General features: G+C 48.4%; 1 long non-coding RNA gene across 1 annotated transcript; it reads left to right on the top strand.

Annotated features, from left to right (window-relative positions):
- The first annotated feature begins 11,292 nt into the window (after positions 1-11,292).
- Positions 11,293-38,372, top strand: LOC144590868 (uncharacterized). The gene is made up of 3 exons (XR_013546600.1): positions 11,293-11,414; positions 23,240-23,395; positions 37,933-38,372. It is a non-coding gene; the product is annotated as an uncharacterized LOC144590868 (long non-coding RNA).
- The last annotated feature ends 26,514 nt before the right edge of the window (positions 38,373-64,886 follow it).

Raw genomic sequence — 64,886 nt, 5'->3', positions numbered from 1 at the left:
AAGTTACAGCACGGAAACAGGCCCTTCGGCCCACTTTGTTTACATTTGAGTTGTCATTCTGGGCTAGTCCTATTCGTCTGCATTCGGCTTGTATCTCTCTAAACCCTTCCTGTTCATACATCTGTCCAAATATCGTTTAAACTAAATCTGGGCTAGATTTAGGCCCAGATCTCTTCTGGGCTAGGGGTGACTTGTACAAAAGGGACGGGTTACATCTTAACAGCAGGGGGACAAACATTCTGGCACGCAGGTTTGCTAGTGCGACACCTGTGGCTTTAAACTAAGTAGTGGGGGGGAGGGGTTAACAAATTGTGAATATGAAGATGAGGTAAAAGGGAATACAGGAGATATTGCAAAAGACTCTCGGAAGAATGGGAACAGAAGTTCTAGAGGGGAAAAGAGATTAAGGGCAGGGCCATTTGTGACCGATGTGAGAGGGGAGGTAAATACAGAAGTTAAAGTGTTGTACTTAAATGCGCGTAGTATAAAAAATAAAGTGGATGAGCTTGAGGCTCAGTTAGTCATGGGCAAGTATGATGTTGTAGGGATCACTGAGACATGGCTACAAGAGGACCAGGGCTGGGAACTGAATATTCAGGGGTACACAACGTATAGAAAAGACAGACAGGTGGGCAGAGGGGGTGGGGTTGCTCTGCTGGTAAGGAATGATATTCATTCCCTTGCAAGGGGTGACATAGAATCAGGAGATGTTGAATCAGTATGGATAGAAATGAGGAATTGTAAGGGTAAAACGACCCTAATGGGATTTATCTATAGGCCCCCAAACAGTAGCCTCGACATAGGGTGCAAGTTGAATCAGGAGATAAAATTGGCGTGTCACAAATGTAATGCTACGGTGGTTATGGGAGATTTCAACATGCAGGTAGACTGGGAAAATCAGGTTGGAAATGGACCCCAGGAAAGAGAGTTTGTAGAGTGCCTTCGAGATGGATTCTTAGAACAGCTTGTACTGGAGCCTACCAGGGAGAAGGAATGATCCTGATCTGATAAGGGGACTAGAGGTAAAAGAGCCAGGGAGAAAAGATGAGGTATGAGGGTAAACTAGCCAATAATATAAAGGAGGATAGCAAAAGTTTTTTTAGGTACGTGAAGAGAAAAAAAATAGTCAAGGCAAATGTGGGTCCCTTGAAGACAGAAGCAGGGGAATTTATTATGGGGAACAAAGAAATGGCAGACGAGTTAAACCGTTACTTTGGATCTGTCTTCACTGAGGAAGATACACACAATCTCCCAAATGTTCTAGGGGCCGGAGAACCTAGGGTGATGGAGGAACTGAAGGAAATCCACATTAGGCAGGAAATGGTTTTGGGTAGACTGATGGGACTGAAGGCTGATAAATCCCCAGGGCCTGATGGTCTGCATCCCAGGGTACTTAAGGAGGTGGCTCTAGAAATAGTGGAAGCATTGGAGATCATTTTTCAATGTTCTATAGATTCAGGATCAGTTCCTGTGGATTGGAGGATAGCAAATGTTATCCCACTTTTTAAGAAAGGAGGGAGAGAGAAAACGGGTAATTATAGACCAGTTAGTCTGACATCAGTGGTGGGGAAAATGCTGGAGTCAATTATAAAAGACGAAATTGCTGAGCATTTGGATAGCAGTATCGGGATCATTCCGAGTCAGCATGGATTTACGAAGGGGAAATCATGCTTGACAAATCTACTGGAATTTTTTGAGGATGTAACTAGGAAAATTGACAGGGGAGAGTCAGTGGATGTGGTGTACCTCGACTTTCAGAAAGCCTTCGACAAGGTCCCACATAGGAGATTAGTGGGCAAAATTAGGGCACATGGTATTGGGGGTAGGGTACTGACATGGATAGAAAATTGGTTGACAGACAGAAAGCAAAGAGTGGGGATAAATGGGTCCCTTTCGGAATGGGAGGCAGTGACCAGTGGGGTACCGCAAGGTTCGGTGCTGGGACCGCAGCTATTTACGATATACATTAATGACTTAGACGAAGGGATTAAAAGTACCATTAGCAAATTTGCAGATGATACTAACCTGGGGGGTAGTGTGAATTGTGAGGAAGATGCAATAAGGCTGCAGGGTGACTTGGACAGGTTGTGTGAGTGGGCGGATACATGGCAGATGCAGTTTAATGTAGATAAGTGTGAGGTTATTCACTTTGGAAGTAAGAATATAAAGGCAGATTATTATCTGAATGGTGTCAAGTTAGGAGGAGGGGGAGTTCAACGAGATCTGGGTGTCCTAGTGCATCAGTCAATGAAAGGAAGCATGCAGGTACAGCAGGCAGTGAAGAAAGCCAATGGAATGTTGGCCTTCGTAACAAGAGGAGTTGAGTATAGGAGCAAAGAGGTCCTTCTACAGTTGTACCGGGCCCTGGTGAGACCGCACCTGGAGTACTGTGGGCAGTTTTGGTCTCCAAATTTGAGGAAGGATATTCTTGCTATGGAGGGCGTGCAGCGTAGGTTCACTAGGTTAATTCCCGGAATGGCGGGACTGTCGTATGTTGAAAGGCTGGAGCGATTGGGCTTGTACCACTGGAATTTAGAAGGATGAGGGGGGATCTTATTGAAACATATAAGATAATTAGGGGATTGGACACATTAGAGGCAGGAAACATGTTCCCAATGTTGGGGGAGTCCAGAACAAGGGGCCACAGTTTAAGAATAAGGGGTTGGCCATTTAGAACGGAGATGAGGAAGAACTTTTTCAGTCAGAGAGTGGTGAAGGTGTGGAATTCTCTGCCTCAGAAGGCAGTGGAGGCCAGTTCGTTGGATGCTTTCAAGAGAGAGCTGGATAGAGCTCTTAAGGATAGCGGAGTGAGGGGGTATGGGGAGAAGGCAGGAACGGGGTACTGATTGAGAGTGATCAGCCATGATCGCATTGAATGGCGGTGCTGGCTCGAAGGGCTGAATGGCCTACTCCTGCACCTATTGTCTATTGTCTATTGTCTATTGTCTATAGGAGGCAGTGATCTCAACATGATAAGTTTTACTCTGCAAATGGAAAGGCAGAAGGGAAAATCGGAAGTGTCAGTATTACAGTATAGCAAAGGGGATTACAGAGGCATGAGGCAGGAACTGGCCAAAATTGACTGGAAGGCGGCCCTAGCAGGGAAGACGGTAGAACAGCAATGGCAGGTATTCCTGGGAATAATGCAGAGGTTGCAGGATCAATTTATCCCAAAGAGGCGGAAAGACTCTAAGGGGAGTAAGAGACACCTGTGGCTAACAAGGGAAGTCAAGGACAGCATAAAAATTAAGGAGAGGAAGTATAACATAGCAAAGAGAAGTGGGAAGACAGAGGATTGGGACTCTTTTAAAGAGCAACAAAAGTTAACTAAAAAGGCAATACAGGGAGAAAAGATGAGGTACGAGGGTAAACTAGCCAATAATATAAAGGAGGATAGCAAAAGTTTTTTTAGGTACGTGAAGAGGAAAAAAATAGTCAAGGCAAATGTGGGTCCCTTGAAGACAGAAGCAGGGGAATTTATTATGGGGAACAAAGAAATGGCAGACTAGTTAAACCGTTACTTTGGATCTGTCTTTACTGAGGAAGATACACACAATCTCCCAAATGTTCTAGGGGCCGGAGAACCTAGGGTGATGGAGGAACTGAAGGAAATCCACATTAGGCAGGAAATGGTTTTGGGTAGACTGATGGGACTGAAGGCTGATAAATCCCCAGGGCCTGATGGTCTGCATCCCAGGGTACTTAAGGAGGTGGCTCTAGAAATAGTGGAAGCATTGGAGATCATTTTTCAATGTTCTATAGATTCAGGATCAGTTCCTGTGGATTGGAGGATAGCAAATGTTATCCCACTTTTTAAGAAAGGAGGGAGAGAGGAAACGGGTAATTATAGACCAGTTAGTCTGACATCAGTGGTGGGGAAGATGCTGGAGTCAATTATAAAAGACGAAATTGCTGAGCATTTGGATAGCAGTAACAGGATCATTCCGAGTCAGCATGGATTTACGAAGGGGAAATCATGCTTGACAAATCTACTGGAATTTTTTGAGGATGTAACTAGGAAAATTGACAGGGGTGAGTCAGTGAATGTGGTGTACCTCAACTTTCAGAAAGCCTTCGACAAGGTCCCACATAGGAGATTAGTGGGCAAAATTAGGGCACATGGTATTGGGGGTAGGGTACTGACATGGATAGAAAATTGGTTGACAGACAGAAAGCAAAGAATGGGGATAAATGGGTCCCTTTCGGAATGGCAGGCAGTGACCAGTGGGGTACCGCAAGGTTCGGTGCTGGGACCCCAGCTATTTACGATATACATTAATGACTTAGATGAAGGGATTAAAAGTGCCATTAGCAAATTTGCAGATGATACTAAGCTGGGGGGTAGTGTGAATTGTGTGGAAGATGCAATAAGGCTGCAGGGTGACTTGGACAGGTTGTGTGCGTGGGCGGATACATGGCAGATGCAGTTTAATGTAGATAAGTGTGAGGTTATTCACTTTGGAAGTAAGAATAGAAAGGCAGATTATTATCTGAATGGTGTCAAGTTAGGAAGAGGGGATGTTCAACGAGATCTGGGTGTCCTAGTGCATCAGTCACTGAAAGGAAGCATGCAGGTACAGCAGGCAGTGAAGAAAGCCAATGGAATGTTGGCCTTCATAACAAGAGGAGTTGAGTATAGGAGCAAAGAGGTCCTTCTACAGTTGTACCGGGCCCTGGTGAGACTGCACCTGGAGTACTGTGTGCAGTTTTGGTCTACAAATTTGAGGAAGGATATTCTTGCTATTGAGGGCGTGCAGCGTAGGTTCACTAGGTTAATTCCCGGAATGGCGGGAAAGTCGTATGTTGAAAGGCTGGAGCAATTAGGCTTGTATACACTGGAATTTAGAAGGATGAGAGGGGGTCTTATTGAAACATATAAGATAATTAGGGGATTGGACACATTAGAGGCAGGAAACATGTTCCCAATGTTGGGGGAGTCCAGAACAAGGGGCCACAGTTTAAGAATAAGGGGTAGGCCATTTAGAACGGAAATGAGGAAGAACTTTTTCAGTCAGAGAGTGGTGAAGGTGTGGAATTCTCTGCCTCAGAAGGCAGTGGAGGCCAGTTTGTTGGATGCTTTCAAGAGAGAGCTGGATAGAGCTCTTAAGGATAGCGGAGTGAGGGGGTATGGGGAAAAGGCAGGAACGGGGTACTGATTGAGAGTGATCAGCCATGATCGCATTGGAGAGCTGAATGGCCTACTCCTGCACCTATTGTCTATTGTCTATTGTCTATAAAAGTGGTAATTGTATAGAAACATAGAAAAATAGGTGCCGGAGTAGGCCATTCGGCCCAATCGAGCTACCACTGCCATTCAATACCCCGTTCCTGCTTTTTCCCCATATGCCTTGATTCCCTTAGCCCTAAGAGCTAAATCTAACTATCTCTTGAACACATCCAGTGAACTGCCTTCTGTGGCAGAGAATTCCACAGATTCACAACTCTCTGGGTGAAGACGTTTTTCCTCATCTCAGTCCTAAATGGCCGACCCCTTATTCTTAAACTATGACCCCTGGTTCTGGACTCCCCCAACATCGGAAATATTTTTCCTGCATCTAGCCTGTCCAGTCCTCTAAGATTTTTATATGTTTCTATAAGATTCCCTCACATCCTTCTAAATTCCAATGAATACAAGCCCACTCGACCCATTCTTTCATGTCCTTCCTCAAATTAGGAGACCAAAATTGCACTCCAGGTATGGTCTCACCAGGGCCCTGTACAACTGCTGTCGGGCCTCCTTGCTCCTAAACTCAAATCCTCTCGTTATGAAGGCCAACATGCCATTAGCTTTCCCCCCTGCCTGCTGTACCTGCATGCTTACTTTCAGTGACTGATGTACAAGCACACCCAGGTCTCATTGCACCTCTCCTTTTCCTAATCTGACACCATTCAGATAACAATCTGCCTTCCTGCTCTTACCACCTGCTAATATCTGCTTTTATAGTTTCCTCTGGCAGCTCGTTCCACATACGGACTGTTTGTGAGTGGGTACATTCAGAGGCACTTAGGCAGTACAGATGCTGGCTACCGTTACCTCCAGCCCTCTGGATAGTCTCCTAACTAACACCAGGATAACGCAGTACAAAACCCGGTCTGGATTATGGACGGATGCACAACAGTAAAACCAGACATGGATCTACATCCCCCCTCTTAAGCATAAGCCCCCAACCTAGATAAGAGTATAAAAAGCCACTACAATATGAAAAAAAACTACAGCCTACCGGCATCCTAATATAAGGGATGAAAACAGCAACTACGATAAACGCTAAGCAGAGGAGGATACAAATTGAGTAAGAAAGGGAACGGTAAGGACTGTAATTATTCAGTCCAGCTTGCGGTCTGCCGACACCTGGCCTCCATCGGTCTGTAACCTGCCATCTGCGACCTCCGTGTAGCCATGCGGACGCGGCTGAGATGGCACCAGCTCATTCACCGGTAGAAGGTGTTTTCTGTTCCGCCGGTAGGTTCCTCCTTCCGATTGCACAAGATAGGACCGTGGCTCCTGGCAGGTCCCACTAACTACGCCCAGACGATTATGCAGACGGACCATCTGACCCTCCGACAAAGGCTGGAGAGGACGGCTAGACCTGTCATAACATGCTTTCTGGATCTGCCATTTATGTTGCAGCTGAGTCTGAACAGATTGGGGCTCGTGAACACGGGGCTGCAGCCGGTGTCTTGCAACAGGAAGGGTGGTACAAGTTTGTCTGGACATCAAACGTTGGGCCGGCGAACCCAACACCTGGTCACATGAAACATTAAGGAGATTGAGGAAGTCCAGGAATACATTGGACCCGGCTCTTCTGGATCTCTCCATGACCTGTATGGCATTATGGACAGCCCTCTCGGCTAGCCCGTTCGACTGTGGATACTCTGGGCTGCCAGTGATGCGTTTAAAATCCCAGCGCGTAGCAAAGTCCTTGAAACACTGACTGGTAAATTGATCGGTAAATTGATCGGCATTATCCGACGTGAGGAGACCCATGGACCGAGAAATGTCTTGCCAGTTTTTGAATTATCGCCGGGAGGAAATTGTGCGGAGCAAATCGATCTTAAACCACCCGGTATAGGAATCCACCAGGACCAGATATTGATTTCCACGCCACTCAAAAATGTCAGTGGCCACAGAGGACCAGGGTAAATCAGGAACTGGGTGCAGCAAAAGTGGTTCCCTTTGCTGATGCGGGGCCAAGCTGTTACATACTGCACATGATTGCACCCTCTGGTGCACGTAGTCAGACATAGCAGGCCAGAAAAACATACCTTTGGCTCGCTGAACCGTTGCCTCAGCGTCAGGGTGGCCCCTATGTATTGCGTCAAAGTACTGCTGCCGTAGTGAGGCAGGGATCACCGCCTTGTGGCCTTTCATAATGACCCCGTTCTCGATAACCAGCTCATCTCTAACGGGAAAGTACGGCTGTACAGAGAGTGTACTTGCAACATAGCAACTTGCCGGGCCAACGCGAGCGACTGCAAAATGTCGTCCTCCGCCGCCGTTGTTCAGTATGGAAATCAGTGGTTTGTGATCGGTCTCCACAATGGCAGTCTTGCCAAAGATGTAGTCATTGAACTTTTCGCACGCGAAGGCAACCGCCAACAGTCGTTTCTCGATTTGTGCGTAGCGTGTCTCCGCGTCTGTCATGGTCCTTGAGGCATCAGCAATGGGCTGGCCATCCTGCAGGCCGAGTCCATACTGGGATGCGTCGCAGGTCAGCGTAACTCGTCAATTGACATCAAAATATGCCAGGGTGGGAAGACACGACATCAGGTGTCTGAGAGCGTCAAAAGCTCGCTGTTGTTGCTCTTGCCACGTCCATGCAATGTGTTTGTGAATAAGGTGTTGCAGTGGAGCGGAGAGTTCGCTAAAGTGAGGAATAAACTTGCCAATATAGTTCACCATGCCCAGGAACCTCTGCAGGCTGGTGACGTCAGTCGGTACTGCCATCTCACTGATGGCTGCTGTCTTCTCAGGATCAGCCTTGAGGCCCTCACTGGTGAAAACATGTCCCTCATAGTTCACCTTGTTGGCACGGAACCTGCACTTGTTGGGGTTGAGTTTCAAATGTACCTCCCTGGCACGATTGAGTACCTTCCTTAAGTTAACATCGTGCTCCTGCACATCCTTACCAGCCACGATAATGTCATCGACAACAATCGCACAGGGGTATCTGTCGAAGAGCTGCTCCATAGAGTGTTGAAACACTTCACTGGCCGCGTTAATCCCGAACGGCATCCGCAAGAATCTATACCGTCCGAAGGATGTGCTGAAAGTAGTGAGCAGAGATGATTTGTGGTCCAGGGGAATTTGCCAGAACGGAGAACGGAGAACACTGTTGCCTTGCCCATGTGTGCGGCCACCTCCTCCACGGTGCGCATCGGGTGATAAGGTCCCTTGAGTGCAGTGTTTAAATCCCTCGGGTTGATGCATATACGTATCTCCTGCTTGTTCTTCTTGGTGGCCGCCACCATCGAGGACACCCAGTCAGTGGGCTCCGTAACAGGAGTAATAACTCCCAGAGCTTCCATCCTGTCGAGTTCTGCCTTAACCTGGTCTCGCATGGCGACTGGGATACGTTCAGCAGGGCGGACCATGGGTCTGACATCCGGGTCAATAGTCATTGAGCATGTGACCGGCAGCCTGTCCAGTTCGTCGCTGAAGAGATCCTTGTAGTCCGCGAGGATACGTCGTGTGGAGTCTGGGACTGGCGCAAGCTGATGCACGGCCTTGCCGAATGAAACCAGTCCCATGTCGATACATGCATCAATGCCAAGGAGAGGCATGACTGCGATCAACAATGGAGAATTGCAAATTGTACGATTGTGCCACGAGGTGGCACTGTAGCTCCACCACTCCAAGAGGAAGCACTTCGTTCCCCCCGTATGCTGGGAGGGTTGCATCGCATGTTTTTAATTCATCAGCTCTGCGAAGCCTTGAAAACTCGGCAAGAGATCTGACATTGCACAACGCACCTGTGTCTATCTTCACAACAACTGGCACGTTGTTTATCTTTAATGTGACCTTGGAATCTTTGTGTTTAATTAACTGGCCCTGGACAGAGTGTGTATTGAGGCGAACTCCATCCACTGAAGGCATACTCTCTGGAGTTTACAGTATCACTATCAGATAAGTCGTGTGAAGGCTCTGGGTGTATCGAATGTACAACTTGTTTTGTCTCAATCGTATTGGAACTTCTGCAGCATTTCCAGAAATGATTTCTCCGTTTGCACCCATGACAAATCTGTCCAAAAGCTGGGCAGTTCTCCTGTTTGGCTATATGAGAGTAACCACAATTAGTGCAATCACTAACAAAACTTATGCCAGACCCAGCTAGGCTGGGTTGTGTCACTTTGAACGGTCGACGTTACTTTCTGATATATGGTCCTGTCGAGTCAATGCAGTAAACAGGCCGAGACACGGCACTCAAAGTTTTTGCGTGGACATCTGTCAATTCATAAATCCGACATGTGCTGATCGCTTTAGCTAGAGTCAGATCGCAATCACGCAGAAGGTCCCTTCTCAATTTGTCATTAGTGATACCACACACCAGCCTGTCTAGTGAGTTCATCACAGAGGTCACCAAATCTGCAACTCGACCTGGCGTGTTTCAAAGAGTTTATATAGGCTTCAGCCAGCTCACCCGGTTTCTGGGCACATGCAAAGAATTTGTGCCGTTCCATGATAAGGTTAGTCTGTGGATCACACAGCTGTCGAAATTTATTCTTAAGGCACACAGGGTCATGAATCGTCTGGGCAGGTGTGGTAATTGCACCAGCCGCATCCAGCACAGCCTCAGCATAAACAAACAGTCTCGCCTGACGGATTGCTTCCAAACCTGCTAGATTGAAGAGAATGGATGCTTGTACGTGGGGAGTCTTGTTGTGGTGTGCAGCAGCCATGAATACATCGTAATCCTCCTCGAAGGTGTGCCAACATTCACCGATGTTGCCATCGAAGACAAGTGGATCGTGCTTCCGAAAAGATTCAGCCATGGTTTGAGACGTCAAAAGTCTTGAGTAAACAAATGGTGGTGACTCAAAAAGCTAAATTACGGCCACTTCTGACACCATGTTTGTGAGTGGGTTCATTCAGAGGCACTCCGGCGTATACAAGTCCTTTATTAGCAGATCATTGGCAGTACAGATGCTGGCTACCGTTACCTCCAGCCCTCAGGATAGACTCAATAGACAATAGACAATAGGTGCAGGAGGAGGCCATTTGGCCCTTCGAGCCAGCACCGCCATTCAATGTGATCATGGCTGATCATTCTCAATCAGTACCCCATTCCTGCCTTCTCCCCATACCCCCTGACTCCACTATCCTTAAGAGCTCTAGCTCTCTTTTGAATGCATTCAGAAAATTGGCCTCCACTGCCTTCTGAGGCAGAGAATTCCACAGATTCACAACTCTCTGACTGAAAAAGTTTTTCCTCATCTCTGTTCTAAATGGCCTACCCCTTATTTTTAAACTGTGGCCCCCTTGTTCTGGACTCCCCCAACATTGGGAACATGTTTCCTGCCTCTAACGTGTCCAACCCCTTAATAATCATATACGTTTCGATAAGATCCCTTCTCATCCTTCTAAATTCCAGTGTGTACAAGCCTAGTGGCTCCAGTCTTTCAACATATGACAGTCCCACCATTCCGGAAATTAACCTAGTAAACCTACGCTGCACGCCCTCAATAGCAAGACTATCCTTCCTCAAATTTGGAGACCAAAACTACACACAGTACTCCAGGTGCGGTCTCACTAGGGCCCTGTACAACTGCAGAAGGACCTCTTTGCTCCTATACTCAACTCCCCTCTTAACTAACACCAGGATAACGCAGTACAAAACCCGGCTTGGATTCTGGACCGGATGCACAACAGTAAAACCAGACATGGATCTACACGGACCACCCCCTGAGTGAAAAGGTTATCCCTGAGTTCCCTTTTAAATTTCTTCCCTCTCACGTTAAGCCTGTGCCCTCTAGTATTAGAATCCTCTACCCTGGGGAAGAGACTGTGAGTGTTCACTTTATCCATGTCCCTCATGATCTTGTACACCTCAATGTCACCCCTCAGCCTCCCCTGCTCCAAAGAACAAAGTGCCAGCCTATGCAACCTCTCCCTGCAGCTCAAGCCCACAAACCCAGGGAACAGCACTTTGATGGTGTCACTCGTTCACCAATTCCTCCAGCACTTTGTGCACCACTCCAGATTTTGAGGGGACATAGGCGGGGAGGTCTAGAGATGTCCTCTCGAGTGAGAGAGTGAGTGGAGGGGACAGATGACAGGTGGACATTTAAAGCAGCTGTGTACTGGCTGGGTCACCTCTTCCCCATTGCGGACATTGGACTTTGTCCCTGGACTGTTACGCTCCGGAGCTGAGAACTCATCCTGCACTCCACATTCTAACACAAGCCTGCAAGCCCAGGTAACGTTACACATACTTTACACATTCAGCCTGGAAACAGGCCCTTCGGCCCACTGAGCCCATGATGACCAGCAATCACTCAATACACTAGCACTATCCTACACACCAGGGACAATTTTGTAACTTGACATCAGGGTCTCTGGCGCTGTAAGGCAGCAGCTCTACCACCACGTTACTGTGCCGACATTGTGGTGAATCTCTCCTGCACCCTTTCCAACCTAATGCCTGTACAGGGGCGACCAGAACTGCACGCTGCACCCCAAACACAGAGCTGCTGATGGGCCACCCCTGTGATCAATGCACACAGTGCCAGGGTGTATGTTTGAGCCCAGCCTTGTACTCCCACCTTCTCCCCGCCGCCCCTACCTGTGTTTGCTCCTGTGACGATGGCCGTTTTGCCACTCAGATCCACGGGACAATCTGCTGGCCGCCAACGCCCTCTCCTCTGGGACCTGAGCACCAGGAAGAGGAGCAGGCAGACGAGGGGCCAGAGGGGGTGGGAGGCGAGGGAGAGGAGTGGGGAGAGCAGCTGAGACAGCTCCATGGTTCCAGTGTGGGACGAGATCAGACTCTGACTGTCAGCAGCCAGAGTTGGCTATAATCCAGGATGAGTTGACTCTTAAAGGGACAGCATCAGAGGCTCCCAAACCAAGGGGTTCCTGCTCTCAAATCCCCCCCGAGGGCCTGAGCTCCAGGGAGAGGGTGGGCATGCTGCAATGCTATTCTCTAGACTTTACAGATAAAACCTTGGAGCGCAGGAGGATGAGGGTTGATCTTGTGATCTTGCAGAGGTGCAAAAAATCATGAGAGGAATAGATGGCCTTTTACCCAGAGTAGGGGAATCAAGAATCAAAGGACATAGGTTTCAGAGGGGATAGATTTGATGGAAACTGAGAGGTAGCTTTTGCGCACAGAGGGTGGTGGGTGTATGGAACGAGTTGCCAGAGGTAGTTGAGGCAGGGACTATAACAACATTTAAATGACACTAAGACGGGTATGTGGGTGTGGGATGTTTACAGGGCAATGGTCCAAACACAGACAAATGGAAGACGCAAGGATGGGCCATGTGGGTCAGCATGGAAGAGCTGGGTGGAAGGGCCTGGTTCTGTGCAGTGTCATTCTGACCATATTCTGCATTCTGGTATTTCTCCATTTGCACAACCTGCTTATGACCTAATTATATTTGTGGAGAACATGTCTTAACTGGACAGCACACAAGCAAATCCTTTTGCTGTTATCTTGATACATGTGACAAAAATAAACCAATACCAATACTCTTTCGTACTTAATTAGCCAGCAGCATTCTCTCTCTCTCCCCCCGCTCCTGTTCTCTCTCCATCTCCCCTCTCTCTCCCTTTATCTCCCACTCCCCTTTCTCTCCCTCCATCTCTCTCCCACTCCCCTCTCTTCCTCCTCTCACTCCCTCCATCTCACTCTCGCTCTCTCACCTGGTTCATCAGTTGTGGTGAATTCATTTTCTGTTCTCTCTCTGATGTAAGTGCAAAGCTGCCAAGCTTCACAAAGAACCCAAATTCACAAAACATTCCCACATTCTAAGTCGGATCTGATTCAAATATGGAGACAGAAGGAACTGCAGATGCTGGAAACATGAGCAAATCACAATGTGCTGGAGGAACTCTGTGCGTCCTCAGTGGAGAGTCATAGTCTTACAGCATGAAAACAGGCCCAACTCGCCCACACCGGCCAACATGCCCCATCTACTCGAGTCCCACCTGCCCACACCGGCCAACATGTCCCAGCTATAGTCCCACCTGCCCACACTGACCAACACGCCCCATCTACACTAGTCCCACCCACCCACACCGACCAACATGTCTCATCTACACTAGTCCCACCCACCCAAACCAACATGCCCTATCTACACTTGTCCCACCTGCCCACACCGACCAACATGCCCCATCTACACTAGTCCCACCTGCCCACACCGACCAACATGCCCCATCTACACTAGTCCCACCTGCCCACACCGACCAACATGCCCCATCTACACTAGTCCCACCTGCCCGCGTTTGGCCCACGTCGCTCAGCAGAGAACTCCAGCTTGCACTCCATATTGTAACGCAAGCCTGCAAGCCCAGGTGACTACACACACTTTAGACATTCAGAAACAGGCACTTCGGCCCACCGAGTCCGTGCTGGCCAGCGATCATCCCGTAAACTAGCACTATCCTACACACTAGGGACAATACTGCAGTTTTACCGAAGCTAATTAACCTACAAACATGCATATCATTGGAGTGTGGGAGGAAACCCACATGATCACAGGTAATATGTGCAAACTCTGTACAGACAGCATCCGTGGTCAGGATTGCAGCGGGGTCTCTGGCGCTGTATGGCAGCAGCTCTACTGCTGCGTTACTGTGCCGACCCTAATCACATCGTGGTGAATCTCTCCTGCACCCTTTCCAACTTACTGCCAGCCTCCCTGCACAGGGGCAACCAGAGCTGCACGCTGCACCACTAACGCTGTCGTGCCAACGTCCTACAGAGCTGCTGATGGGCCACCTCTGTGATCAATGCACACAGTACCAGGGTGTGTGTTTGAGCCCAGCCTTGTACCCCCACCTTCTCCTCGCTCCCCCTACCTGCGTTGGCTCCTGTGACGATGGCTGACTTGCCGCTCAGATCCACGGGACAATCTGCTCTCCGCCAACGCCCTCTCCTCTGGGACCTGAGCACCAGGAAGAGGAGAAGGCAGACGAGGGGCCAGAGGGGGTGGGAGGCGAGGGAGAGGAGGGAGGAGAGCAGCTGAGACAGCTCCATGGTCCCAGTGTGAGATGAGATCAGACTCTGACTGTCAGCACTGGGAGAAATGTCCACAACACTCTGGTCTCACTGGTAACCAGCATTGCTAGCATACCTCTGATGCAACCCTTCATTGGCTAAAACTGAGATAAGCTATCAATTGTTAAAGGGACATTGTGACGGAGATGATGCAAACCCAGGTAGAATCACAGTCACAGCAGAGAAACAGGCCCTTCAGCCCAACTCCTTAGACATGCCCCATCAGAACTACCCCAGCTGCCTGCGTTTGGCCCATCTCCCTCTAAACCTTTCCTGGGAATGCCGTATGTGTCATTCTAGTACCTGCCTCAATGACCTCCTCTGGAAGCTTGTTCCGTACACCCACTGTGTGTGTAATGGCAGTTTCTATACCTTCTCAAAGTCCAACTTCGATAGCCATTACTGCTCATGGATGTGGTGGACACCACACTCTGAGATAACAAAAATGAATCTTCCAAACGCTGTTTCTTGATTAATTGATCTTTATTAAAGTAGCACAAATCGAGAGTAATTCATAACTTTTCGTTCTTATTAACTGTTTCTTCTTGAGATCGTGTAGTCATCATCGTGTGGTCGTGGTCGTGATTGTGATAGTCTTTTAATGATAGCGGAGTCAGGGGGTATGGGGAGAGGCAGGAACGGGTACTGATTGTGGATGATCAGCCATGATCACATTGAATGGCGGTGCTGGCTTGAAGGTCCGAATGGCCTCCTTCTGCACCTATTGTCTATTGTGGTAAAAAACTGTATTCTCTTCATCTTCCGTGACTAAACTGACGAAGCTCTATGCTAGCCTCCTCAGATGTAGACATTCCCCATTACGCATCAAATCACACCCACAAACATGCCAAAAAAGACAGAAAGTAGAAATATTAAACATAGCCATAATATAATGACAGTAACTAATTTAAGCGTAAATGGCTCCTACACATCGGCTCCTAATTGTTCTACGTATATAACGAAGCAATTACCAACAGATATTAAAAGCAGCTATAAAAGCTTAACATATATCAAAAACAACAGAGTTTTGAATCTGTGGAATTTTCTGCCACAGAGGGAAGTGGAGGCCAAATCACTGGATGAATTTAAGAGAGAGTTAGATAGAACTCTGGGGGCTAGTGGAATCAAGGGATATGGGGAGAAGTTGGGCTCAGGTTACTGATTGTGGATGATCAGCCATGATCACAATGATTGGCGGTGCTGGCTCAAAGGGCCGAATGGCCTCCTCCTGCACTTATTTTCTATGTTTCTATACTTCTATGTAAAAGTAATATGCATTATATGTTGGCATTCAAACTTCTTCCATCTGCTCCTTCACCTTCTAGAAGCAGACATATCTTGGTTATCGTTCTTACCAAGATGTTGTCCTTAGTCTGAAGTCGTACAGTACGCACAAAACCTTTAAGGTCTGGCATGAGCTCCAGTATCCTGCCCATCAACCAAGAACCTGGTGGTGCAGTAGAATCAACCACCAAAACAATATCACCTGGAATAAAAGTTCTTCTTACTCTCAACCATCGTTGACATTCTTGAATTAGAGGCAAATATTCTTGTGTCCACCATTTCCAAAAAACGTCTGCCATATATTGTACCTGTCTCCATCTGTGTCTAATATACCAATTGTGATGTTTGATGGACTGTGTGAGGTGGGAGGACCCGTTGCTCCTCCTGTGCAGCAGGTGGCGCTGCACAGGACAAAGGGAGATGTTTTGTACATAGTTATCTTGGCTGTACACAGTGTGGAGTGTGCAGTCAAACTGTGTGGTTGCAGCCATTTTAGTTGTCTTGCTGCCAGCATTGAGTTACTGTAATAAAGACTTCTGTTGTACCTTGAAGACGCTCAAGTTTCATACAGACATAGAACAAGAACACGAAAGTGGTGGCAGGAGTGAGGATTGTGTACAAAGACCCAGAAAAGAGCCTATTTTTTGATTTAAAAAAAAACATGTCTCGGCAATTCGATCGTTTCGATCCCGAGTGTGAAAGGTAGTCGTCGTATTTAATGCACGCTGAGTTTTATTTTGAAAGTATGGCAATTATATCTGACCTGAGAAAGAAGGCTCTCTTGTGTTCTGTTTCCAGAAACGTTTGAACTACTTCAAAATTTACTTACAGAAGAAGTAACTGAAGTTTCATATGCTGAACTCACAACGGCTTTGCAGCTGTATTACGAAGAAAGTCGAAATTTCCTCGCAGCTCGCCTCGATTTCTACCGGACGGTGCAACAGGAAGGGCAATCTATCACCGAATTTCTTGCCGAACTTCGCACCAAGGCAAAGGCATGTGATTTTAAAGCTCAATGCTGCGAAAAGTGCCAAGACAATGCGTTGCGGGATAGACTGGTAATGGGCTGCAGGCACGCATTCATCCAGCAGGCGATTCTCAGGGAATCGGACGCCTTATTGAAGAATGTGCTGCAGTGTGCTAAGATGGCCGAGGTGCTAAGTAAAGAACTGCACAAAATGGCCGGCGATACAACTTCGAAGCTCCCTCAAGAGGTGCATACAGGTCGTCAGACTTCTCTGCAACGCGTGCATACAGTTTGTCAGACTTGTCCGCAACGCCAGAAACCATTTGATCGACCCAGAGCAAATCCGGAGAAGAAGGGACAGTTTCAGAAGAGCCGCCCCCCTGTGGAGGAAGGATCGAATCCCTGCTACCGGTGCGGCTCGACTGCTCATCATCACCGTGAGTGCCCGTATATCCAGTCCGTTTGTTACGCCTGTAACCGAAAAGGTCATCTCCAGGCAGTGTGTCAATCCGTAGGAAAGGGGAGAAAGGGCAAGAAAGCACAAAACACAGTCGACCAAATCGCGGAGACCATTTCTATTGAAGTGTTCGGTGTGTCCACAATCACCAACAAGCCGAGGATTTCGCTGCAGGTCTCGAACGTTGATCTACAGTTCCAGGTGGACACTGGTGCAGCTGTGTCGCTAGTGGGTCAGGACATCTGGGAGAGGATCGGATCGCTCTTTAAAAGAGTCCCAATCCTCTGGCTTCCCACTCTTCTTTGCTTTGTTGTACTTCTGCTCTTTTATTTTTATGCTGTCCTTGACTTCCCTTGTCAGCCACGGGTGCCTCTTACTCCCCTTGGAATCTTTCCTCCTCTTTGGGATAAATTGATCCTGCAACTTCTGCATTATTCCCTGGAATACCAGCCATTGCTGTTCCACCGTTTTCCCTGCGAGGGCCTCCTTCCAGTCAATTCTGGTCAGCTCCTGCCTCTGTAATCCCCTTTGCTATACTGTAATACTGACACTTCCGATTTTCCCTTCTCCCTCTCAATTTGTAGAGTAAAACTTATCATATTGTGATCACTGCCTCCTAATGGCTCTTTTACCTCGAGTCCCCACATCAGATCAGATTCATTACATAACACTAAATCCAGAATTGCCTTCTCCCTAGTAGACTCCAGTACAAGCTGTTCTAAGAATCCATCTCGGAGACACTCCACAAACTCTCTTTCCTGGGGTCCATTACCAACCTGATTTTCCCAGTCTACCTGCATGTTGAAATCTCCCATAACCACCGTAGCATTACATCTCTCTATTCCTGCCCTCTCCAGCACAAGGTACAGGTAGCAGTCCAGAGACAACTACCTTCGACGTCCTACTTCTCAGACTTCTTCCTAATTCTCTAAACTCACTTCGCAGTATCTCCTTCCTCTTCCTCCCTACGTCATTCGTGCCCACATGCACAACTACTTCCGGTTGATCGCCTTCCCTCGCTAGGATGTTCTGAAGCCGCCCCGTGATGTCTTGAACCCTGGCACCAGAGAGGCAACAGACCATCCTTGAGTCCCGCCTGCCGCCACAGAATCTACTGTCTGTACCTCGGACAATGGAGTCTCCCACTACTATGGCTCTTCCTGACTTCGGTCTCCCCGGTCGAGTTTCCTTGCCTGGGTTAGATCTGCCAACACGTCCGCCGCTTGGACTGGAAGCGTCTTCTGCCCCAACAGTTCCCAAGAGGGTGTACCTGTTTGCAATAGGCACAGCCCCCGGGGTCTCCTGTAGTCTACGTTCACTCCCCCCTGAAACAGTCTCCCACCTTCACTCGACCTGGACCCTTGGCGTGACAGCCTCACAGTAGATCCTGTCCAGGAAACTCTCGCATTCCCGGATGGCCCTGAGGTCATCCAGCTGCCTTTCCAACTCCACCACACGTCCATTCAGGAGCTACACCTGGACACAGTTCTTGCAGGTGTAGCTCCCAGAGCTCCAGCGGTGTCCCTACCTTCCCACATCCTGCAGGAAACACACTGCACCAACTTGTCCGCCTTTACTTCAGTGAAGTCAAAAACAATTCAGGCGCAAAAACAAGCGTAGCCTCCTCACCTCAGCCACCTCAGCCACCTCAGCCACCTCAGCCACCTCAGCCTCCTCAGCCTCCTCAGCCTCCTCAGCCTCCTCGCCTCAGCCTCCTCGCACTTTTCTCACAGGGCACTTCCCTCAACTAGGCTGCACCTCTTGTGCAAGTCTTGCTTATATCAGTCACTAAATTACTTAATTGGCCAATTTACCAAACCTCTACTTTAATTAATCAACCAATCCAGGTACTCATTTCTATACTGCCTTCCTGACAAGCTTGGAGTTATGCGCTTTTCTGACTGACTACAAACGGCCTCTTGGCGCTCTTTTTAAACTGCCTTTACACACAGCAATTAACACTTACTTTGCTCTCAGCCAACGGTCTTCCTTGCTCTGTTCCCGACCTTTTCTGACTGGCCTTCTCCCCATCACCTCTGACACTCGTACTAAACAATAATCTATCCATCTCTACCGTAAAAATATCCACTGACTTGGCCTCCATAGCCTTCTGTGACAAAGAATTTCACCACCCTCTGACTAAAGAAATTCCTTCTATCTCCTTCCTAAAATAATGTCCTTTAATTCTGAGGCTATGACCTCTAGTCCTAGACCTTTCCACTAGTGGAAACATTCTCTCCACATCCACTCGATCCAGGCCTTTCACTATTCTGGATGTTTCAATAAGGTCCCCTCTCATTTTCTAAACTCCAGTGAGTACAGGCCCAGTGTCGTCAAACACTATCATATGTTCATCCTCTCATTCCTGGGATCATTCTTGTAAACCTCCTCTGGACCCTCTCCAGAGCCAGCACAACCTTCGTCAGATATGGTGTCCAAAATTGCTCATAATATTCCAAATGCTGCCTGACCAGAGCCTTATACAGCCTCAGCATCACATCCCTGTTTTTGTATTTTACCCGTCTCGAAATAAATTCTAATATTGCGTTTGCTTTCTTTAGACAATAGACAATAGGTGCAGGAGTAGGCCAATCAGCCCTTCGAGCCAGCACCGCCATTCAATGCGATCATGGCTGATCACTCTCAATCAGTACCCCGTTCCTCCCTTCTCCCCATACCCCCTCACTCCGCTATCCTTAAGAGCTCAATCCAGCTCTCTCTTGAAAGCATCCAACGAACTGGCCTCCACTGCCTTCTGAGGCAGAGAATTCCACACCTTCACCACTCTCTGACTGAAAAAGTTCTTCCGATTTGATTTGCAGATTAACTTTTGGGGAATCCTGCACCAGCTCCCAAGTCCCTTTGCACCTCCGATTTCTGGATTCGCTCCCCATTTTGAAAATAGTCTACGCCTTTATTCCTTCTACCAAAATGCATATCTCCACACTTTTCTGCACTATATTCCATCTGCCACTTCTCTGCCCACTCTCCCAACCTGTCCAAGTCCTTCTGCAGAGTCCCTGCTTTCTCTACACTACCTGCCCCTCCTATTTTCGTATCATCCACAAAATTGGCCACAAAGCCTTCAATCCCCTCGTCTAAATCATTTATATACAACGTGAAGAGTAGCGGCCCCATCACCGACCCCTGCGGAACTCCACTAGTCACTGGCAGCCAACCAGATAAAGCCCACTTTATTGCCACTCTCGATTTATTCACAAAATGCTGGAGTAACTCAGCAGGTCAGGCAGCATCTCGGGAGAGAAGGAATGGGTGACGTTTCGGGTCGAGACCCTTCTCCACTCTCATCTTCCTTAGCAGCTTATATAAGACGTTGGTGAGGCCACATTTAGCGTATTGTGTTCAGTTCTGGTCACGTTATAGGAAAGATGTCAAGCTGGAAAATGTACAGAGCATTTATGAGGATGATGCCAGGACTCGAGGGTCTGAGCTAAAGGGAGAGGTTGAGTAGGCTGGGACTCTTCCTTGGAGCACAGGAATTTGGGATGATCTTATAGAGGTGTATAAAATCATGAAAGGGTTAGATCGAGTAGATGCACACTCTTGTCCAGAATAGGTGAATCGAGGACTAGAGGACATAGGTTTAAGGTGAAGTGGAAAAGATTTAACGGGAATCTGAGGAGTCAATTTGTGGCCATGTTGGGCCGAATGGTCAGTTTCCCTGCTGTGACACTCTGGGACACGAGCGCCAGATTTACAGGAGTAGGTTGGACAGGCTAGGACTTTATTCCTTGGGTTGCAGGAGGCTGAGGTCGTACAGAGTCACACAGCATGGAAACTCATTCATCTGTTTATAATCAGTGATCCCCCCCCTTTTTACAGGCAGCTCCCTCCTAATGCCGGGACCCTCTTTGTACAGGCAGCTCCCCCCTAATGCTGGGACCCTCTGTTACAGGCAGTCCCTCCCTAATGCTGGGACCCTCTGTTACGGGCAGCTCCCCCCTAATGCTGGGACCCTCTGTTACAGTCAGCTCCCCCCTAATGCTGGGACCCTCTTTGTTACAGGCAATACCCCCTAATGCTGGGACCCTCTGTTACAGGCAGCTCCCCCCTAATGCTGGGACCCTCTGTTACAGGCAGTCCCTCCCTAATGCTGGGACCCTCTTTGTTACAGGCAATACCCCCTCCAATGCCGGGTCCTGCTCTGTTCTCGGCGGCGGGTCTTTGACTGACCTCCGGCATTCACCGACTGCCGGGGCTGACGCGGCCCATCCTCGACCGACCGACCGCAGGCACTCAAGCAGGCGACGGCTCTCCGACACCCCTCCACTCTCACAGATATCCTTCCTCGCTCGGCCGCCGGGCTCGTCCTTGTTCGCGGTGTCCACCGGCCGAGTCCTGTCTTGATCGGCTCCACGCCAGTGGCCGGGTCGGCTCCAGCACGGCTGTGCAGTGCTCACTGGGAGCTCCCTCATAACCTCTCCCCATCGCTCACACACCCAAGTCCTGACAACATCCTCGTAATTGGATCGTCATATTATAGACGTGTCAAAATCATGAGGGGAATAGATAGGGTGAATGTAGTCTTTTACCCAGCGGAGGGGAATCAAGATCTACAGGATATCAGTTCATGGTTAGAGGGGCAAGGTTTAATAGGATATTGTGGGGCTACCTTGTCACTCAGAAGGTGGTGGATATATAGAAGGAGATCAAACTTCTTTAACCTTTCATAGAACAGTACAGATTATTCCATAGAACAATCTGATTCCTTTTGTGATACAAGTATCTTATTCTAGGAATTAACTTTGTAATTTGATTTAAACCACTTCCAAAACTCCAATCTCCTTTCTTAAACAAGGTGACCATAACCGTTCTATACAATTGTAACCACATTTCTAGATACTTTTGCAATAATCTCATATACGAAGGTGGAGATAATTCACAATGCTAACCAGCATTGCAGATGTGTGAAGGAAGGAACTGCAGATGTTGGTTTGTATCAAAGATAGACACATAATGCTGGAATAACTCTTTGGGTCAGGCAGCATCTCTGGAGAAAAGGAATAGGTGACATTTCGGGTCAGAATCCTTCTCCAGACTACAAGATAGAGAAGGCCAGAACTAAACAGGGCCGCAACAGATGAGCTCAGGGAGGGTGGAGTCCATAATGGCCCATTGCTGGCTGGAGAAGACGGACTAACGACAGGGTTACATGGAAGCAAACAGTGGAACTGGTAGGATGACCAGGGTGGGGGAGAGGGTGTACGGGGGGGGAGGGGGAGTACGGGAGGGGAGGGGAAGTACGGCGGGGATGGAGGGGGAGGGGGTGTACGGGGGGGGAGGGGGTGTACGGGGGGGGAGGGGGTGTACGGGGGGAAGGGGAAGTACGGCGGGGAGGGGGAGTACGGGGGGGGGAGGGGAAGTACGGGGGGGAGGGGGAGTACGGGGGGGGGAGGGGAAGTACGGCGGCGGGGGGGGGGAAGTAAGACAGGGGGGGAGGAGTGCGGGGGGGGGTGGAAATAATGCAGGAGTTACTTGAAAACGGAGAGATGAATATTCATACAGCTGGGTGGCAAGCTGCCAATATGAGGTGCTATCCCCCTAGGTTTGCGTGTGGCCTCACTGTGACAGTGGAGAGGCCCAGGACACAAATGGGTCAGAGTGGGAATGGGAATTAAAATGTTTGGCAACCGGGAGAGCGCATCGGCCAAGTTAGACCAAGCAGAAGCGGCATGTTGTACGACTCTAATCAAGCTAATTATGAACGTGTGAATTAATACCAAGCAATATTTATTATTTTACAGTTTGTATGAAATACAATACATTTCTTAGCTGCGGCCAAATTAAATAAGCGGCGGGCCGGGGCGTTCCCGGCAAGCAGGCCCGGCTCTCCCACCACCGTCTCCGGTGGCACCGGGAACCCGCCCGGGTCTGACGGTCGGTGGAACCTCACACCAAGGCTCGGTAGACGGAGTAACCGGGAGAGAGCTGGAGATTGAGGGCTGGTAGGAGGGTGAACCGGGGTAATGCCTCCAGCGCCATCAAGGTCAGTTGCAGGACGTGTCCCCGGGCCATCTGGATGGCGAGGAGAGGGGAGGAGAGGAGAGAGCGGGGGAGGGGGGGAAGGGGAGTAGTGGGTGGAGAGGGGTAGGGTGGAGGGGTGGGGAGGGGGAGGAGAGGAGAGGGGGAGGGAAGAGAGGGGAGGGACGTTGGTTTGGGGGAACTGCTCCAGTACAAGGAGGTCGCAAGATGACCACATGTGTAACAGAAACAAAATGAATTTCATTACGCAGTTGTATAGGTGACAAATAAAGCACTATTGAACTATTTAAAATATCATTTATTTCCCAGCTCCATTGAATGAAACCGCGCAACGCTCTTTAAACTGTAAACAGAAGGCAAGTGTGAACATTGCATCTTGATCAATGAACCTACTGGTGTCGGGCTCTCTGCTGCTGGAGACGTCCATCCCATGGCTGACAAACACAACGCGCTGCCTCCTGTTCCGTGAGTGAGATCAGGGGGAGGTTGGGGGGTGAGGGGAAGGCGAGGGTGAGGGTGGGAAGGTGAGGGGAGAGTGAGGGTGAGGGAAGGGTGAGGGTGAGGGGAGCAAGTCCATGAACTCACTGAGGGTCTGAGACCCGTCAGTTACCCTTGCGTGGTTTAGCACGTCAGCTGAAGCAGTTTTCCAGGGTGTGGTCACTGCTGCATGCTAACAGCTTCTTGGAGCCACAGGTGTGAGCTGGGTGCCAGATGGGGGCCAAAGGTGGACAAACTACCCTCAAAGCACCACGACATGACCCCCATCAGAGTTGCTACCCCTCCCTGAGCACTCCCACAGAGAGAGTAATCTCCGCATTACTCCCAATGCCACATGCTGGTGAAGGTAGCAAGGGGAAGTTAGGACAAGTGAATGCATGGCTGAGGAGATGGTGCAGCTAGAGCTTCTCAGGTGGTTTTTACTGGAATTTAGAAAGATGAGAGGGGATCTCATGGACAGACAGCACGACCCCTACCGAGGCGACCAACCCGCGGCCGAGCTGCACCGGGCACTGAAACGTCCCGCGGCCGAGCCATACCGGGCGCTCGGGTGTTAGGTCCCGCGGCCGAGCCGCACCGGGCGCTGCTAAGGCCCGCGGCCGAGCCATACCGGGCGATGGAAGGCCCCGCGGCCGAGCCGCGCCGGGCGATGGAAGGCCCCGCGGCTGAGCCGTGCCGGGCGATGTTAGGTCCCGCGGCCGAGCCGCGCCGGCGATGCCAAGTCCAGCGGCTGAGCCGCGCCGTGCGACGGAAGGCCCCGCGGCCGAGCCGCGCCGTGCGACGGAAGGCCCCGCGGCCGAGCCGCACCGAGCGCTGAACCGTCTCGCTGCCGAGCCGCACCGAGTGCTGAACCGTCCCACGGCCGAGCCGCGCTGGGCGATGGAAGGCCCCGCGGCCGTACCGGGCGATGGAAGGCCCCGCGGCCGAGCCGCACCGGGCACTGCCAAGTCCCACGGCCGAGCTGCGCCGGCGATGTTAAGTCCAGCGACCGAACATCCCAACACCAACACACAAACAAAAAAGACAAACAGACTGCCAGTGATCCCCAGCCGTTAGGCGCAGCCACACGTGACCCACACAAGAGTTTAGTGTGCATAATTAGAGCACATTATTGGAGAAACATAGAAAATAGGTGCAAGAGGAGGCCATTCGGGCCTTCGAGCCGGCACCGCCATTCATTGTGATCATGGCTGATCATCCACAATCAGTAACCTGTGCCTGCCTTCTCCCCATACCCCTTGATTCCACTAGCCCCTAGAGCTCTATCTAATTCTCTCTTAAATCCATCCAGTGATTTGGCCTCCACTGCCCTCTGTGGCAGAGAATTCCACAAATTCACAATTCTCTGGTGAAAAGGTTCCTTCTCACCACAGTTTTAAATGGCCTCCCCTTTATTCTAAGACTGTGGTCCCTGGTTCTGGACTCCCCCAACTTTGGGAACATTTTTCCTGCATCTAGCTTGTCCAGTCCTTTTATAATTTTATATGTCTCTATAAGATCCCCCCTCATCCTTCTAAACTCCAGTGAATACAAGCCCAGTCTTTCCAATCTTTCCTCATATGACAGTCCCGCCATCCCAGGGATCAATCTCATGAACCTACACTGCACTGCCTCAATTACAAGGATGTCCTTCCTCAAATTAGGAGACCAAAACTGTACACAATACTCCAGATGTGGTCTTACCAGGCCCTGCAAAAGGGTGCAGCCCTGTTCGGGTGCAGCCCAGTGAGGGAAGTGCCCAGTGGATTTCCTCCACCCAATCCGCCAGCACAGACCTTGCATGCTGGGCTGAGCAAGTCCATGAACTCACTGAGGGTCTGAGACCCGTCAGTTACCCTCGCGTGGTTTAGCACGTCAGCTGAAGCAGTTTTCCAGGGTGTGGTCACTGCTGCATGCTAACAGCTTCTTGGTGCCACAGGTGTGAGCTGGGTGCCAGATGGGGGCCAAAGGTGGACAAACTACCCTCAAAGCACCACGACATGACCCCCATCAGAGTTGCTACCCCTCCCTGAGCACTCCCATAGAGAGAGTAATCTCCGCATTACTCCCAATGCCACATGCTGGTGAAGGTAGCAAGGGGAAGTTAGGACAAGTGAATGCATGGCTGAGGAGATGGTGCAGCTAGAGCTTCTCAGGTGGTTTTTACTGGAATTTAGAAAGATGAGAGGGGATCTCATGGACAGACAGCACGACCCCTACCGAGGCGACCAACCCGCGGCCGAGCTGCACCGGGCACTGAAACGTCCCGCGGCCGAGCCATACCGGGCGATGGAAGGCCCCGTGGCCGAGCCGCGCCGGGCGATGGAAGGCCCCGCGCCTGAGCCGTGCCGGGCGATGTTAGGTCCCGCGGCCGAGCCGCACCGGGCGCTGCTAAGGCCCGCGGCCGAGCCGCGCCGGCGATGCCAAGTCCAGCGGCTGAGCCGCGCCGTGCGACGGAAGGCCCCGCGACCGAGCCGCACCGAGCGCTGAACCATCCCACGGCCGAGCCGCACCGAGTGCTGAACCGTCTCGCTGCCGAGCCGCACCGAGTGCTGAACCATCCCACGGCCGAGCCGCGCCAGGCGATGGAAGGCCCCGCGGCCGTACCGGGCGATGGAAGGCCCCGCGGCCGAGCCGCACCGGGCACTGCCAAGTCCCGCGGCCGAGCTGCGCCGGCGATGTTAAGTCCAGCGACCGAACCGCGCCGGGCGATGGAAGGCCCCGCGGGCGATGGAAGGCCCTCGTGCTGATGAGGACAGGAACAGAGAGATAGAGGGTATGAATTTATGGCTGAGGGGCTGGTGCAGAGAGCAGGGATTTAGATTTCTGGACCACTGGGATCTCTTCTGGGCTAGGGGTGACTTGTACAAAAGGGACGGGTTACATCTTAACAGCAGGGGGACAAACATTCTGGCAGGCAGGTTTGCTAGTGCGACACCTGTGGCTTTAAACTAAGTAGTGGGGGGGAGGGGTTAACAAATTGTGAATATGAAGATGAGGTAAAAGGGAATACAGGAGATATTGCAAAAGACTCTCGGAAGAATGGGAACAGAAGTTCTAGAGGGGAAAAGAAATTAAGGGCAGGGCCATTTGTGACCGATGTGAGAGGGGAGGTAAATACAGAAGTTAAAGTGTTGTACTTAAATGCGCGTAGTATAAAAAATAAAGTGGATGAGCTTGAGGCTCAGTTAGTCATGGGCCAGTATGGTGTTGTAGGGATCACTGAGACATGGCTACAAGAGGACCAGGGCTGGGAACTGAATATTCAGGGGTACACAACGTATAGAAAAGACAGACAGGTGGGCAGAGGGGGTGGGGTTGCTCTGATGGTAAGGAATGATATTCATTCCCTTGCAAGGGGTGACATAGAATCAGGAGATGTTGAATCAGTATGGATAGAAATGAGGAATTGTAAGGGTAAAAAGACCCTAATGGGAGTTATCTATAGGCCCCCAAACAGTAGCCTCGACATAGGGTGCAAGTTGAATCAGGAGATAAAATTGGCGTGTCAAAAATGTAATGCTACGGTGGTTATGGGAGATTTCAACATGCAGGTAGACTGGGAAAATCAGGTTGGAAATGGACCCCAGGGAAGAGAGTTTGTAGAGTGCCTTCGAGATGGATTCTTAGAACAGCTTGTACTGGAGCCTACCAGGGAGAAGGCAATTCTGGATTTAGTGTTGTGTAATGATCCTGATCTGATAAGGGGACTAGAGGTAAAGGAGCCATTAGGAGGCAGTGATCACAACATGATAAGTTTTACTCTGCAAATGGAAAGGCAGAAGGGAAAATCAGAAGTGTCGGTATTACAGTATAGCAAAGGGGATTACAGAGGCATGAGGCAGGAGCTGGCCAAAATTGACTGGAAGGAGGCCCTAGCAAGGAAGACGGTAGAACAGCAATGGCAGGTATTCCTGGGAATAATGCAGAGGTTGCAGGATCAATTTATTCCAAAGAGGTGGAAAGACTCTAAGGGGAGTAAGAGACACCTGTGGCTGACAAGGGAAGTCAGGGACAGCATAAAAATTAAGGAGAGGAAGTATAACATAGCAAAGAAGAGTGGGAAGACAGAGGATTGGGACTCTTTTAAAGAGCAACAAAAGTTAACTAAAAAGGCAATACGTGGAGAAAAGATGAGGTACGAGGGTAAACTAGCCAATAATATAAAGGAGGATAGCAAAAGTTTTTTTAGGTACGTGAAGAGGAAAAAAATAGTCAAGGCAAATGTGGGTCCCTTGAAGACAGAAGCAGGGGAATTTATTGTGGGGAACAAAGAAATGGCAGACGAGTTAAACCGTTACTTTGGATCTGTCTTCACTGAGGAAGATACACACAATCTCCCAAAAGTTCTAGGGGCCGGAGAACCTAGGGTGATGGAGCAAACTGAAGGAAATCCACATTAGGCAGGAAATGGTTTTGGTAGACTGATGGGACTGAAGGCTGATAAATCCCCAGGGCCTGATGGTCTGCATCCCAGGGTACTTAAGGAGTTCGCTCTATAAATAGTGGAAGCATTGGAGATCATTTTTCAATGTTCTATAGATTCAGGATCAGTTCCTGTGGATTGGAGGATAGCAAATGTTATCCCACTTTTTAAGAAAGGAGGGAGAGAGAAAACGGGTAATTATAGACCAGTTAGTCTGACATCAGTGGTGGGGAAGATGCTGGAGTCAATTATAAAAGACGAAATTGCTGAGCATTTGGATAGCAGTAACAGGATCATTCCGAGTCAGCATGGATTTACGAAGGGGAAATCATGCTTGACAAATCTACTGGAATTTTTTGAGGATGTAACTAGGAAAATTGACAGGGGTGAGTCAGTGGATGTGGTGTACCTCGACTTTCAGAAAGCCTTCGACAAGGTCCCACATAGGAGATTAGTGGGCAAAATTAGGGCACATGGTATTGGGGGTAGGGTACTGACATGGATAGAAAATTGGTTGACAGACAGAAAGCAAAGAGTGGGGATAAATGGGTCCCTTTCGGAATGGCAGGCAGTGACCAATGGGGTACCGCAAGGTTCGGTGCTGGGACCCCAGCTATTTACGATATACATTAATGACTGAGACGAAGGGATTAAAAGTACCATTAGCAAATTTTCAGATGATACTAAGCTGGGGGGTAGTGTGAATTGTGAGGAAGATGCAATAAGGCTGCAGGGTGACTTGGACAGGTTGTGTGAGTGGGCGGATACATGGCAGATGCAGTTTAATGTAGATAAGTGTGAGGTTATTCTTTGGAAGTAAGAATAGAAAGGCAGATTATTATCTGAATGGTGTCAAGTTAGGAGGAGGGGGAGTTCAACGAGATCTGGGTGTCCTAGTGCATCAGTCAATGAAAGGAAGCATGCAGGTACAGCAGGCAGTGAAGAAAGCCAATGGAATGTTGGCCTTCATAACAAGAGGAGTTGAGTATAGGAGCAAAGAGGTCCTTCTACAGTTGTACCGGGCCCTGGTGAGACCGCACCTGGAGTACTGTGTGCAGTTTTGGTCTCCAAATTTGAGGAAGGATATTCTTGCTATGGAGGGCGTGCAGCGTAGGTTCACTAGGTTAATTCCCGGAATGGCGGGACTGTCGTATGTTGAAAGGCTGGAGCGATTGGGCTTGTATACACTGGAATTTAGAAGGATGAGGGGGGAATCTTATTGAAACATATAAGATAATTAGGGGATTGGACACATTAGAGGCAGGAAACATGTTCCCAATGTTGGGGGAGTCCAGAACAAGGGGCCACAGTTTAAGAATAAGGGGTAGGCCATTTATATAACCATATAACACCATATAACAACTACAGCTACAGAATTTGTCCCTCAATTCTGAAGCTATGTCCCCTTGTTGGAATCTTCCCCACTCTCAAAGGGAAAAGCCTACCCACGTCAACTCTGTCCGTCCCTCTCAAAATTTTTAAAACCTCTATCAAGTCCCCCCTCAACCTTCTACGCTCCAAAGAATAAAGACCCAACCTGTTCAACCTTTCTCTGTAGCCTAAGTGCTGAAACCCAGGCAACATTCTAGTAAATCTCCTCTGTACCCTCTCCATTTTGTCGACATCCTTCCTATAATTTGGCGATCAGAACTGCACACCATACTCCAGATTCAGCCTCACCAATGCCCTGTACAATTTTAACATTACATCCCAACTTCTACACTCGATGCTCTGATTTATAAAGGCAAGCATACCAAACGCCTTCTTCACCACCCTATCCACATGAGATTCCACCTTCAGGGAACAATGCACAGTTATTCCCAGATCCCTCTGTTCCACTGCATTCCTCAATTCCCTACCATTTACCCTGTACGTCCTATTTTGATTTGTCCTACCAAAATGCAGCACCTCACACTTATCAGCATTAAACTCCATCTGCCATCTTTCAGCCCACCCTTCCAAAAGGCCCAAGTCTCTCTGTAGACTTTGAAAATCTACCTCACTATCAACTACACCACCTATCTTAGTATCATCTGCATATTTATTAATCCAATTTGCCACACCATCATCCAGATCATTAATGTAAATGACAAACAACAGTGGACGCAACACAGATCCTTGGGGTACTCCACTAGACACTGGCCTCCAACCTGACATACAATTGTCAACCGTTACCCTCTGGTATCTCCCATTCAGCCATTGTTGAATCCATCTTGCAACCTCACTATTAATACCCAACGATTTAACCTTCTTAATCAACCTTCCATGTGGAACCTTGTCAAATGCCTTACTGAAGTCCATATAGACAACATCCACAGCCTTGCCCTTATCAATTTCCCTGGTGACCTCTTCAAAAAATTCAAGAAGATTAGTCAAACATGACCTTCCAGGCACAAATCCATGTTGACTGTTTCTAATCAGGCCTTGTTTATCCAAATAATTATATATATTGTCCCTAAGTATCTTTTCCATTAATTTTCCCACCACAGACGTCAAACTAATAGGTCTATAATTGCTAGGTTTACTTTTAGAACCTTTTTTAAACAAAGGCACAACATGCGCAATGCGCCAATCTTCCGGCACCATCCCAGTTTCTAATGATGTTTGAAATATTTCCGTCATAGCCCCTGCTATTTCTGCACTAACTTCCCTCAATGTCCTAGGGAATATCCTATCAGGACCTGGAGACTTAACCACTTTTATATTTTTCAAAAGTGTCCGTACCTCCTCTTCTTTAATCCTCCTAATTTCCATCACTACTGTACTTGTTTCGCTTACCTCACATAATTCAATATCCTTCTCCTCGGTAAATACCGAAGAAAAGAAATTGTTTAATATCTCCCCCATTTCTTCCGGCTCATCACATAGCTGTCCACTCTGACTCTCTAATGGACCAATTTTATCCCTCACTATCCTTTTGCTATTGACATATCTGTAGAACCCCTTGGGGTTTACTTTTACATTACTTGCCAAAGCAGCCTCATATCTTTTTTTCGCTTTTCTAATTTCCTTCTTAAGATTCCTTTTACATTCTTTATATTCCTCAAGAACCTCATTTACTCCCTGCCGCTTATATTTATTGTATATCTCCCTCTTTTTCCGAACCAAGTGTCCAATTTCCCTGGAAAACCACGGCTCTTTCAAATTATTATTCTTTCCTTTCCACCGAACAGGGACATAAAGACTCTGTACTTTCAAAATTTCACCTTTAAATATCCTCCATTTCTCTATTATATCCTTTTCATAAAACAAAAATTTCCATTTCACTCCTTTAAAATCCTTTCTCATCTCCTCAAAATTAGCCTTTCTCCAATCCAAAATCTCAACCCTTGGTCCAGATTTGACCTTCTCCATAATGACATTGAAACTAATGGCATTGTGATCACTAGACCCAAAGTGCTCCTCAACACATACCTCTGTCACCTGACCCATCTCATTTCCTAACAGGAGGTCCAACACTGCCCCTTCTCTGGTAGGCACCTCTACGTATTGCTGCAAAAAACTATCCTGCACACATTTTACAAACTCCAAACCATCCAGCCCTTTAACAGAATGTGATTCCCAGTCTATATACGGAAAATTGAAATCACCCACAATCACTACTCTGTGCTTACTACTAATATCTGCTATCTCCTTACATATTTGCTCTTCCAATTCTCGTTCCCTATTTGGCGGTCTATAATACACCCCTATAAGTGTTGCTAAACCTTTCTCATTTCTGAGTTCCACCCAAACAGCCTCCCTAATCGAGCCTTCTAGTCTGTCCTGCCAAAGCACTGCTGTGATATCCTCCCTGACAAGCAATGCAACACCCCCACCTCTTGCCCCTCCGATTCTATCACATCTGAAACAATGAAATCCTGGAATATTTAATTGCCAATCGCAACCCTCCTGCAACCATGTTTCACTGATCGCCACAACATCATACTTCTAGATGAGAAATTGTAAGGGTAAAAAGACCCTAATGGGAGTTATCTATAGGCCCCCAAACAGTAGCCTCGACTTAGGGTGCAAGTTAAATCAGGAGATAAAATTGGCGTGTCAAAAATGTAATGCTACGGTGGTTATGGGAGATTTCAACATGCAGGTAGACTGGGAAAATCAGGTTGGAAATGGACCCCAGGAAAGAGAGTTTGTAGAGTGCCTTCGAGATGGATTCTTAGAACAGCTTGTACTGGAGCCTACCAGGGAGAAGGCAATTCTGGATTTAGTGTTGTGTAATGATCCTGATCTGATAAGGGGACTAGAGGTAAAAGAGCCATTAGGAGGCAGTGATCACAACATGATAAGTTTTACTCTGCAAATGGAAAGGCAGAAGGGAAAATCGGAAGTGTCGGTATTACAGTATAGCAAAGGGGATTACAGAGGCATGAGGCGGGAGCTGGCCAAAATTGATTGGAAGGAGGCCCTAGCAGGGAAGACGGTAGAACAGCAATGGCAGGTATTCCTGGGAATAATGCAGAGGTTGCAGGATCAATTTATTCCAAAGAGGTGGAAAGACTCTAAGGGGAGTAAGAGACACCTGTGGCTGACAAGGGAAGTCAGGGACAGCATAAAAATTAAGGAGAGGAAGTATAACATAGCAAAGAAGAGTGGGAAGACAGAGGATTGGGACTCTTTTAAAGAGCAACAAAAGTTAACTAAAAAGGCAATACGAGGAGAAAAGATGAGGTACGAGGGTAAACTAGCCAATAATATAAAGGAGGATAGCAAAAGTTTTTTTAGGTACGTGAAGAGGAAAAAAATAGTCAAGGCAAATGTGGGTCCCTTGAAGACAGAAGCAGGGGAATTTATTATGGGGAACAAAGAAATGGCAGACGAGTTAAACCGTTACTTTGGATCTGTCTTCACTGAGGAAGATACACACAATCTCCCAAATGTTCTAGGGGCTGGAGAACCTAGGGTGATGGAGGAACTGAAGGAAATCCACATTAGGCAGGAAATGGTTTTGGGTAGACTGATGGGACTGAAGGCTGATAAATCCCCAGGGCCTGATGGTCTGCATCCCAGAGTACTTAAGGAGGTGGCTCTAGAAATAGTGGAAGCATTGGAGATCATTTTTCAATGTTCTATAGATTCAGGATCAGTTCCTGTGGATTGGAGGATAGCAAATGTTATCCCACTTTTTAAGAAAGGAGGGAGAGAGAAAACGGGTAATTATAGACCAGTTAGTCTGACATCAGTGGTGGGGAAAATGCTGGAGTCAATTATAAAAGACGAAATTGCTGAGCATTTGGATAGCAGTAACGGGATCGTTCCGAGTCAGCATGGATTTACGAAGGGGAAATCATGCTTGACAAATCTACTGGAATTTTTTGAGGATGTAACTAGGAAAATTGACAAGGGAGAGTCAGTGGATGTGGTGTACCTCGACTTTCAGAAAGCCTTCGACAAGGTCCCACATAGGAGATTAGTGGGCAAAATTAGGGCACATGGTATTGGGGGTAGGGTACTGACATGGATAGAAAATTGGTTAACAGACAGAAAGCAAAGAGTGGGGATAAATGGGTCCCTTTCGGAATGGCAGGTAGTGACCAGTGGGGTACCACAAGGTTCGGTGCTTGGACCCCAGCTATTTACGATATACATTAATGACTTAGACGGAGGGATTAAAAGTACCATTAGCAAATTTGCAGATGATACTAAGTTGGGGGGTAGTGTGAATTGTGAGGAAGATGCAATAAGGCTGCAGGGTGACCTGGACAGGTTGTGTGAGTGGGCGGATACATGGCAGATGCAGTTTAATGTAGATAAGTGTGAGGTTATTCACTTTGGAAGTAAGAATAGAAAGGCAGATTATTATCTGAATGGTGTCAAGTTAGGAGGAGGGGGAGTTCAACGAGATCTGGGTGTCCTAGTGCATCAGTCAATGAAAGGAAGCATGCAGGTTCAGCAGGCAGTGAAGAAAGCCAATGGAATGTTGGCCTTCGTAACAAGAGGAGTTGAGTATAGGAGCAAAGAGGTCCTTCTACAGTTGTACCGGGCCCTGGTGAGACCGCACCTGGAGTACTGTGTGCAGTTTTGGTCTCCAAATTTGAGGAAGGATATTCTTGCTATGGAGGGCGTGCAGCGTAGGTTCACTAGATTAATTCCCGGAATGGCGGGACTGTCGTATGTTGAAAGGCTGGAGCGATTGGGCTTGTATACACTGGAATTTAGAAGGATGAGGGGGGATCTTATTGAAACATATAAGATAATTAGGGGATTGGACACATTAGAGGCAGATAACATGTTCCCAATGTTGGGGGAGTCCAGAACAAGGGGCCACAGTTTGAGAATAAGGGGTAGGCCATTTAGAACGGAGATGAGGAAGAACTTTTTCAGTCAGAGGGTGGTGAAGGTGTGGAATTCTCTGCCTCAGAAGGCAGTGGAGGCCAGTTCGTTGGATGCTTTCAAGAGAGAGCTGGATAGAGCTCTTAAGGATAGCGGAGTGAGGGGGTATGGGGAGAAGGCAGGAACGGGGTACTGATTGATAGTGATCAGCCATGATCGCATTGAATGGCGGTGCTGGCTCGAAGGGCTGAATGGCCTACTCCTGCACCTATTGTCTATTGTCTATTGTCTATAGATGTCAATCCAGGCTCTAAGCTCATCCACCTTTCTTACAATGCTCCTAGCATTAAAATATACACATTTAAGGGACCCATCATTTCTTATTCTCAGTTTATTTCTTTTCCCTTCTTTCTCTCCTACATATTGGGTCTGAGTGTTTCCCTTTTCTGCCTCCTGCCTCACACACTGCCTGTTAGCTATCTGTGTTTGAGTCCCTCCCCCCAACCGTACTAGTTTAAAGTCTCCGCAATTATTTTAGCAAATCTCCCCGCCAGGATATTGGTTCCCCTCAGGTTCAGATGCAACCCGTCCTTTTTGTACAGGTCATACTTCCCCAGAAGAGGTCTCAATGATCCAGAAACTTGAAACCCTGCTCCCTGCACCAGTTCCTCAGCCACGTATTTATCCTCCACCTCACTCCATTCCTATTCTCACTATCGCGTGGCACAGGCAGTAAGCCTGAGATTATTGCTTTGGAAGTCCTTTTTTTTAACTCTCTTCCTAGCCCCCTAAATTCTCCTTTCAGGACCTCTTCCCTTATCCTACCTATATTGTTGGTACCTATATGTACCACGACCTCTGGCTCCTCTCCCTCCCCTTTCAGGATATCCTGGACACGCTCAGACACATCCCGGACACCGGCACCAGGGAGGCAAACCACCATCCGGGTCTCCCGACTGCGTCCACAGAAATGCCTATCTGACCCCCTCAATATAGAGTCCCCTATTACTATCGCTCTCTTCCTTTCCCTACCCTTCTGAGCAACAGGGCCGGACTCCTTGCCAGAGGCCCGGGCACCGTCGCTGCCCCCAGGTAGGCTGTCCCACCCAACAGTACTTAAACAGGAGTACTTATTTCCAAGGGGTACAGCCACCGGGGTACTCCCTAGTCCCTGCCTCTGCTCCTTGCCCCCCCTAACAGTGACCCACTTGTCTACCTCCCGTGGTCTAGGAGTGACCACCTCTCTGTAACTCCTATCTATAACCTCCTCACTCTCCCTGATCAGACGGAGGTCATCAATCTGCCGCTCCAGGTTCCTAATACGGTCCCTTAGGAGCCCCATCTCGTCGCACCTGGCGCAGATGTGGATGTCTGGAAGACTATCAGACTCCCAGATTCCCCACATCCGACACCCAGAACAATAAACTGCCCTGGCACTCATACTCCCCAAACAAAGCCCCGTGCTCGGTTACTAAACCTACTGCCCGGCCGCTGCTCCAACTGCTCCAACCGCCCATCCAAAAGAACTGAGTAATCTCCTGGGAGAGGCGAAAAACCGGATAAAAAACCCAGACCAATTTGGGGAAAAAAAATCCGGCAAATTCCTCTCCGACCCCAAGCTAGGCGATCGAAATTTGTCCGGGAGATCACACAGGTCTTACTCCTTACTATCCCCACACAATCCCCACACAATACTTCCCAAGCAACACTGCTTGCTGCTACTTGCTGCTGATTGCTGCTACTTGCTGCTGGCTACTTGCTGCTGTTTGTTGCTACTTGCTGCTGATTGCTGCTGATTGCGAACGGAGATGAGGAAGAACATTTTCAGTCAGAGAGTGGTGAAGGTGTGGAATTCTCTGCCTCAGAAGGCAGTGGAGGCCAGTTCGTTGGATGCTTTCAAGAGAGAGCTGGATAGAGCTCTTAAGGATAGCGGAGTGAGGGGGTATGGGGAGAAGGCAGGAACGGGGTACTGATTGAGAGTGATCAGCCATGATCGCATTGAATGGCGGTGCTGGCTCGAAGGGCTGAATGGCCTACTCCTGCACCTATTGTCTATTGTCTATTGTCTAAACAACTGTAGAAGAACCTCTTTACTCCTATACTGAAATCCTCTCGTTATGAAGGCCAACATACCATTAGCTTTCTTCAATGCCTGCTGTACCTGCACGCCAACTTTCAATGACTGGTGTACAAGGACACCCAGATCTCGCTGCACTTCCCCCTTACCTAACCTGACACCATTGAGATAATAATCTGCCTCCTTGTTTTTGCTGCCAAAGTGGATAACCTCACATTTATCTATATTATACTGCATCTGCCACGCATCTGCCCACTCACTCAACCTGTCCAGGTCACTCTGCAACCTCCTAACATCCTCTTCACAGTTCACACTGCCACCCAGCTTTGCGTCATCTGCAAACTTGCTAGTGTTGCTTCTAATTCCTTGATCCAAATCATTAATGTGTATGGTGAGTAGTTACGGCCCTAACACCGAGCCTAGCGGCACTCCACTCGCCACTGCCTGCCATTCTGAAAAGGACCCGTTTACTCCTACTCTTTGCTTCTTGTCTGCCAACCAATTCTTTATCCATGTTAACACTCTACCCCCAATACCATGTGCTCTAACTTTGCTCACCAATCTCACGTGTGGGACCTTGTCAAAGATTTTCTGAAAGTCTGGATACACTACATCCATGGCTCCCCTTCATCCATTTTACTTGTCACATCCTCAAAAAATCCAGAAGATTAGTCAAGCATGATTTCCCTTTCATAAATCTATACTGACTTGGACTTATCCTTTTACTGCTATCCAAATGCACCGTTATTACCTCTTTAATAATTGACTCCAGCATCTTTCCCACCACCCAAGTCAGACTAACTGGTCTGTAATTCCCCGTTTTCTCTCTCACTCTTTTCTTGGATAACATTAGCTATCCTCTAATCCATGGGAACTGATCCTGAATCTATTGAACATTGGAAAATGATCACCAATGCATCCACTATTTCTAGAGCCACCTCCCTGAGTACCCTGGGATGCAGACCATCAGGCCCAGGGGATTTATTAACCTTCAGTCCCATCAGTCTACCCAATACTATTTCTCACCTAATTCTAATTTCTTTCAGTTCCTCTACCCCCTAGATCCTCTGTCTTCTAGTACATCTGGGAGATTGTTTGTGTCTTCCTTTGTGAAGACAGATCCAAAGTACTTGTTCAACTCTTCTGCCATTTCCTTGTTATCTACAATAATTTCACCCGTGTCTGCCTTCTAGCAACCCACATTTGTCTTTGCTAATCTTTGTCTCTTAACAAATCTGAAGAAGCTTTACTGTCCTTCTTTATATTCTTGGCCAGCTTCCCCTCGTACTTCATCTTTTCAGCCCGTATTGCCCGTTTTGTTACCTTCTGTTGTCCTTTGAAAGTTTCCCAATTCTCTGTCTTCCTGCTGCTCTTTGCTGTGTTATACATCTTTTCTTTTAGTTTTATTCCATCCCTAACTTCCCTTGTCAGCCATGGTTGTCTCCTACTCCCCTTAGAATCTTTCTTCTGCTTTGGAATGAAATGATCCTGCGTCTTCCGGATTATGCCTAGAAATTCCTGCCATTGCTGTTCCACCGTCATTCCTGCTAGGATCCCTTTCCAGTCAACCTTGGCCAGCTCCTCTCTCATGCCTTCATAGTCCACTTTGTTCAACTGCATCTGTAGGAGCCATTTACGCTTAAATTAATTACTCTCATTGTATTATGGCTATGTTTAATATTTCTAGTTTCTGTCTGTTTTGCATGTTTGTGTGTGTGATTTGATACGTAATGGGGAGTGTCATTTTAGTCTCGGAGGATGGAGAGAATACAGTTTTTTACCACACTCACGCCAGCCACAACAACGACCACGACCACACGGTGACGACTACACGATCTCGACTGTATTGTTTGAAGAAGAAACAGTTGATAAGAACGAAAAGTTATGAATTACTCTTTTGCTTTGTGCTACTTTAATAACGATCAATTAATCAAGAAACAGTGTTTGGAAGATTCGTTTTTGTCATCTCAGAGTGCTGTGTGTGTAAGCTATACCTCCATTCCATCGTCGAGCAGTAATGTCTATCGAAGTTGGACTTTGAGAAGGTATAGAAACTGCCATTACATCTAAGTAAAAAACTGTTTTCCGAATGGAATCCAAGTGAAAAATCTATTCTAACAGAAGAATCTAAAAAGACTGTTCTACAGGTAAAATCAAACACAACAGTGGAACTGAAGAGGAAGCTGAATCTGCCAGGGATTAGAGCTGAAATCCTGGAACAAAGAAACTGCCGGTCAAAGGCAAATTGACACGGTCTACACCTGGATCATTAGTAGATTGAAGACTTCATTGACCGGGTACCATGAGTATTCGAGCCTGCACCGCCATTCAATATGATCATGGCTGATCATCCAGCTCAGTAACCTGTACCTGCCTTCTCTCCATACCCCCTGATCCCTTTAGCCACAAGGGCCACATCTAACTCCCTCTTAAATATAGCCAATGAACTGGCCTCAACTACCTTCTGTGGCAGAGAATTCCGCAGACTCACCACTCTCTGTGTGAAGAAATGTTTTCTCATCTCGGTCCTAAAAGACTTCCTCCTTATCCTTAAGCTGTGACCCCTGGTTCTGGACTTCCCCAACATCGGGAACAATCTTCCCGCATCCAGCCTCTCCAACCCCTTAAGAATTTTATATGTTTCAATAAGATCCCCCCTCAGTCTTCTAAATTCCAGCGAGGATAAGCCTAGTCTATCCAGTCTTTCTTCATATGAATGTCCTGCCATCCCAGGGATCAATCTGATGAACCTTCTCTGTACTCCCTCTAAGGCAAGAATGTCTTTCCTCAGATTAGGAGACCAAAACTGTACACAATACTCCAGGTGCGGTCTCACCAAGGCCCTGTACAACTGCAGCAGAACCTCCCGGCTCCTATACTCAAATCCTCTTGCTATGAATGCTAACATACCATTCACTTTCTTCACTGCCTGCTGCACCTGCACGCTTGCTTTCAATGACTGGTGCACCATGACACCCAGGTCACGTTGCATCTCCCTTTTTCCTAATTGGTCACCATTCAGGTAATACTCTGCTTTCCTGTTCTTGCTGCCAAAGTGGATAACCTCACATTTATCCACATTATATTGTATCTGCCATGCATTTGCCCACTCGCCTAATCTATCCAAGTCACTCTGCAGCCTCCTAGCATCCTCTCGCAGCTAACACTGCCACCCAGCTTCGTGTCATCCGCAAACTTAGAGATGTTGCATTCAATTCCCTCGTCCAAATCATTAATATATATTGTAAATAACTGGGGTCCCAGCACTGAGCCTTGCGGTACCCCACTAGTCACTGCCTGCCATTCCGAAAAGGACCCGTTTATTCCTACTCTTTGCTTCCTGTCCGCCAACCAATTCTCTATCCACCTCAACACTGAACCCCCAATACCGTGTGCTTTAAGTTTGTACCCCAATCTCCTATGTGGGACCTTGTCGAAGGCCTTCTGAAAGTCCAGATATAACACATCGACTGGTTCTCCCTTATCCACTCTACTAGTTACACTCTATAAGATTCGTCAGGCATGATTTGCCTTTCATAAATCCATGCTGACTTTGTCCGATGATTTCACCACTTTCCAAATGTGCTGCTATCACATCTTTAATAACTGACTCTAGCATTTTCCCCACTACCGATATTAGACTAACTGGTCTGTAATTCCCCGCTTTCTCTCTCCCTCCCTTTTTAAAAAGATACACAATACCGCAATACACAAGCGGATATTCAAACCAGCTTGTTAAAAGTTGTCGACATTTGCCTGTGGATGAGGGCTATCAAACGGCAAGAGAGTTGCTTGAAGAACATTTTGGTAACAAACAGAAGATTGCTAATGCACACATGAAGAAGGCCTTCGCTTGGTCAGTTATCAAGGCGGAAGATGTGAAGGCTTTGCATGAGTTCGCGATATTTCTTAGTGGTTGTTGTATCTTGATGAGAAATAGCATCCACATGGAAGAAATTAATGCCGTTAGTAATATGAAGGCCATCATTCCAAAACTGCCCTATAGGTGTTGTAGTCTGTGGCCTATTAGAAAAAACAGGCAGACAACTGAATTCGTTTAACCTCTTTATTCTACTCACCCAGGTGGGAGAGAGTCTGGAAACTGAAGCGTTTAGTAACGCTCAGGAAGCCAGTGTAGTCTCTCTCTCCGAATGCTAACAATTACACACATTTTATACCCGTAATACATGTGCCAGTACATTTCCGTTGCTATCTTATATGGCAAGTTTTGACAATGTCCTATAAATCTTTATGTGCCCTTTTGGACCCCCATGACCTCCGTGTCCTGTGTGACCTACATGTCCTCGGTATTCCCAGGACCAATGGGAATGGCCAAATGTTCCCCTTAACCATCAAAGGATGGTTAACCATCAAAGCCTTAAAGCCAGTTGCCCATATCAAAGGATACACTTAGCCATAAACTGTGCTTCCATGCTGACAACTGGATGTCCTGGCAACATAATCGAGCTGGAGCTTTCACACCCCTTTTACACTCCTGCAATAAAACCCACATTGCTGCATTCGTAATGTGAGCCCTTACATTCCCCTCTTTGATTATCATATCATATCATATATATACAGCCGGAAACAGGCCTTTTCGGCCCTCCAAGTCCGTGCCGCCCAGCGATCCCCGTACATTAACACTATCCTACACCCACTAGGGACAATTTTTACATTTACCCAGCCAATTAACCTACATACCTGTACGTCTTTGGGGTGTGGGAGGAAACCGAAGATCTCGGAGAAAACCCACGCTGGTCACGGGGAGAACGTACAAACTCCTTACAGTGCAGCACCCGTAGTCAGGATCGAACCTGAGTCTCCGGCGCTGCATTCGCTGTAAAGCAGCAACTCTACCGCTGCGCCACCGTGCCGCTATAATGCTATAATCACAGTCTTTTAAAGTGGCCGATTGACAAATATTTGGCATATCCATGGGCCGAAGCAATAACAGATTAACAGAATCACAACAATTAACACAATGATACTGTCATAATGGAGAATCGGCCCCCACAAATTATCCTAAACCAAACCAATCCCATCCTGAAGCATTAATTCGATCTTGGGCTAAATCTGGCCCTATTTTCCTAGTCAAGCCAAGTCAATTTTATTTGTATAGCACATTTAAAACAACCCACATTGACCAAATCGATTTATTCACAAAATGCTGGAGTAACTCAGCAGGTCAGGCAGCATCTCGGGAGAGAAGGAATGGATGACGTTTCGGGTCGAGACCCTTCTTCAGACTGATGTCGGGGGTGGGACAAAGGAAGGATATAGGTGGAGACAGGAAGATAGAGGGAGATCTGGGAAGGAGGAGGGGAAGGGAGGGACAGAGGAGCTATCTGAAGTTGGAGAAGTCGACGTTCATACCACCGGGCCGCAAACTGTAAAAATTGGCGCGAGGTATTCACTTCATCCAGAGAAGGGTGGCATAAGCCCACCTATCAAACTGATAGGTGGAGAGTATATCAAAACCCAAATGAGGGATTGCCAGGACGTGTATATATATGTAAGCATACAGAGGGTTCGAATGAAGGAAAGTGGTAGGTATTGGATATGTGCAGATAAAACTGGGAAGGACGCATGCCTGAGGTTTGAAATAGAGGTAGAACGGGACGGATATATGGTAAAATATGAGGATAAGGGGGAAATGTTCCAGATAGATGACAGTCAGAGTAGGGATCTCTGGGCAACCCCAGCACCACCTGTAGTCAGCAATGTCACCACGGAATATGAGCCTAAGGATTTGAAGATAATGATAGTAACAGGAGAAATAGAATTAATGCAATTGTATGGGGAGGGAATACCAACAGGGGAAAGGGAACCAACACCTGGCTTACCTGGATGATGTAAACGGCTAGAAGTATGTAACAAACCAATTGCTACGCCTGCGCCGGAGCTAAGCCTCAGCTGGTCCCAGTACCATTTCCCCTGAATTGGAATAGGACACCTGGGGCTATGTCATGTATACTACAACTATTCACGAATCCCATACTACCAAAGAATGAGACCTCCCAGAGATACCATTACCTATTCCCGGCTAGCAACAACAACACGAAGGGCCAAAGGAAAGACCCTCGACCTCCCCCATTCACCATTCCCCTCAGGGAGGAGGGATTTGAGTGCTATACAAGATATAACCCAGATGGACAGGAAATAGGGGAGGTGCTAAACTGCAATCAGACGTATAACATAACAGCTGAGGAACAGGGGTCACTGTTCAGTAGCTCCTGGCTGAGAAAGCAGATAGTCAGTAGAGCCGATGTCTGGTGGTGGTGTGGAGAGGATACCCTGTGGCCCCGCCTACCAGGGTCATGGACAGGAACCTGTACCCTTACACAATTAATGATGCCCTTCACCATAGCAGTAGAGCATGCGGTCGAACTCAATGAAGGAGGCCGATGACAAAGGAGAGAGGTGAGAGGATCATTCGACACACACATCTATATAGATGCAATAGGGGTGCCAAGAGGGGTACCCGATGAATTCAAAGCCAAAAACCAGATAGCTGCTGGCTTTGAGTCCATACTCTTCTGGTGGTCCACAATTAATAAAAATGTGGACTGGATCAACTACCTATACTACAATCAACAACGCTTTATAAATTACACTCGAGATGCGGTTGAAGGATTAGCGGAACAACTGACAGCTACCAGCCTAATGGCCTGGCAAAATCCCATGGCCTTGGACATGCTACTGGCTGAGAAAGGGGGTGTGTGTGTGATGTTTGGGGAACAATGTTGCACCTACATCCCCAACAACACTGCTCCCGATGGGTCCGTGTCAAGGGCCCTAGCGAGTCTCACCTCCCTGTCTATCGAATTGGCCGAGAACTCTGGAGTAGACACCTCCTGGACTGGGTTTCTAGACTCCTGGTTTGGGAAATGGAAGCACATCTTTACATCAGCCCTAACATCAGTGGTAGTTGTGAAGGGGTTGCTGTGTCTATTCAGATGTTGCATCATTCCCTGCATACGGGGGTTGTCTCAGCGATTGATAGAGGCAGCTCTGACAAAGAACGACATCGCCATGATGGCCTTTAGAGCACAGCATGACCAGCAGGAGGAATATAGAGAGGCAAAGACTCTGCTGCTAGCACTAGAAAAGGAGGAAATAGTATAACTCAAAGTAGCGTGGCATAAGAAAAAGGGTGGATTGTGAGAGAGGGGTAAAAAGGGATCATTGATTTAGACTAAGGACCCTGAGAAATAGTTGAGGAAGGGGGATAATGAGCTCTCATTATCAACACGCGACCGTGCTCGGCTAGACAAGAACCGCAAGAACAAATGGTGACATTCCAAGGACAAGTGTTAGAAGATAACCAGAGAACTAGGGGAGAGGGCAAGATAACCAGAGAACTAGGGGAGAGGGCAAGATAACCAGAGAACAAGGAGAAAGGGCATGAACTACTCTGTACTGCGCCTGCCTAATAAGATAAATGAATATTACAAAAACGCCCAGCATGACAAGATGCCTCATTTAAATGCACATGCGATGTATGATGTGGGAGGCAACAGGGGAGGTGTCGTTAGATTGTGCACCTCAGTGCTCCGATTGGAAGGAGTCCAGAGGGGAGGAATTTAAGGTGTGACAATTGTAAAGTGAAGTGAATAAAAAGAAGGGATTTTCCCGACCTCGGTGTGTCTCGATAGGGGAGGCACCCAACTCTGCAGACTTGCAAATAAAATATACTTGTTTCTCTAGATTGTCTTGAGCATCGTGATTGTGAGCACTCACATTTGCATCTCACAGTCTAGATCCCATTCTACAGAAACAAGTTGTATTTATTGGTGTTTCTGGAGAGTCATGAGGAGAATTAACTTGTATCTGGGGCCAATTCTCCTGTGTTTGATTAAGATAGGGTCTCAAGGACCACCCATTAAAACATTGAAATCCACAGTCATCTGATTGGTTGTCATAATCCGTACACCAATTATTGGGGCCAGGGCTCTGTGAGTGATTCAAAAAGAACCCGGGCAGACCTGACTTCACTCGGAGTGAAGGGGACCGGGTAGGGAGACATCATGCTTTTACCATGTGTTGGAACCTGGGGCACACACCCAACAGGCAGACCGTTCCACCTGGGAAGCATATGTCTGACATAAAGAGAGGAAACGATTGGTTCGACGGAGATCCGAGGTTCGTCCTTCTATCTGACTACCGAGGGTCAATATAATCCACAATCCCATCTTAGCCTCATGTTGTCCCGTGGTTTCTGGGCGTCTCGGACCTGAGAATGCTAGGCTGATAAAGATTGGGTTACTAATTTCATATATTCAATTAAACGCTCATCCAGGTCGTACAGTTCATGGAGATTGATGCACCCCTTTTCCTCTGCCCACCAAGGGGTTCTGAGTGGTTTCCCGTATAATACCTCAGCTGGGGTTAAACCTGTAGTAGAGTGGGGGGTTATACGCATAGAGAATAATGCCATCGGCAGGACTTGGACCCAATTTAATTTAGTCTCCTCTTGGAGTTTGGCCAATTTATTTCTAGTGTGCCATTTGCACATTCCACTCTCCCTGCAGCCTGTGGATGGTGTACGCAGTGGAACTGCTGGCGGATATTCAACTGTTTGCACATTTCCTCATTAACTTTAGCTGTGAAATGGGGTCCATTGTCCGAGCTTAATGTACATGGTAATCCAAACCGTGGTACTATTTCCCTTAATAAAACAGCTGCCGTGGTGGTAGCTGTATTATTAGTCGTTGGTACCATTTCAATCCATCGGCTAAACACATCAACAATAACTAAACAATACTTATCTCTATGTACACGTGGCAATTCAATAAAATCAATTTGTAAACCCCAATGTATTTTGGGGTGATACCATGTAGCATTTATTACATCCAACATTCCCCTCTTACCAGCATAGTTAAGAGAGTGCACATAATGCAACAAAACAGGTAAAAGCCCGTTAGGGACACAAACTTTGCCAGAGGCAGTAACCCAAAGCGAGTCAGATTCGCGAGGGGAACACCTATCCTGGCTCCACTGGTGTCTCTCAGCCTCGGGGGCGTCCCCCTGAAGCTGGCAGAATTCCGAAACACTGGGCATAGTGGTAGTTGCAGAAAACTGCTGTTGTTCACCTGAAGAAACTAAAATGGTAGGGGTCAGGGCCACTGTGCGTGCCAATGTGTCAGCCAATGCATTCCTGAAAGAAATTGGATCCTTGGCAGATGTATGCGAATTACATTTAATGACAGCCAAGGTTTTCGGGAGTGTTAAACCCGCTAGTAGATTTCGGACAAACAGGGCATTTTTAATAGGAGTGCCTGCTGCAGTCAAAAAGCTCCTGTGCTGCCACAGGGTACCAAAATCATGTGCAACCCCAAAAGCATATCGTGAGTCGGTATAAATATTAGCACGTTGGTCAACGCAAAGGTGGCAGGCCTGCGTGAGGGCAAATAATTCAGCCTGCTGGGCAGAATGAGGTGTACTGAAAAAGGCGAGGGTAGGCAGCATCCTCAATCTCTAGCGCCGATTGTGCGGATTCTTGTTCGTGGCGCAACTTAACCCTTTGTCTGGGACCTATCCATAATCCCTGATGCTGTCTCATAATGGGGGGGGTTGTCCTGAGTATCCTGGCGGGGAGGGTAGAACCGGGACTGGCACCACTGCAGCCGGTGGCTCTGCCTGTGGGGCTGTGGGGATCGGACACGTCCAGGGTTCCTCGTTACCCTCGGACTCCTGATTACCTAATAAAGCCGCTATAGACTCCAGTGGTTCGGATTCTGACTTTTGTTGTTGTTGCGCGGGATATACCCCTTTGGTACCGGTTTTACATTCACCTTGAGCTCGGGTAGCACAGTCAAGTCTTAGATCATACACCTTACATTCCGCTTGCAAAATATTGCATGTTTTCAGTATTCCCAATCTATCACACACTGATATCCCTCTACTACTTGGATTTTCCCTCCAACTTCGCTCCCTCGATGCTTCTGATGGCTCTTCTGCACCCCCTCTCCATTCTTTAATCCTCTTTGATAGTCTCTACATTCCATTTACCTCCCACCGGCCAGGCCTCGTTTCCCAATCTTTTCATTAACAAAGCAAATAAATAAATAAATAAATAACACATGTGTTGTACCAGGGGCACCGCCATCACTCTTATCCAAAGACTGTCCCATATGTCTGATTGCCAATTATCTGAAATTATGTTACCAATAAATACTACCAATAAATATTACCAAACGATCAATTTCATCCAGACCAAGACAATGACAGCAAGAGTGACTGCCCCTTACCTTCCAAATCCGGAACCTTATCCTTGTCCTTATCCTTATCCTTATCCTTATCCTTATCCTTATCCTTATCCTTATCCTTATCCTTATCCTTATCCTTATCCTTATCCTTATCCTTTTCCTTGTCCTTTTCCTTATCGGTTCGTCTGTGAATCTCAGTTGAACACGAAATCAAGCCCAAACGAGGGACTTCAGTGTCTGAAAGACGTCAACGTCCGGGGTCTCGAACAACGGTCGAGAAGTGCACTCTGTCCCCTTCGGACGTGTTTCAGTCACCGCTGCCTCTTAGTCGTTCGTGGTTGACGGTGCCAAAGAGATCCTGCCGACTACGCCAAATGTTGTAGTTCGTGACCTATTAGAAAAAACAGGCAGACAACGGAATTCGTTTAACCTCTTTATTGTACTCACCCAGGTGGGAGAGAGTTTAGAAACTGGAGCATTTATAAATGCTTAGGAAGCTAGTGTAGTCTCTCTCTCCGAATGCTAACAATTACACACATTTTATACCCATAATACATGTGCCAGTACATTTCCGTTGCTACATTATATGGCAAGTTTTGACAATGTCCTATAAATCTTTATGAACCCTTTAGGACCCCCATGTCCTCCGTGTCCTGTGTGCCCTACATGTCCTCGGTATTCCCAGGACCAAAGAGCAGTCTATATGGCCAAATGTTCCCCTTAACCGTCAAAGGATGGTTAACCATCAAAGCCTTAAAGGCAGTTGCCCATATCAAAGGATACACTTAGCCATAAACTGCGCTTCCATGCTGACAACTGGATGTCCTGGCAACATAATCGAGCTGGAGCTTTCACACCCCTTTTACACTCCTGCAATAAAACCCACATTGCTGCATTCGTAATGTGAGCCCTTACATAGGCTGAGAGACAAGTGGAGAGATAAAGCAGGCCTGATACAGGAGGTTGACGATAGAGAGACCATGCTTCCTGACCTGGTGAATTTCATGGAAAGAGAAGTACGGTTGATGTCAAGCCTATGTCATGGCAATATTCAAGATCCTAAACCAACAACTGTCAAAGTCTCTACCTTTACTAAAACAAAGGGAAGATCAGGATCTAAGGAAAGCAGTTTTGCTGCCACCGTAATACCTGTAGAAACGAAAGACGGAATGAAAAGAGATGCATCTACCATTAAGCCACAAGGGTTTTGTTTTTCATATAATGAAGTTGGTCACACTATAAGATGGTGTCGAAAATTCAAGAAGAAGGAATATAAAGAAAAAATTAACTTCTTGAAGGAGAAAGGGATCTGTTATGGATGTTTGAAGAAAGGACACATGGTTAAAGACTGCAGGAGTAGGATAACTTGTACAATGTGCAAAGATCATCCTGAATTACTTCACATTGAACAGAGGAATACGGACGAGAAGCCGCAGCAAATGGAGCAAAAGAAGCCAGCTACGAGTGATGTTGTTGCCTCACCTCAGTTAAATGCGCATATTGGGGCCGGGTAGAAACCTGTATTTTCTCCATCTTACCAGTGCAGGTAAGGAGTAGCGAGGGGACCAGTACAGGTAAGGAGTAGCAAGGGGACAATACAGGCAGCGAGGGGACTAGTACAGGTGAGGAGCAGTGAGGGGCCAGTACAGGTGAGGAGCAGCGAGGGGCCAGTACAGGTGAGGAGCAGCGAGGGGCCAGTACAGGTGATGGGCAGCGAGGGAACAGTACAGGTATGGGGCAGCGAGGGGCCAGTACAGGTGAGGGGCAGCGAGGGGCCAGTACAGGTGAGGAGCAGCAAGGGGCCAGTACAGGTGAGGAGCAGCGAGGGGACAGTACAGGTATGGGGCAGCGAGGGGCCAGTACAGGTGAGGAGCAGCGAGGGGACAGTACAGGCATGGGGCAGCGAGGGGCCAGTACAGGTGAGGAGCAGCGAGGGGCCAGTACAGGTGAGGAGCAGCGAGGGGCCAGTACAGGTGAGGAGCAGCGAGGGGCCAGTACAGGTATGGGGCAGCGAGGGGACAGTACAGGTGAGGAGCAGCGAGGGGCCAGTACAGGTGAGGAGCAGCGAGGGGACAGTACAGGTGAGGAGCAGCGAGGGGACAGTACAGGTGAGGAGCAGCGAGGGGCCAGTACAGGTGAGGAGCAGCGAGGGGCCAGTACAGGTGAGGAGCAGCGAGGGGCCAGTACAGGTGAGGAGCAGCGAGGGGCCAGTACAGGTGAGGAGCAGCGATGGGCCAGTACAGGTGAGGAGCAGCGAGGGAAATAAGGTGTTGCAAACATACGCATTTTTGGACAGTGGAAGTCCAGCTACCTTGTGCACAGAAAGCTTGATGGGAAGGCTGGCCATCACAGGAGAAAAGATTAAGCCTAGACAATAGACAATAGGTGCAGGAGTAGGCCATTTGGCCCTACGAGCCAGCACCGCCATTCAATGTGATCATGGCTGATCATTCTCAATCAGTACCCCGTTCCTGCCTTCTCCCCATACCCCCTGACTCTGCTATCCTTAAGAGCTCTATCTAGCTCTTTCTTGAATGCATTCAGAGAATTGGCCTCCACTGCCTTCTGAGGCAGAAATTCCACAGATTCACAACTCTCTGAATGAAAAGGTTTTTCCTCGTCTCCGTTCTAAATGGCCCGCCCCTTATTCTTAAAATGTGGCCCCTTGTTCTGGACTCCCCCAACATTGGGAACATGTTTCCTGCCTTTAACGTGTCCAACCCCTTAATAATCTTATACGTTTCGATAAGATCCCCTCTCATCCTTCTAAATTCCAGTGTATACAAGCCTAGTCGCTCCAGTCTTTCAACATATGACAGTCCCGCCATTCAAGCTTCTCTTGAACACCATGAATGGTCAGAAATGCTATGATAGTTATCATATCACAAGTATGGAAATATCTAGTCTGGAGGAAGACAATTTTATACAAATATCTGACGTGTTTACACATGAGACAATGCCCATTTCTCATCCAAATGTACCTAAGCAAGAAAACCTGAAAAAATGGCCTTACTTGAAGGATGTCAAGATACCTAAAATAAATTCTGATATCGACCTACCTATCGGAACGAATACTTCAAAGGCATTAGAACCTAGAAAGGTTGTTACCAGTCAAGGGGATGGACCGTTTGCTGTGAGAACCCTACTCGGATGGGTTATCCATGGCTCCTTGAGAAGGAACAACAAAGGCAGGAAAAAGAATAACCACTGCTGCTGCCGACAATCAAATATCTATTGTAAATCTAGAGTTGTTGAGCAAGAAATACAATCATGATTTCAATGAAAGAGCCAGCAAGGAGTCAGAAGAAATGTCCAGAGAAGAAGTACCGTTTTTGGAAATTATGAATTACTCAGTAAGGATGATAGAAGGACACTATTGCTTAGACTTGCCTTTCAAACAAGAAAGTGTTAGTTCGCCGAATAACCGTTGCATTGCAGATCAACGCATTCAGAATCTGAAACGCAAGTTTGGCAAGAATACAAAATTTCATGATGAATATACATCTTTCCTCACAGAGATGATTAATGCCGAACGGGTGCCAGAAGACCAGCTGAATCGAAGTGATGGAGAGCTTTGGTATATCCCACACCATGGGGTGTATCATTCAAAGAGCTCTGACTTTCCCACAGCTCCGGGCCTCACTCACCCACACCAGCAACGGGCCCCAACTATACTTTATCCTAAGCCGGATCCACGCTCTCAACACACGCTTCCTTGCCTACCTGGACTCCACCAAGACTCGCAAACTCGCTCGCCTCCAGACCACTTCCTCCACCGACACTCCTCGGCAGCGACTCGACCGCCCGCAGACCCGGGGCTCCACTGCTGGTCCTCACCGCCTGCCCACACACCGCGAGGCCGAGTCCCGCGACGCCATTGCTGCCACGAGGAGCAGCACCGATCCTCACTGCCTCCCCGGCCGATACCAGGCCCGGACCACCGAAGCTGCCGTTGCCGTCTACGAAATGTCTACCGCCTCCCCGGGGCCGTTACCGCCGACTTCCAAGGCCTACCTGTGGCTACAACCGCCGGTCTCCACCGCCGGTCTCCACCGCCGGTCTCCACCGCCTCCCTGGGCCGCTGCCGCCGTCTTCCCTGACCTTTCCACCACCGACTTCCAAGGCCTACCTGAGGCTACCACCGCCGCTGCCGCCGGCCTCCACCGCCTCCCCGGGGCCGATGCTGATGACTTTCCAGACCTCGGCGCTGCTGCGACTTCCACAAGCCTACAACCGCCACTAACGCCGACCCTCGCTTCCGCCCCAGCCATCCGCTGACCGGGCCGACCGCCACTTACCCAGGCTCCAGTTCCCCCGGGCCTCCACCAGCGACTGTATTAACCCTCGCTGCTCTACCACCCAGCAGCGGGCCCAGCCATGCCTGGCTGACAGACTCAGCGCTGGGCCCACAGTCCTCACGAGGCAGAGTCCCACAGCGTGTGGTCTGACACCGCTGAGTCCGATTGACCACCCCCTCCTACAGGGAACCACAGCAGGGGTTTCACAGGGTCTCCCCCTTCCCCCTCTAGCCAGGCGACCCTAGCTACTCCCCACCCATACATAGGTCCTCATGCCCCACTCTACTCTGTTAACCTACCACCCCCCCACCATACATCGCCTCCACCTCCGCCTGCTCCCCTCCCTCCATCCGACCCCAACCCCCACACTTGCCGAGTGTTCACCATCCCCCCTGACCTCCCCCTTTCAGACACGGAATGGTCTGTCCTCAGCAGGGGCCTCACCTTTGTTCCCCTCCACCCCCACATCAACGAGTTCCGCGTCCTCCACGATGTGGAGCTCTACTTCCGTCGCCTCCGCTTCCGAGCCTTTTTCCATGGGAAGGAGTCCTCACCACCCAGTGATGACCCCTTCTCCCGTCTCCAGCGGACCCCCTCCTCTTCCCCAGCCCCACACGGCCCGATTCTACCTCCTACCCAAAATCCATAAACAGAACTGTCCCGGCAGACCCATTGTCTCTGCCTGCTCATGTCCCACCGAACTTATTTCCACTACCTCGACTCCATCCTATCCCCCCTGGTCAAATCCCTCCCCACCTATGTCCAAGACACCTCACACGCTCTCCGTCTCCTCGATAACTTCCGGTTCCCAGGCCCCCACTCCCTCATCTTTACCATGGATGTCCAGTCACTCTACACTTCCATTCCCCACAAGGATGGTCTCGAAGCCCTCCGTTTCTTCCTTGACCGTAGAACCAGCCAATCCCCATCGACCAACACCCTCCTCCGCCTAGCAGAGCTGGTTCTTACCCTTAACAACTTCTCCTTTGACTCCTCCCACTTCCTCCAAACCAGAGGCGTAGCTATGGGCACTCGCATGGGCCCTAGCTACACCTGCCTCTTTGTCGGGTACGTCGGACAATCCCTGTTCAGGACATACACCGGCCCCATCCCCGAACTCTACCTCCGCTACATCGACGACTGCATTGGTGCTACCTCTTGTACCCATGCAGAACTCACTGACTTCGTACATTTCACCACTAATTTCCATCCTGCTCCTAAATATACTTGGACTATCTCCGACATCTCCCTACCGTTTCTGGATCTCACCATCCCCATCACAGGACAGACTAGTGACTGACATCTACTACAAACCCACTGACTCCCACAGCTATCTGGACTACACTTCTTCCCACCCTGTCTCCTGTAAAAACTTTATCCCCTACTCCCAATTCTTCCATCTACGCCGCATCTGTGCCCAGGATGAGGTGTTTCACACCAGGGCATCAGAGATGTCCTCATTCTTCAGGAAACGGGGCTTCCCCTCTTCCATTATAGATGAGGCTCATATTTCGTTTGGGCAGCTTGCAGCCCAGCGGTATGAACATTGACTTCTCCAACTTTAGACAGTTCCTCTGTCCCTCTCTTCCCCTCCCCTTCCCAGTTCTCCCTCTATCTTCCTGTCTCCACCTATATCGTTTCTTTGTCCCACCCCCAAGACATCAGTCTGAAGAAGGGTCTCGACCTGAAACGTCACCCATTCCCTCTCTCCTAGATGGTGCCCTCCAGGCAGTTACTCCAGCATTTTGTGATACATTCACAGAAAGGAACTTTAAGAGTGGTCTTCGACTGTGCTGCAGTTTTGAAGGGTAAATCACTTAACTGTCAACCGCTGCAGGATCCAGACCTAACAAACTCACTCATCGGAGTTCTCATCAGTTTCAGACAAGAGCCAGTGGCTTTGAGGGCGGATATCAAGGCAATGTTTCATCAGGTCAAGGTATCGGAAAAGCAGGTCGACTACTTGCGATTCCTATAGTGGCCGGAGGGTGATGCACAACAAGATCTCGTTGAATACCAGATGAAGGTACATCTCTTTGGAGCAGTGTCATCACCAAGTTGTGCAAACTTCGCATTGAGGAAAACCGCTGAGGACAATAATGCTCGCTTTCCAGAAGAAGTGACAAACACAGTAAAGAGCAATTTCAATGTGGACGATTGTTTAAAATCCATGTCTACAGAACAGGAAGCAATCCGAATGGTAAAACATTTGACTGCCCTCTGCAACAAGGGAGGATTCATGCTATCGAAATGGATCAGCAACAGCCTTGCTGTATTGGAAACCATTCCACTAGATAACAGAGCCAAGGAGACCCGGGAGTTGGATTTGGACAAAGACAATCTGCCCATGCAGAGATCCCTGGGATTGCACTGGTGCGTTGAAACAGATGTGTTCAAGTTCAGAATCTCGATTCAGGAGCGACCATGTACAGGACAGGGCATCCTGTCTGTGATTGGTTCTGTTTACGACCCTTTGGGATTTCTTGCACCATTTACACTACCAACCAAGTTAATTCTGCAGGATCTCTGTAAGAAGAAACTGGGATGGGATGAGAGTATAACACAAATCTTCTCTCAATGATGGACAGAGTGGTTAGAAGATCTCGACAAGATCTCAGCGTTCAGAGTGGAGGCGGTCGGTGTATGAAGCCTATAAACTTTGGTCAAATCAAATTTGCACAGCTGCATCACTTTTCTGACACAAGTGAAAGTGGTTATGGTACTGTTTCATATCTGAGACTGGAAAATGATAACAATGAAGTACATCTTGCATTCTTAATGGGAAAGGCCAGAGTGGCACCATTGAAGCAAATGACGATTCCCAGAATGGAGCTGGCAGCCGCAGTCTTAGCTTTCAGAATTGACATATTGCTGCAAAAAGAACAGCAGCTTAAGCTGGAGGAATCTATCTTCTGGGCTGACAGCATGACAGTGCTTAAGTACATCAACAATGAAAACAAACACTTCTTAACATTTGTAGCAAACAGGATCTCTTTTGTAAGGGATGCTACTAATGTATCACAGTGGAAATATGTTAATACCAAGGAAAATCCTGCGGATGAAGCCTCTAGAGGATTAACAGCAGACTGCTTCTTAAGCAGTAAGAGATGGATCAATGGGCCAGACCTGTTGTGTATTCATGCCAATACACAAGTGTTGCAACTCATAGTTTTATTTGTACTTAAGCGGCGGTAATAATACGTGCTATCGTCTGCACAGTCTGGTCGCGGTCTGCCTGGAAGGCAGCGACCGGCAGCGTACATAGTCAAGGTGGGAGTGAAGGTCCGAACTGGATCGTGTGTGGAATGTGCAGCATGCATAGTGAATGTGATGCTATATATATATAGTGAAGGTGAACTAGCATGCACAATCTACATCCTTCCTCTCAAGGAAAGAATACATAATAAAATAAAGATACAGTAGTCGCCGTGGCTCTTATAATATATATCACCGCTCATGTGCGAAGGGCATAAGTACAGGTAAACTGATATTAACCAAGGCAGTCCAAACGTAGCCCATTGAATGTCACTCAAAGTTCAAGTGTTAGGCCTGGTACTTCACGGTGGGCCGGCAGGCACGACCTGCACGTGTACGGTACAGTCCCGCTGGAGACGAGACCGATGGAACCGGCCCCAGAGAGTGCGGTGACATTGCTGGCGATGGGATGGGAGACAATGGCGGGAGGTGAGGTGGCGAGGCCACAGGCGAGGCCGGAAGGGCTGACAGACCGGGCAGCGGAGGCATAGACAGGCCGGTGTCCCCAGAGGGGTGCGGGTGGGTTAAACTTGAGTGGTCGGGCAGGAACAGATGTGGTGCCGGTTCGCACACTGGCAGGATGTGCTGTCGGTTGCGTCTGTAAATTCCGCCGTCGGCTTCGACTAAATATGAACGAGGCTCGGGCGCTGGCCGAGATATCACCCCCAGGCGGTCGTGACCCTTTTCGGTTCGTAGGCGGACCACCTGACCGTTAGCCAGTGGTGGCAGAGGCCTGCTCGTCTTGTCGTACCAGCGTTTTTCGATGTCACGTTTCCGTTGCAGCTGGGACTGAACATCAGATGGAAAGCGAACTTGTGGCTCCAGTGTATGTTTAGCAATGGGTAAAGTGGTTCTCGTCTGCCTGGACATTAGGCGTTGCGCGGGTGAACCAAGGATCGGATCGCGGGAGATGTTCCGCAGGTTTAGTAAGTCGAGGAAAACGTCTGATCTCTGCGGGAATGTTCCATTACCTGCTTTGGAACGGACCCGTCAGACTGGGTCTCTACCATGGTGGTTGCCTCTAAAAAAAACACGGAGGAGATACGGATTTGCATTAATCCCAGGGATTTAAACACCGCCATTAAACGGCCACACTATCCCATGCGTACGGCGGAAGATGTCGCAGCGCAACTGGGCAAGGCGACAGTTTTCTCCGTCCTCGACGCAAAAAGCTCCTTCTGGCAGATTCCGCTAGATGACAACTCCTCCAACCTGACCACTTTTTGTACACCGTTTGGACGTTTCAAATTTTTACGTATGCCCTTCGGCATAAACTCAGCTAGCGAGGTGTTTCAGCGCACCGTGGAACAGCTATTTGCCGGATACCCCTGCTCGATTGTGGTTGACGAAATCCTCGTCGCCGGTCAGAATGTCGAGGACCACGACGCGAATCTGAAGAAAGTCCTCGACTGCGCCAAAGAGATCAATCTCAAGCTCAACCCGCTTAAGTGTAAATTCCGGGTGAGCGAAGTCAACTACGTGGGCCACATATTCACGAGCGCCGGTCTCAAACCCGATCCATCTAAAACGATCGCGATCAACGAACTGCCAGCGCCCTCCGATGTGACCGGTCTGCAGCGCTTTCTCGGGATGGTCAACTACCTGGGAAAATTCATCCCAAACTTTAGTGAAATATCTGCCCCTTTACGCCTACTAACTCACAAAGACACTGTTTGGGGCTGGCATGAACAGCAACAGAGAGCGTTCGACACTCTGAAACAACAGATGTCTTGTGCCCCCACTCTCGCGTACTACGATGTCAAGCTGCCTGTCACGCTGTCCTGCGATGCCTCGCAGTATGGACTGGGTGCCGTCTGCCTTCAAAACAGCGGTGACGGCCACAGACCGGTTGCCTCGTACTATGACAGACACCGAACAACGATATGCGCAAATCGAAAAAGAACTGCTAGCGGTCGTCTTCGCTTGCAGAAAATTCAATGATTTTATCTTCGGCAAGAAGGTCACGATCGAGACAGACCACCAGCCACTCATTAGCATTGTAAGCAAGCCAATACACGCCGCCCCTGCGCGGCTCCAGCGGATGATGCTGCAGCTTCAGAGGTACGACATCTCTCTAGTCTACAAGCGGGGCAAGGACATGCACCTGGCGGACACCCTTTCTCGAGCTCCGCGGGCAACCTGCGGCTCTCCTTCGTCAGGAGACGAGTTTGCCGTCATGATGGTCTCCTACGTCCCCTCGCCCTGCCTGGAGGACCTGGCAGCCCAGACTGCCGCCGACAACACCCTCCTAGCACTATCCTCTGTCATAAGACATGGGTGGCCGGTCAAGCAGAACAGACTGCCGGCTGCCTTACGGCCCATCTTCTCTGTCCGTGACGAGCTCGTCCTGCAGGGTGGTATTGTCGTAAAGGGCCACAAACCTGTGATTCCTGCCTCCTTACATGGCAAGTACTTCGACAGCATCCATGGGGGACACCCAGGCACAGAAGCAACGATCTCGAGAGCTAAGAGCTTGTTCTTCTGGCCTGGAATGTCTGACTATATTCGTCAAAAAGTAGAGTCCTGTGCGGTGTGCAACAGCCTGGCGCCGCACCAGCAGAAACAGCCGCTCCTTCCACACCCGGTTCCTGACCTCCCGTGGTCCATTGTGGCAACTGACATTTTTGAGTGGAACGGGAAGCGGTACTTAGTCATAGTCGACTCGTACTCCGGGTGGTTCGAGATCGATCTGCTCCCGAGCCTCACCTCCGCGGCAGTGATCCAGAAGCTTGCACGCCATTTCTCCGTCCACGGGGCTCCTCATCGCCTACTCTCCGACAATGGCAGCCAATTCTCCAGCCTCCAATTCAAAGAATTTGCTGCACGCTGGGACTTTTGCCACATCACTAGTAGCCCCGAGTACCCTCAGTCTAATGGGCTAGCGGAGCGTGCCGTCCGGAGTGCCAAGCAGGTAATGGAACGTTCCCGCAGAGCGGGATCAGACGTTTTCCTCGACTTACTAAACCTGCGGAACATCTCCCGCGATCCGATCCTTGGTTCACCCGCGCAACGCCTAATGTCCAGGCAGACGAGAACCACTTTACCCATTGCTAAACATACACTGGAGCCACAAGTTCGCTTTCCATCTGATGTTCAGTCCCAGCTGCAACGGAAACGTGACATCGAAAAACGCTGGTACGACAAGACGAGCAGGCCTCTGCCACCACTGGCTAACGGTCAGGTGGTCCGCCTACGAACCGAAAAGGGTCACGACCGCCTGGGGGTGATATCTCGGCCAGCGCCCGAGCCTCGTTCATATTTAGTCGAAGCCGACGGCGGAATTTACAGCCGCAACCGACAGCACATCCTGCCAGTGTGCGAACCGGCACCACATCTGTTCCTGCCCGACCACTCAAGTTTAACCCACCCGCACCCCTCTGGGGACACCGGCCTGTCTATGCCTCCGCTGCCCGGTCTGTCAGCCCTTCCGGCCTCGCCTGTGGCCTCGCCACCTCACTTCCCGCCATTGTCTCCCATCCCATCGCCAGCAATGTCACCGCACTCTCTGGGGCCGGTTCCATCGGTCTCGTCTCCAGCGGGACTGTACCGTACACGTGCAGGTCGTGCCTGCCAGCCCACCGTGAAGTACCAGGCCTAACACTTGAACTTTGAGTGACATTCAATGGGCTACGTTTGGACTGCCTTTGTCAATATCAGTTTACCTGTACTTATGCCCTTCGCACATGAGCGGTGATATATATTATAAGAGCCACGGCGACTACTGTATCTTTATTTTATTATGTATTCTTTCCTTGAGAGGAAGGATGTAGATTGTGCATGCTAGTTCACCTTCACTATATATATATAGTGAAGGTGAACTAGCATGCACAATCTACAAGAGTTTCTCTGTAAACCAGTCCGAGAATGGCCAAAGTTTAACCTGGAAACTGAAATCTCTGCTAATGATCTGGAGATCAAGCAAGACATCTGAGTGAATGCCATTATCCAGGATCCATTGGATTCAACAAACTATTTAATTACCCATTTCTCATCATGGAATAAGCTGAAGACTGTGGTAGCTTGGTTTCCTAAAGTAAAGACAATGCTTTTGCAGTGGACTCGTAATATTTCTAGTTACTGTCTTTTTTGCTTGCTTGTGGGTGTGATTTGATACGTAATGGGGAGTGTCTACATCTGAGGAGGCTTGCGTAGATTGGGGTCAGTTTAGTCTTGGAGGATGGAGAGAATACAGCTTTTTACCACACTCATGCCAACCACAACCACAACTGCACTGACCACAGCCACACGGTAACGACTACACGATCTTTACTGTATTGTTTGAAGAAGAAACAGTTGATAAGAACGAAAAGTTATGAATGACTCTTTTGATTTGTGCTACTTTAATAAAGATCAATTAATCAAGAAACAGCGTTTGGAAGATTCCTTTTTGTTATCTCAGAGTGTGGTGTGTGCGTAAGCTACACCTCCACCCATCCCCAAGCAGTAATGGCTATCAAAGTTGGACTTTGAGAATGTACAGAAACCACCATTACAGCATCACTGGCACTTCAGATTTAACCTTCTCCCTCTCAAATTGCAGATTAAAACTCATCATATTATGATCACTACCTCCAATCGGATCCTTTACCTCGAGTTCTCTTATCAAATCTGGTTTATTGGACATCACTAAATCCAGAATTGCCCTTTCTCTGCCTTTGATAAAGTCCCACATTATCAAAAGCCTTCGACAAGGTCCCACATAGGAGATTAGTGGGCAAAATTAGAGCACATGGTATTGGCGGTAGGGTACTGACATGGATAGAAAATTGGTTGGCAGACAGGAAACAAAGAGTAGGGATTAACGGGCCCATTTCAGAATGGCAGGCAATGACTAATGGGCTCGGTGCTGGGACCGCAGCTATTTACAATATACATTAATGACTTAGATGAAGGGATTAAAAGTAACATTAGCAAATTTGCAGATGACACAAAGCTGGGTGGCAGTGTGAACTGTGAGGAGGATGCTATGAGGATGCAGGGTGACTTGGACAGGTTGTGTGAGTGGGCAGATGCATGGCAGATGCAGTTTAATGTGGATAAATGTGAGGTTATCCACTTTGGTGGTAAGAACAGGAAGGCAGATTATTGTCTGAATGGTGTCAAGTTAGGAAAAGGGGAAGTACAAAGAGATCTGGGTGTCCTAGTGCATCAGTCACTGAAAGTAAGCATGCAGGTACAGCAGGCATTGAAGAAAGCTAATGGCATGTTGGCCTTCATGATAAGAGTAGTTGAGTATAGAAGCAAAGAGGTCGTTCTGCAGTTGTACAGGGCCCTAGTGAGACCACACCTGGAGTACTGTGTTCAGTTTTGGTTTCCAAATTTGAAGAAGGACATTCTTGCAATTGAGGGAGTGCAGTGTTGGTTCACTGGGTTAATTCCCGGAATGGCGGGACTGTCGTATGTTGAAAGACTGGAGCGACTGGGCTTGTATACACTGGAATTTAGAAGGATGAGAGGGGATCTTATTGAAATATATAAGATTATTAAGGGATTGGACACGCTAGAGGCAGGAAACCTGTTCCCGATGTTGTGGGAGTCTAGAACCAGGGGCCACAGTTTAAGAATAACGGGTAGGCCATTTAGAACGGAGATGAGGATTTTTTTTTCTTTCACTCAGAGTGTTGTAAATCTGTGGAATTCTCTGCCTCAGAAGGCAGTGGAGGTCAATTCTCTGGATGCTTTCAAGAGAGAGTTAGATCGAGCTCTTAATGATAGCGGAGTCAGGGGGTATGGTGAGAGGGCATGAATGGGTTACTGATTGTGAATGATCAGCCATGATCACATTGAATGGCGGTGCTGGCTCGAATGGCCGAATGGCCTACTCCTGCACCTATTGGCTATTGTCTATTGTTGCCGGTTTGTGGTTTGTCCCTGCTTGGACCACTGTCGGTCGGTACTCACCACCGCTGACTAGGAACACCCCACAAGCCTTGCCATTTCAGAGATGCTCTGACCCAGTTGTCAGGCATAACAATTTGGCCCTTGTCAAAGTCGCTCACGTCTTTACTCCTGCCCATTTCTCTTGCATCCAACACATCAACTTCAAGAACTGACTGTTCACTTGCTGCCTAATATATCCCACCCCTTGACAGGTGCCGTTGTATCAAGATAATGTTATTCACTTTGCCTGTCAGTGGTCATAATGTTTTGGTGATCGGTGTATGTACAACATTCAGATCCCATTACAGCACATGTTCCCCCTCTTTCAGCTTGGAGGACATCAAAAGCCATTCAATTTTGCAGGGCAGCCGTCCGGATGGCCACTGTCTCAGCATTTATTTTGTCAAAGGCTATGGAGGTATCATTAGCAACCTTTTTTAACACAGAGGCTAGATTGATGCTTTCTCTTGCCACCTTTCCCACTTCGTATAAAGGGAATGCACTAGCAAAGAACCTTTGAGTCTCAGTGAAATCCTGTTTTATCTGTGTTGACTGAAAGTACATTTCTGATCAGGAGGTGGAGTGACAGACGAAAGGCACCACAGAGGCCAAATAACATGAGCCTGAACAATCTTGGGGCAACCAGCCATAAGCTTTATCGTTGCAAACAAAGTCGGTGTCATTGGCAGTTGGCAGTAAAGGATTCTACCAAGAGCAGAAACCAGGTGTTCTGTAAAAAGTCTCCAGTTGAACGGTTAAGGGCCATAATGTGACTGTATCCCTCACATGCACCATCATATGGACCATCAGAGACATTGAAATATTGTTACAGAAGGATAGCAAGAGTTTCTGCGGATATATAAAGAGTAAAACAGAGACAAGTTTGGACGTTGGGCCGCTGGAGAATGATGCAGGAGAAGTGATAACGGGAAATAAAAAAATGGCAGAGGAATTGAATGACTTTTTTGCATCAGTCTTCACAGTGGAAGACACCAGCAGTGTGCCTGCAATCCTAGAGAGTCAGGGGGTGGAGGTTAGTGGCGATTACTGATGCTGGGAAAATTGAAAGGTCTGAGGGTGGATAAGTAACCTGGACCCCAGGGTTCTGAAGGAGGTGGCCTCAAAGATTGTGGAGGCAGTAGTTGTGATATTTCAAGAATCACTAGAGTTAGGAGTGGTTCCTGAAGATTGGAAAATTGTGAATATCACCCCGCTGTGCAAAAAGGGAGCAAAGCAGAAGATTGGAAACTATATAGGCCAGTTAGCCTGACCTTAGTGGTTGGTAAGATTTTAGTCAATTACTTGACCAAGTGGACCCGTTGGGCCCAAACCACTCCTGCATTGGTGCAGCACCCCCTCCTCCCGTACTTCCCCCTCCCCTCTCCCTCACCCCACTCTCCCCTCCCCTCTTCCCCCTCCCTCCACCCTCTCCCCCTCGCCCTCCTCCCTGTCCCCCTACCTCGATCTCCCTCCCCTACCCCTCTTCCCCCCCTCGCCCCTAGAGTTGCCTCTCCTGCATTGGTGCAGCACCCTCACCTCCCCCACTCCCTCCTCCCCACTCCCTCCCACACCACTACTCTCCCTCCACCCCCCTCCCCCTCCCTCCCCTCCTCCCTCCCTCCTCCCCCACCCCCTCCCTCCCTCCCGGGAGCAACCCGCGGTTGCCGTAGCAACCAGCCTCCTGGCCCGAGCGGCCCCCATTGATGGAGCGGGGGGGGGGGGGGGGGGGGTGGGAGTGTCTTGTCCCGTCCCGGTGCAGGGATGTTCACTGGTGGAAGGCAGCAGCTCTCCTACTGTTGCTGAGCCGCTGGACTCTGGGCGGCGTGGGGAAGGCACTGAGCCTGCCGGGGGGAGGAGGGATGATGGGGGATGGGGGAGCCGAGGACAGGCCCAGCACCAGGCCCAGGCCTCGGCCTCCACCAATGCCCAGCCTCACCGCCGTTACTGCTGCTGCTGCCTTTCCTCTTGGCCCACCTCAGGCTCGCGGTTACCCAGTCATGTCCAGGTCCAGGCCCAGTCTCCGGCTGCTTCCCCCGGCACCAGGCCTGGCTCTCCTGCCCCAAAGAGACAGGCGGCCGAGCCCTGCTCATCGGGCCCCTTCTGCGCAGGCATGGACGCATTTGTTCTGCGCACGCGCTGATGCGGCAGCCATCTTACGTAAGTACCAGATCAACGGAGCCCCAACTGAGCATGTGCAGTTTTTTAAACTTTAAAATGTGAATAACTTTAAAAATATGACACCGATTTCAATGAAACCTTCCATAGGACCACGGGACGACGGTGAGTAAGGTGGGCCTAAAATTGTCGTGCTATCGTGTACCGTTTTGGCTGTAGTTCAGGAACAAACAAACAAACAAGAGTTTTAGTATATAGATATAGAATGAGATTATGCATTACTTAGAAGTTCATGATAAAACAGGCCGAAGTCAGCATGGTTTTGTGAAGAGAAGATCTTGTCTGACGAATCTGCTGGAGTTCTTTGAGGAATTAATAGCAGGACAGACAGAGGGGAGGAGTTATTTACCTAGATTTTCCAAAGGCTTTCGATAAGGTGCCACACGTCAGGCTGCTCAGAAACATGAGAGCCCATAGTATTAAAGGGAAGATGAGATGTGTAAGAAGGAATTGCAGATGCTGGTTTGAACCAGGCATCTCTGGAGAGAAGGAATGGGTGACGTTTCGGGTCGAGACCTTTCTTCAGAAGATACTAGCATGGATAGCGAGTTGGTTGGATGGCAGAAGGGAAAGTTGGGGAGCTGAAGAACCGAAACGTCACCCGTTTGTTCTCTCCAGAGATTTTGCCTGACCTGCTAAGTTACTCCAGCATTTTGTGCATCTTTGGCAGAAGGCAAAGAGTTTCAATAAAAGGCACTTTTTCTGGTAGCTGCCAGTGACAAGTCGAGTTCCGCAAGGGTCGGTGCTGGGGCCACTTGACTTCACATTGCATATAAATGATTTGGATAATGGGATTGAAGGCTTTGTGGCCAAGTTTGCAGAAGATGCTTAGGTAGGTGGAGGGGCAGGCAGTACAGAGGAAGTAAGGACTCAGCAGAAAGACTTGGACAGATTAGGAGAGTGGGCAGAGAAGTGGCAGATGAAATTCAGTATAGCAAAGGGCGGAGTCCTTTGGCATTTTGGTAATAGGAATAAAGGCGTAATTTTCTAAATGGAGAGAGAATCCAGAAATCGGAGGTGCAAAGGGACTTGGGAGTGCTGATGCAAATTCCCAAAAAGTTAATTTGCAAGTCGAATCGGCAGTAAGGAAGGCAAATTCAATGCGAGCATTTATATCAAGACTGGAATACAAAAACAGAGATACAATGCTGTGGCTCTTTAAGGCACTGCTCAGGCCGCATCTGGAGTACTGTGAGCAAATTTGGGCCCATATCTGAGGAAGGATGTGCTGGCTCTGAAGAGGGTCCAGAGGAAGTTTACAAGAATGATTCCAGGAATGAGTGGGTACACATATGATGAGCGTTTGTCAGCACTGGGCCTGTACTCGCTGGAGTTTAGAAGGTTGAGGAGGGACCTCATTGAAACTTACAGAATAATGAACGGCATAGATGGAGTGGATGTGGAAAGGATGTTTCCACTAGTGGGAGAGACTAGGACCAGAGGTCATAGTCTCAGAATTAAAGGGTGCTCTTTTAGAAAGGAGGTGAAGGGGAACCTCTTTAGTCAGAGGGTAGTTAATCTGTGGAACTCATTGCCACAGAGGGCTGTGGAGGCTGTCGGATACATTCAAGGCAGAGGAAAACATTCTTGATTCGAACGGGTGTCAAGGGTTATGAGGAGAAGGCAGGAAAATGGGATTAGAAGGCATATTGAATGTCGGAGTAGACTCGATGGGCCGAATGGCCTAATTCTACTCCAGTAACTAAAATTTCACTGTACCTTAATTGGCACCTGTGACAATAAACTGACCTTGACGCCTTAACTTGTGAACTTGTGACCCGGGGAAACCCCACTCTTAGCCTCAGTGTTGAAAGCCTTCTTATCCCCGATTTGTTCAGCTTGGTGACGTCTGCTGAACTTTGGAAAGTTCCTCTCAGTCTTTAAACAAGACTCATTGGAATGGAATACTTTATTGCCACATGTGGCAAGGCACGGTGAAATTCCTTGCTCGCATATCCAACGAGCGTTTCTCCTGCTTTCCTCAGTCGTCGCTACCCGAGTCACGGCACCAACTCTGTGAAACAAAACTCCAAAACACACCACAAAGATCGGATGAGGCACTCAAAACTTTATTTAAGAGCATCAAATACAGTAATTCAATGTACAGTATATAAGAGCATCAAATACAGTCATTCAAATACAGTAATCAACAATGATTCATCTACTCCATATATACCAAATTGCCCATTGATGTGCGCGGTGTCCCTTTGATTCCCCTTTCCCGCAGGCACTCGAGCTTTTCCCTCTTCACGTGGTCTAACTACAATCATAGATCAATCATCTCAGGAAGATGCAGATTAACAAATACATTTCAATCACACCCAGCAGCACACAGACAGATGTCTTGTTACCCACTAGATCTCATTTTATTATAATTACCGTTTGTTCTTTCACAACCACCCACCATCCCCGAATGCCTGATGGTTCTCCATAAATATTCCTTACTCTTTATGTAATAGAGTAATTTTACTCTTAATTATTTCTTAATTCGATGAACGATTTGTTGAAACTTTTTGCTCTGCTAATTGTTTTACGATTTATGATCAGATTTGAATTTTAATGAGGTTTGATTTATTCTGCCACTTCCTTTAGAGGTACTTTAACATGAGGAACTGCAGATGCTGGTTTACAAAAAAAGACACAAAGTACTGGAGTAACTCAGCGGAACAGGCAGCATCTCTGGAGAGAAGGAATGGGTGACGTTTTGGGACGAGACCCTTCAGACTCTGCTTTTGTGTGTCGATCTTCGGTTTAAACCAGCATCTGCAGTTCCTTCCTACATACAGGGATACAGGGAAGGGGGTTGATAGGCATATGGTGGACAAAGACCAGAGATGAAAAGACAAATTGTGTGAGACATGATTAAAGTGTCGCAAGTTGTGAAGCA

The sequence above is a fragment of the Rhinoraja longicauda genome, unplaced genomic scaffold (assembly GCF_053455715.1).
Source record: "Rhinoraja longicauda isolate Sanriku21f unplaced genomic scaffold, sRhiLon1.1 Scf000368, whole genome shotgun sequence".
Taxonomy (NCBI): Eukaryota; Metazoa; Chordata; class Chondrichthyes; order Rajiformes; family Arhynchobatidae; genus Rhinoraja; species Rhinoraja longicauda.
The sequence above is the reverse complement of the archived record's forward strand: the minus strand, read 5'-3'. Positions and strand labels throughout refer to the sequence as shown.